This window comes from Amblyraja radiata, chromosome 21 (assembly GCF_010909765.2).
Source record: "Amblyraja radiata isolate CabotCenter1 chromosome 21, sAmbRad1.1.pri, whole genome shotgun sequence".
Taxonomy (NCBI): Eukaryota; Metazoa; Chordata; class Chondrichthyes; order Rajiformes; family Rajidae; genus Amblyraja; species Amblyraja radiata.
The window spans coordinates 42003122-42058819 of record NC_045976.1 but is presented as its reverse complement, the minus strand read 5'-3'; the positions used below and the strand labels follow the sequence as shown (position 1 = coordinate 42058819).

General features: G+C 48.5%; 2 protein-coding genes across 6 annotated transcripts; one reads left to right on the top strand and one right to left on the bottom strand.

The window, feature by feature from the left end:
• Positions 1 to 12898: 12898 nt before the first annotated feature.
• On the bottom strand, positions 12899 to 36436 carry cdc123 (cell division cycle 123). Its single transcript, XM_033040186.1, has 13 exons — positions 36273 to 36436; positions 32901 to 32972; positions 32236 to 32296; positions 30650 to 30682; positions 28043 to 28138; positions 25923 to 26029; positions 23549 to 23597; positions 22024 to 22099; positions 21805 to 21927; positions 20776 to 20804; positions 18927 to 19043; positions 13899 to 14036; positions 12899 to 13293 (listed from the first exon to the last, which is right to left on the bottom strand). Exons 1-13 carry the CDS (start codon positions 36344 to 36346, stop codon positions 13252 to 13254), a joined length of 1017 nt encoding a protein of 338 aa, XP_032896077.1. The 5' UTR covers positions 36347 to 36436; the 3' UTR covers positions 12899 to 13251.
• Positions 36437 to 36886: 450 nt separating this feature from the next.
• On the top strand, positions 36887 to 54885 carry nudt5 (nudix hydrolase 5). Of its 5 annotated transcripts, none has more exons than XM_033040183.1 (10): positions 36887 to 36948; positions 41582 to 41762; positions 42779 to 42846; positions 44202 to 44254; positions 45837 to 45944; positions 47195 to 47290; positions 47801 to 47902; positions 49533 to 49541; positions 49704 to 49757; positions 52985 to 54885. In XM_033040183.1, exons 2-10 carry the CDS (start codon positions 41718 to 41720, stop codon positions 53092 to 53094), a joined length of 645 nt encoding a protein of 214 aa, XP_032896074.1. In that variant the 5' UTR covers positions 36887 to 36948; positions 41582 to 41717; the 3' UTR covers positions 53095 to 54885. The 5 variants fall into 5 exon arrangements, with proteins under 5 accessions (XP_032896074.1, XP_032896073.1, XP_032896075.1 ...); XM_033040182.1 differs by having other exon boundaries at positions 36893 to 36983; XM_033040184.1 differs by lacking the exon at positions 36887 to 36948 and adding an exon at positions 37361 to 37380.
• The last annotated feature ends 813 nt before the right edge of the window (positions 54886 to 55698 follow it).

Sequence of the window (55698 nt, the reverse complement as noted above, 5' to 3'; positions counted from 1 at the left end):
ACGTTCAGTTTATGCTTCAGCTACACAGACCACCGCAGCACAGGAACAGGCCCTTCGGCCCACGACGTCTGTGCTGGACACGATGCCAGGATCATCTAATCTCCTCTGCCTGTACGCGATCCATTCCCTGCATATCCACGCACCTGTCCAAACACCAGTATCGTATCTGCCTCCACCACCACCCCTGGCAGCGCGTTCCAGGCACCCACCACCCTCTGTGTATAAAAACCTGCCCCGCACATCGCCTCTAAACTTGGCCCCTCTCTCGTTGAAGATACACCCTCTGGTTTGGACATTTCCACCCTGGGCTCTCTATCTCTGCCTCATCATCTTATATTCTTCTCTAAGGTCTCCCCTCAACCTCTGGCGCTCCAGAGAAAACAATCCAAGTCTGTGAGTTATGTGGTGAATCTGTGGAGCTCATTGCCACAGACGGCTGTGGAGGCCACAAGTCAGTGGATATTTTTAAGGCGGAGATAGATAGATTGTTGATCAGTACGGGTGTCAGGGGTTATGGGGAGAAGGCAGGAGAATGGGGTTGAGAGGGAGAGATAGATCAGCCGTGATTCAATGGCGGAGTGGACTTGAATTAGAATTACGCCATTCGGCCCATCAAGTCTACTGCACCATTCAATCAAGGCTGATCTATCTCTCCCTCTCAACCCCATTCTCCTGCCTTCTCCCCATAACCCCTGACACCCGTACTGATCAAGAATCTGTCTATCTCCGCCTTAAAAATATAATTGACTTGGCCTCCACAGCCGTCTGTGGCAATGAATTCCACAGATTCACCACCCTCTGACTGAAGAAGTTCCTCCTCATCTCCTTCCTTAAGGATCATTCTTTTAATCCTGAGGCTGTGACCTCTGGTCCTAGACTCTCCCACTAGTGGAAACATCCTCTCCACATCCACTCTATCCAGGCCTTTCACTATTCGATAAGTTTCAATGAGGTCCCCCCTCATTCTTCTAAACTCCAGCGAGTACAGGCCCAGTGCCGACAAACGCTCATCATAGGTTAACCCACTCATTCCTGGGATCATTCTCGTAAACCTCCTCTGGACCCTCTCCAGAGAACAGCACATCCTTCCTCAGATATGGGGCTAGAAATTGCTCACAATTTTCCTGTCCTGACCTGTGGTCTGTGTGATGGACTGGGCTACATCTACAATGGTGGGGAGTGTGGTCTGTGTGTGATGGGCTGGGCTACATCTACAATGGTGGGGAGTGTGGTCTGTGTGATGGACTGGGCTACATCTACAATGGTGGGGAGTGTGGTCTGTGTGTGGGACTGGGCTACATCTACAACTCCAGAACAACTAATATTGAAACAAAAACACATGCAGTCATTATATCATTGTGGCAACTTAATGTTGATCACATCTGCTCTGCAGGGGGCTATTTTTGAAATTGACCTCAGTGGTAGTTTTGAAATGAGCTCTCTTTAGAAAGAGATTTGAAATTCCAACTAATAAAGGCATTTAGAAGAAGGCAGTGGAGTCAGTGGAGGGTCCTCTGGTAAACGGTGGCTGCCTGTCCAGAGGCAAAGAGTGGTGAATATTTCAATACTGGAGTCAGGAAAATGTGATCACTTTCCTGGTCAGAGTTACAGTCACTTTAGATCGGTTGAGTTTATTGTCCCGTGTACCGAGGTACAGTGAAAAGCTTTTGTTGCGTGCTAACCAGTCAGCGGAAAGACAATACATGATTACAATCGAGCCGTCCACAGTGTACTATAACATTTAAGAAAGAACTGCAGATGCGGGAAAATTGAAGGTGGACAGAAATGCTGGAGAAACTCAGCGGAACCTGGAGGTCACGGTTTTCAGGCTCCTGTCCCTTCTTCCCCACGAGATGAGAGCGTGGCCAGGGTGGTGTGGGTCTCTGATGATGCTGGCTGCCTTTTTGAGGCAGCGCCTCCTGTAGATCCCTTCGATGGTGGGGAGGTCAGTACCTGTGATGGACCTTCGATGGTGGGGAGGTCAAGAGTTCAAGATTCAAGAGAGTTTATTGTCATGAGTCCCAGATAGGACAATGAAATTCTTGCTTTGCTTCAGCACAACAGAATATAGTAGGCACGAATACAGAACAGATCAGTGTGTCCATATACCATTATATAAATATATACACACATGAATAAATAAACTGATAAAGTGCAAATAAACAGATAATGGGCTATTAATGTTCAGAGTTTTGTCCGAGCCAGGTTTAATAGCCTGATGGCTGTGGGGAAGTAGCTATTCCTGAACCTGGTTGTTGCAGTCTTCAGGCTCCTGTACCTTCTACCTGAAGGTAGCGGGGAGATGAGTGTGTGGCCAGGATGGCGTGGGTCCTTGATGATGCTGCCAGCCTTTTTGAGGCAGCGACTGCGATAGATCCCCTCGATGGAAGGGAGGTCAGAGCCGATGATGGACTGGGCAGTGTTTATTACTTTTTGCAGCCTTTTCCGCTCCAGGGCGCTCAAGTTGCCGAACCAAGCCACGATGCAACTCTCTACTGTGCACCTGTAGAAGTTCGAGAGAGTCCTCCTTGGCATACCGACTCTCCGTAATCTTCTCAGGAAGTAGAGGTCCTGATGTGCTTTCTTAATGATTGCATCAGTGTTCTGGGACCAGGAAAGATCTTCAGAGATGTGAACGCCCAGGAATTTGAAGCTCTTGACCCTTTCAACCATCGACCCGTTGATATAAACGGGACTGTGGGTCCCCATCCTACCCCTTCCAAAGCCCACAATCAGTTCCTTGGTTTTGCTGGTGTTGAGGGCCAGGTTATTGTGCTGGCACCATATGGACAGTTGCTCGATTTCTCTTCTATACTCTGGCTGTGACTATCATCAGTACCTGTGATGGACCGGGCAGTGTCCACCCCTCTCTGTAGTCTCCTTCATTCCTGGTCGTTTGGGTCGCTGAACCAGTCCGTGATGCAACCAGTCAGTCCGCTCTCTGCCGTATTCCTGTAGAACTTTAAGAGATCCGTAGAGGGCAAGAGGTACAGAAGTGTGAAAACCAACGCACACACCTCCAGATTCAGGGACAGTTTCTTCCCAGCTGTTATCAGGCAACTGAACCATCCTACCACAACCAGAGAGCGGTCCTGAACTACTATCTACCTCACTGAAGACCATCAGACGATCTTTAATCAGATTCGACTAAACCTTATTTTGCACTAAACACTGTTTAAGAAAGAGCTGCAGATGCTGGAAAAATTGAAGGTGGACAAAAATGCTGGAGAAACTCAGCAGGTGAGGCAGCATCTATGGAGCGAAGGAATAGGAGACGTTTCTGGTCGAGACTAGCCAAACTAGTCAGAAGTTGCAAATGGCAAAAGGCAGGATCATTATCTGACATTACCAGGATTGTAGATCTGATATATTGAGTATAGAAGCTGGGATGTAATGTTAAAATTGTACAAGGCATTGGTGAGACCAATTCTGGAGTATGGTGTACAATTTTGGTCGCCCAATTATAGGAAGGATGTCAACAAAATAGAGAGAGTACAGAGGAGATTTACTAGAATGTTGCCTGGGTTTCAACAACTAAGTTACAGAGATAGGTTGAATAAGTTAGGTCTTTATTCTCTGGAGCGCAGAAGGTTAAGGGGGGACTTGATAGAGGTCTTTAAAATGATGAGAGGGATAGACAGAGTTGATGTGGACAAGCTTTTCCCTTTGAGAATAGGGAAGATTCAAACAAGAGGACATGACTTCAGAATTAAGGGACAGAAGTTTAGGGGTAACATGAGGGGGAACTTCTTTACTCAGAGAGTGGTAGCGGTGTGGAATGAGCTTCCAGTGGAAGTGGTGGAGGCAGGTTCGTTGGTATCATTTTAAAATAAATTGGATAGGCATATGGATGAGAAGGGAATAGAGGGTTATGGTATGAGTGCAGGCAGGTGGGACTAAGGGAAAAAAGTTGTTCGGCGCGGACTTGTAGGGCCGAGATGGCCTGTTTCCGGCTGTAATTGTTATATGGTTATATGGTTATATTGAAATAATATGCCATTAAATAATAAGCTATTTCTATTTTTAAGGCTTTTTACTGTCAGACTCACTTGACAAAGCTTTTTAAATAATTTTATTTGTAATGTTAACTAACTTAACGTCAGCTCTTAACACTTTGATATTTAAAAAGAGGTTCTATAAGTGGCACAGAATGAAACAAATCCTTCGTTAAAAGGGTAAAACAAATGAATATATAATAGAATATGTAAAAACCCATTCCTTTTTGCCAGAGATGATGCCTGTCCCGCCGAGTTACTCCAGCATTTTGTCGGTGTATACCAGCATCTGCAGTTCCTTTTAGTTGAGTTTAGTTTAGTTTAGAGATACAGCGCGGAAACAGGCCCTTCGGCCCACCGAGTCCGTGCCGGCCAGCGATCCCCGCACACTAACACTATCCTACACCCACCCGGGACAATTTTACATTTACACTAAGCCAATTAACCTACAAACCTGCACGTCTTTGGAGTGTGGGAGGAAACCGGAGCACCCGGAGAAAACCCACGCAGGTCACGGGGAGAACGTGCAAACTCCGTACAGACAGCATCCGTAGTCAGGATGGAACCCGGGTCTCTGGCGCTGTGAGGCAGCGACTCTACCCGCTGCGCCACTGTTCCTTCCTACATATAAAAGGCCGATCTCCTTTTCATAAATTTGGGGCTATTTTCCCCAACGCTGTTGAAAATTCCAGGGCTGAAAGCATGCAGGAGGATGCAGTAAAATGTAATGCAAATGCTCTGCGCAATTCTGTACCATGAATAAATACATGACGCCTGCAATGACCCATCTGCACTAATGCTGCTTTAAAAAAAAAAAAATATTTCAATCAGCCTAATTGTACACAAGACAAATGGTCGGTTCGACAGGTTATTGAACAAGGAAAGCATTTTGTTAATGTTAGAAAAATGATCCAAAAAGCTCAGGGAAAATGGGCAAATACTGAAAGGAGCGGGGATTTGGCAGAATATGGACCAGGGGCCTCAATTATTCACTGCCTTCCTTAATGGCTCGGATAATATACCAGAGAGCATAAATCGAAGATTGCCACTGATAGATACATTGGTGCTCCAGTATATTCTGCAGACGGACCAGAAAATCTCAACAACGTATTTAATAGAATCTCATTTATTGCTCTTGTGTGGGCGTTATTTTATGTCCATCATTGAGACATTGGATCAGAGGCAAGCAAGAACAAAAGGACACAGAGTGCTGGAGTAACTCAGCGGGTCAGGCAGCATCTGTGGAGAACATGGATAGGTGACGTTTCACAGAGTGCTGGAGTAACTCAGCGGGTCAGGCAGCATCTGTGGAGAACATGGATAGGTGACGTTTCACAGAGTGCTGGAGTAACTCAGCGGGTCAGGCAGCATCTGTGGAGAACATGGATAGGTGACGTTTCACAGAGTGCTGGAGTAACTCAGCGGGTCAGGCAGCATCTGTGGAGAACATGGATAGGTGACGTTTCACAGAGTGCTGGAGTAACTCAGCGGGTCAGGCAGCATCTGTGGAGAACATGGATAGGTGACGTTTCACAGAGTGCTGGAGTAACTCAGCGGGTCAGGCAGCATCTGTGGAGAACATGGGTAGGTGACGTTTCACAGAGTGCTGGAGTAACTCAGCGGGTCAGGCAGCATCTGTGGAGAACATGGGTAGGTGACGTTTCACAGAGTGCTGGAGTAACTCAGCGGGTCAGGCAGCATCTGTGGAGAACATGGATAGGTGATGTTTCACAGAGTGCTGGAGTAACTCAGCGGGTGCAGCAGCATCTATGGAGCTAAGGAAATAGGCAACGTTTCGGGTCGAAACCCTTCCGGGTTTCGGCCTGAAACGTTGCCTATTTCCAGAAGGGTTTCGGCCCGAAACGTTGCCTATTTCCTTCGCTCCATAGATGCTGCTGCACCATAACTCAGCGGGTCAGGCAGCATCTGTGGAGAACATGGATAGGTGACGTTTCGGGTCGAGACCTTTCATCAGACTTCTGAGAGTGGAGGACACTGACAAGCCCATCACAGTACTGACCTCCCCACCATCAAAGGGATTTACAGGAGTCGCTGCCTCAAAAAGGCAGCCAGCATCACCAGAGACCCACACCACCCTGGCCACGCTCTCATCTCGCTGCCACCATCGGGAAGAAGGTACAGGAGCCTGAAAACCGTGACCTCTAGGTTCAAGAACAGCTTCTTCCCAACAACATCAGGCCCTTGAACTCTGCACAACACTGACCTTAGCGACTGTGATCGTCTACGGACTGCGTCTGTGGTTGTACTCCCAAGATCCGCGTTGAGAATCTGGATTCCCAGCTGTTATCAGACTAATGTTATCGGACTTCCGTAAGATAGCTGGGGGGGGTGTGGTTACGGTGTTCCAACCTACCTCATTGCGAACCATGCACTTTTTCCACTCTGCACTTTCTCCATAACTGTGATGGTTCTAACGCAGTAACAACATATTCTGCACTCTGTTCTATTTTCTCACTGCACTACTGGTTGTTCTTGTGCAGGGCTTGCTTGTACTGAGGTACAGAATGATTTCACTGGATAGCACACGAACAAAGCTTTTCAGTGTACCTCAGTGCACGTGACAAGGTCAATAACGGGCCGATAATCAACATGACGTTTAGGTTATTATGCACGGCGGCGCTGCGGGTAGAGCCGCTGCCTCCCAGCGCCAGACACCCAGGTTTGATCCTGACCTCGGGTGCTGTCTGTGTGGAGTTTGCTCGTTCCCCCTGTGACCCTGGTTCCTCCAGGTGCTCCGGTTTCCTCCCAAATCCTCCGGCAGCTTGTTGCAGATACAGACAACCCTCTGAGTGAAGAGGTTTCCCCTGAGATGCAACTTCTATCTCCCCCCCCCCCCCCACCCCTCTAAAAGGCGATAGGTGACGTTTCACAGAGTGCTGGAGTAACTCAGCGGGTCAGGCAGCATCTGTGGAGAACGTGGATAGGTGACGTTTCACAGAGTGCTGGAGTAACTCAGCGGGTGCAGCAGCATCTATGGAGCTAAGGAAATAGGCAACGTTTCGGGTCGAAACCCTTCCGGGTTTCGGCCCGAAACGTTGCCTATTTCCAGAAGGGTTTTGGCCCGAAACGTTGCCTATTTCCTTCGTTCCATAGATGCTGCTGCACCATAACTCAGCGGGCCAGGCAGCATCTGTGGAGAACATGGATAGGTGACGTTTCACAGAGTGCTGGAGTAACTCAGCGGGTCAGGAAGCATCTGTGGAGAACATGGATAGGTGACGTTTCACAGAGTGCTGGAGTAACTCAGCGGGTCAGGCAGCATCTGTGGAGAACATGGATAGGTGACGTTTCACAGAGTGCTGGAGTAACTCAGCGGGTCAGGCAGCATCTGTGGAGAACATGGATAGGTGACGTTTCGCAGAGTGCTGTAAACTAGCATCTACAGTTCCTTTCTTCACATTTCATAATCTCAAATGATTTTTGATCTTGCCTCACAAGTGTTTTTGAATGAAATTTGGAGTTGTAATAGTCCAATTTTATTGGGCAAAGGAGACATAATCTTGCTTACTTTCAGGGAAATCTTTTAGGACCGAGATGAGGAAAACATTTTTCACACAGAGAGTGGTGAATCTCTGGAATTCTCTGCCGCAGAAGGTAGTTGAGGCCACAGTTCATTGGCTATATTTAAGAGGGAGTTAGATGTGGCCCTTGTGGCTAAAGGGATCAGGGGGTATGGAGAGAAGGCAGGTACAGGATACTGAGTTGGATGATCAGCCATGATCATATTGAATGGCGGTGCAGGCTCGAAGGGCCGAATGGCCTACTCCTGCACCTATTTTCTATGTTTCTATGTTACTCTGCACCATGCCACACGTGTCAGGTGTCAGGTGTTCCACGTGTCAGGTGTTGCATAGCACAGAGTCAGCATTGCTAAGGGTTTTTAATGACATCCTCCTAGCTAATGATTCTGGTGATTATGTGGTTCTTGTCCTGCTGGACCTATCTGCCGCCTTTGATAAAGTGGACCATGGTATCTTAGTATCTCGGTTACAGCACCTAGTGGGCATCTGTGGCAGTGCCCTGGGATGGTTCAGGTCTTATCTGGCAGACAGAACCATGTGTGTAAGCCTTGCTGGTTTTGAATCCTCCTCCGCTCCTCTGTCATATGGGGTTCCACAGGGCTCAATTTTAGGGCCCTTGCTTTTCTCACTGTACTTACTTCCTCTGAGTTCCATTCTTAGAAAGCATGGCATCTCTTTTCATTGTTATGCTGATGACAGCCAGCTATATATGCCGCTGAGGAAGGAAGATGCCTTTTCTGTCAAATCACTTCTGTCGTGTCTTGAGGACATTAAATCCTGGATGGCCCTAAACTTTCTAGGATTTAATTAAAAGAAGACAGAGGTGATAGTGTTTGGTCCCAATGGCTGCCGTGAACCTCCCCTTGTTGACTTGGGTCCACTGGCACGGTACGTGAAGCCAACAGTTTTAAACCTTTAAACCTGGGTTTTAGGATGGACAGTGACTTTAAGTTAGATCATCAAATAGGCGCGGTGGTTAAGTCCAGCTTCTTTCACTTAAGGAAGCTGGCAAGGGTGAAGCCCATTCTTGAGCGGCAGCATTTTGAAACAGTAATCCATGCCTTTATTACATCTAGGCTGGATTACTGTAACGCACTCTATTTTGGAGTTGCTTGATCTTCCCTGTCTCCAGTTGGTTCAAAATGCTGCTGCTCGCCTTTTAACTGGAACTCGAAAGAGGGAGCACATAACGCCAATTCTGGCCTCCCTCCACTGGCTCCCGGTGCACTCTCGAGTTCATTTTAAAATTCTTTTATTTGTTTTTAAATCTTTAAATGGGCTCGCCCCGCCTTACCTCTCTGAGCTGCTCCACCTATACGCTCCTGCCCGGTCCCTCAGGTCAGCTGATCAGCTGCTCCTGGAGGTACTGAGGTCTAAGCGGAAGCTCAGAGGGGAGAGAGCCTTCTCTGTTGCTGCTCCGGCACTCTGGAACACTCTGCCGTTGCACATCAGACAGGCCCCCTCACTGTCCATCTTCAAAACCAGTATTAAAACACATTTATATTCCTTGGCTTTTGACCATGCATGAGACTTTGCTCCTGTTTTAATGTTTTTAATTTTATTGTATTTACTCTCTCTTTTAATGTTTTTATTGTCGTGTAATAATTTCTTGTCCATGACTAGTCATGTACAGCACTTTGTGGCAACAGTGGTTGTTTTTAAAGTGCTCTATAAATAAAGTTATTATAAATAAAGTTATTATTATCTGACACAAACAATGAGAGAAGGGTCTCGTCCCGAAACGTCACCCATTCCTTCTCTCCGGAGACGCTGCCTGTCCCGCTGAGTTACTCCAGCATTTTGAGTCTGTCTTCAATGAGAAGTGACATTGTGCTTGGGGCTCCCCCTGCAGGAGGCTTCATCCTGTACACAGCAAAAAGCCTTTTGGGAATCAGTCGCTGTGTGGAAACAAGCCCTTCGGCCCAACTTGTCCACCCGACCAACCTACCCCATCAACACTAGTCCCACCTGCCGCGTTTGGCCCATATCAGACCGATTCCTGGGATGTCAGGACTTTAATATGAAGAAAGACTGGATAGACTTGGTTTATACTCGCTAGAATTTAGAAGATTGAGGAGGGGATCTTACAGAAACTTACAAAATTCTTAAGGCTAGATGCAGGAAGATTGTTCCCGATGTTGGGGAAGTCCAGAACAAGGGGTCACAGTTTAAGGATAAGGGGGAAATCCTTTAGGACCGAGATGAGAAAAACATTTTTCGCACAGAGAGTGGTGAATCTCTGGAATTCTCTGCCACAGAAGGTAGTTGAGGCCACAGTTCATTGGCTATATTTAAGAGGGAGTTAGATGTGGCCCTTGTGGCTAAGGGGATCAGGAAGTATGGAGAGAAGGCAGGTACAGGATACTGAGTTGGATGATCGGCCATGATCATATTGAATGGCGGTGCAGGCTCGAAGGGCCGAATGGCCTACTCCTGCACCTATTTTCTATGTTTCTATCCCTCTCAACCTGTCAAATTCATGTCGAGACCCGGAAGGGTTTCGGCCCGAAACGTCACCTATAGCTTCACTCCACAGATGCTGCCTCACCCGCTGAGTTACTCCAGCATTTTGTGTCTATGAACTGATAACACTAATCCTTTTTAATATAGGCATGCAGCCAATTTTGAAAGTGCAGAACAGATGTATGTGTTAGATTATTAATATGAAAACATTGCATAGAACACCGGCAGGTAAGTTGCATCTTATGATAAACCTCAGTAATAAAATAATTTAAATTCCTCACCTCCCAATATAGCTTCAACAAAAGATTTGTTATCCTACTGCAAAATACACAAATATTAATGAAAGGTTGAGACACAGGGAACTGCAGATGCTGGTTTACAAGCACAGAGTGCTGGAGTAACTCAGCGGGTCAGGCAGCATCTGCGGAGAACATGGATAGGTGACGTTTCACAGAGTGCTGGAGTAACTCAGCGGGCCAGGCAGCATCTGTGGAGAACATGGATAGGTGACGTTTCACAGAGTGCTGGAGTAACTCAGCGGGTGCAGCAGCATCTATGGAGCTAAGGAAATAGGCAACGTTTCGGGTCGAAACCCTTCCGGGTTTCGGCCCGAAACGTTGCCTATTTCCAGAAGGGTTTCGGCCCGAAACGTTGCCTATTTCCTTCGCTCCATAGATGCTGCTGCACCATAACTCAGCGGGTCAGGCAGCATCTGTGGAGAACATGGATAGGTGACGTTTCACAGAGTGCTGGAGTAACTCAGCGGGTCAGGCAGCATCTGTGGAGAACATGGATAGGTGACGTTTCACAGAGTGCTGGAGTAACTCAGCGGGTCAGGCAGCATCTGTGGAGAACATGGATAGGTGACGTTTCACAGAGTGCTGGAGTAACTCAGCGGGTGCAGCAGCATCTATGGAGCTAAGGAAATAGGCAACGTTTCGGGTCGAAACCCTTCCGGGTTTCAGCCCGAAACGTTGCCTATTTCCAGAAGGGTTTTGGCCCGAAACGTTGCCTATTTCCTTCGCTCCATAGATGCCGCTGCACCATAACTTAGCGGGTCAGGCAGCATCTGTGGAGAACATGGATAGGTGACGTTTCCAACTGGGACTCTTCTTCAGACTGATTCTTATAGGGTGGGGGGGCGAGAGAAAGGTGGGAGAATAGATGGGGTGGGAAAAACCCTGGCAAGTGATAGGTGGATATAGTTGGGGGGGGCGATTGGCAGATGGGTGGAGTAAGTGACAAAGGCTGGAGGTGAAGAGGAGATAAAATGTTGTCAGATTAGGTGAAGAGAAATGTCAAGCCAGAGGGAGGCATTTATGTGGAAAGGGACGGGGAGAAATGGTGAGCAACTGGGTGGGGCACAGGGAAGAGAAGAGGGGAAAGGTGGGGGGAGGGGGGCGGGTGGTGGTTGTAAGCCATAAGCCTCAGTTTAGTTTAGAGGTACAGTGCAGAAACAGGCCCCGTGGCCTACCGAGTCGGTGCCGACCAGCCATCCCTGCTCTCCCCACTAGCACTGACCTACACACATGCACTAGTGACACTTTACAATTTTTACCGAAGCCAATTAACCTACAAACCTGCACGTCTCTGGAGTGTGGGAGGAAACCGGAACACCCGGAGAAAACCCACGCAGGTCACGGGGACAACGTACAAGCTCCGTAGATGCTGCCTCACCCGTAGTCAGGATTGAACCCGGGTCTCTGGCGCTGTGAGGCAGCAATTCTACACTGCGCCACTGTGTATAGGTCCATTTTCCCCCCCCCAACATATTCACACCCATGTCAGGTAAAAATAGTCAGTTCAGTTTATTGTCACGTGTACCGAGGTACAGTGAAAAGCTTTTGTTGCGTGCTAACCAGTCAGTGGAAAGACAATACATGATTACAATCGAGCCGTCCACAGTGTACAGAAAACTGCTAAATTATATCACACTCAGTTCGCATTAACCAACCTGATCTCCCGGTGGCTCAGCACTTCAACTCCCCCTCCCATTCCGAATCCGACCTTTCTGTCCTGGGCCTCCTCCATTGCCAGAGTGAGGCCCACCGCAAATTGGAGGAGCAGCACCTCATATTTCGCTTGGGTAGTCTGCACCCCAGCAGCATAAACATTGACTTCTCCAATTTCAGGTAGTCCCTGCTTTCTCCCTCTTTCCCCTCCCCTTCCCAGCTCTCCCACAGCCTCTTCCTTTCTTCTTCCCGCCACTCCCCCCGCCCCCCCCACATCAGTCTGAAGAAGGGTCTCGACCCGAAACGTCGCCTATTCCTTCGCTCCATAGATGCTGTCTCACTCGCTGAGTTTCTCCAGCATTTTTGTCTACCTTCAATCACATTACACAGTGAGACGCATTTTGAAATGTAGTAAACAGGAAAAGTAAGTCTCAAGAAGTTTCCTGACAAAAGTGCTGTTATAACCATATAACAATTACAGCACGGAAACAGGCCATCTTGGCCCTTCTAGTCCGTGCCGAACACTTACTCTCACCTAGTCCCATCTACCTGCACACAGACCATAACCCTCCATTCCTTTCCCGTCCAAATACCTATCCAATTTATTTTTAAATGATAAAATCGAACCTGCCTCCACCACTTCCACTGGAAGCTCATTCCACACAGCTACCACTCTCTGAGTAAAGAGGTTTCCCCTCATGTTGCCCCTAAACTTCTGTCCCTTAATTCTCAAATCATGCCCTCATGTTTGATTCTTCCCTACTCTCAATGGGAAAAGCTTATCCACGTCAACTCTGTCTATCCCTCTCGTCATTTTAAAGACCTCTATCAAGTCCCCCCTTAACCTTCTGCACTCCAAAGAATAAAGACCTATCTTGTTCAACCTTTCTCTGGAACTTAGGTGTTGAAACCCAGGCAAGGGTCACAGGTGGTCTGCTTGGGTTTGTGGAAGTTCGCCATTTTATTACAATGAATGAAAGTACAGCTGAATGCACTTCCGATTTATACAATTTTAATTGTGCAGGAATTTACCATATTCATAGATATACAGACGTCTTCAATAACATATAGTTATCTTCGAAAAATATCACACTTGCGATTCAATTTGTTTTATAATCTTTACAATTGTGCTGCATCAGCCTCTTAATCCGTTTAAAACGAGTCAACTTCTTTTAAACTTAATCGGTATAAAGGTTTGCCACGGTCAGCATCGAGCGACACTCACGCCTCAGGACTTACAGACTAATGTTAATTCACACCTTTCCATTTGTTTGACAATTTTCCCAGGAAGTTTTTCCGCTAGTCCTCCTCATCAGAGCTCTCCGGTTCTTGATTTCTCGTCTGGTGACAGAGGGGAGGAGGGAAAGGAAAGGAAAGAAAGCAAAACTGAGTGTTAAGAGAATCACCGGTTTTCTTCCGGTTCTTACCCTTTCCCCTGAATTACGGAGAGGCGAGGAACTCCAGATGCTGGGATTGGGAAATGCTGAAGATTTATAAGGCACATTTGGAGCATTGTGAGCAGTTTGGGGCTGAGAGGGAAAGAGAGATCAGACTTGATTGAATGGCGGAGTAGACTTGATGGGCCGAATGGCCTAATTCTTCTCTTTTAACTTATGACCTTATATGTTGCAAAACATACTTGGCTAATAAAGTATGATAGCCGATCTAAAACATCACCCATCCTTTTTCTCCGGAGATGCTGCCTGACCCGCTGTGTTATAAGGTCATATGGAATAGGAGTAGAATCAGGCCATTCGGCCCATCAAGTCTACTCCACCATTCAATCATGGCTAATCTATCTCTCCCTCCAAACCCCATTCGCCTGCCTTCTCCCCACAACCCCTAGACACCCGTGCCAATCAGGAATGAATTACTCCAGCACTTTGCGGTTGTCTTTGGTGTAAACCAGCATCTGCAATTCCTTTTTCCTTGAAGATTTGCCTTACCAGCTTGAGAAAATCGATGAGTTTGTGAGCATCTTCGCCTCTCGACAAGTCGACAAAGTCCTTTGGCAAACGGTAACTTAAATAAGGGCTGGGCTGCACTGTCATCTCACTGGTGATGTAGCGGAACACCGGCCCATCCTACAGTGGCAACACAAACACAGGGTGAATGAAGTCTGGAAGAACACCACACTGACCTTTCTGTCCTGGGCCTCCTCCACTGTCAGAGTGAGGCCCAGCACAAACTGGAGGAGCAGCACCTCATATTTCACTTGGGCAGCTTACACCCCAGCGGTGTGAACATTGACTGCACTAACTTCAAGTAACGCCTGCTACCCTCTCTCCGTCCCCCTCCCCCACCCATCTCGTACCAGCTTCAAAGTCATCTTGTTGAGTCTCGTTGTCTGTAACTCGTTTTCACCTAGCTCACAGCTAACAATGGCCTGTCTCCTTCATCATTGTTATATTTTACACATCTTTCATTCATTAGTTCCATATCTCTCTACATCACCGTCTATATCTCTCGTTTCCCTCTCCCCCCGACTCCCCGTCTGAAGAAGGGTCTCCACCCGAAACGTCACCCATTCCTTCACTCCAGAGATGCTTGCTGCCTGTCCCGCTGAGTTGCTCCAGCATTTTGTGTGACCCTTCGGTTTAAACTAACGTCTGCAGTTCCTTCCTGCACAGATCATCAAACGCTGAATGCCAACAGCATAAATATCGTCACAGAACATTCCCTAAAGTTGAAAGAATAAAAGCCCACAAAACTGAAGTTCACAAGTTCCGGGAGCAGAATTAGGCCATTCGGCCCATCAAGTCTACTCCGCCATTCAATCATGGCTGATCTATCTTTCCCTCTCAACCCCATTCTCCTGCCTTCTCCTCGACACCCTCACTAATCAAGAATCTGTAAACCAACGCCTTAAAAATATCCATTCACTTGGATGATCAGCCATGATCACATTGAATGGCGGTGCTGGCTCGAAGGGCTGAATGGCCTACTCCTGCACCTATTGTCTCCACAGTCTGTGACAATGAATTCCACAGATTCACCACCCTCTGACTAAAGAAATTCCTCCTCGTCTCCTTTCTAAAGGTACCTCCTTTATGAAGGTTACCACAATCATAGGAAGAGGCCCTTCGGCCCACAATGTCCGTGCTGAGCACGATACCAATTTATGAAGTGCTGGAGGAACTCTGCAGGTCGGGCAGCATCTGTGGAGGGATGGGACGGATGACGTTTTGAACTGTGACCCTTCTACAGACAGATGATGGAGAAGGTGAGGGGAAAGCTGGAAGTCACCCTTTCCCCTCCCCCATACCTCACATGCCATCCCCGAGTCCAACATTTCCCGTTTATTCCAACTCTTATCTGCCTGCACGCGATCCATATCCATGTATATCCATGTGCCTGTCTACAAGTCACTTCAACGCCACTATCGTTTCTTCAGCCACCGGGCAGTGATGTTATCAGGCAACTGAATCATCCAACCACAACTAGAGAGCAGACAACAGACAATAGGTGCAGGAGTAGGCCATTCAGCCCTTCGAGCCAGCACCGCCATTCAATGTGATCATGGCTGATCATCCACAATCAGTACCCCGTTCCTGACTTCTCCCGATATCCCCCGACTCCGCTATCTTTAAGAGCCCTATCTAGCTCTCTCTTAAAAGTATCCAGAGAACATAAGGCAGAGAATTCCACAGACTCACAACTCTCTGTGTGAAAAAGTGTTTCCTCATCTCCGTTCTAAATGGCTTACCCCTTATTCTTAAACTGTGGCCTCTGGTTCTGGACTCCCCCAACATCGGGAACATGTTTCCTGCCTCTAGCGTGTCCAAACCCTTAATAATCTTATATGTTTCAATAAGATCCCCTCTCATTCTTCTAAACTCCAGAGTGTACAAGCCCAGCTGCTCCATTCTCTCAGCATATGAGTCCCGCCATCCCGGGAATTAACCTTGCAGTCCTGAACTACTATCTACCTCTTTGGTGACCCTCGGACTATCCTTGATCGGGCTTTACTGGCTTTACCTTGCACTGAACGTTATTCCCTTATCATGTTTAAGAAGGAACTGCAGACGCTGGAAAATCTGCAGTTCAAAAGGTGCTGAACCATTCTTCAGTCTGAAGAAGGGTCTCGACCCGAAACGTCACCTACTCCTTCACTACATAGATGCTGCCTCACCCGCTGAATTTCTCCAACATTTTTGTCTACCTTTTAAAAACAACATGACATAATGCCAAGGCAACAATCCAGAGTTGAGAAGCTGAAGAAGGGTCTCGAAATGAGAAACGTCACCCATTCCTTCTCTCCAGAGATGCTGCCTGTCCCGCTGAGTTACTCCAGCATTTTGTTCTTATCTTCGGTTTAAACCAGCATCTGCAGTTCCTTCTTACACAATTCATAGAGTTTGCATGGAGCTGTGGTTTAGTTTAGTTTGGTTTAGAGATACAGCGCAGAAACAGGCCCTTTTGGCCCACCGGGTCCGCGCCGACCAGCGATCCCCGCACATTAACACCATCCCATTACCCACTAGGGACAATTTTTACATTTACCAAGCCAATTAACCTACAGACCTGCACGTCTTTGGAGTGTGGGAGGAATCCGAAGATCTCGGAGAAAACCCACGTAGGTCACGGGGAGAACGTGCAAACTCCGTACAGACAGCACCCGTAGTTGGGATGGAACCCGGGTCTCTGGCGCTGCATTCGATGTAAGGCAGCAACTCTACCTAATAGCATCCACCTCTGTTCCATTTCCTACATTATAATTTAATTTAATTTGAGTTTTTAAATCAATTCTGTGCTCTTCAAAATGACAAGCACAACTTTCAGTCAAATAGATTAAAAAACCGTATCAGTGTGGAGAAATTGGAACTGACATCAGCCGGTGGATTAAATTTAGTCATTTGGTGTCTGAAATAGATTTCTGGAGGGGAAACCAGAGGATAGATAATTGGTTAGGTATAACAACGTCCAAGTGGAAGTCAGGTCTTCTGAAGGGGTGGGAAGGTTGCAACCTTCACGTGGTCCGCCCTGTTTCGACGAATGCAATCAACCTGGCGTGCACAATCAAACAAGATCAAATAGAACAAGTTGTCCTACAGCTTTAGGCTGTCACGCCGTACGCAAGAAGAAATGTTCAAGAAAGAACTGCAGATGCAGGAAAATCGAAGGTAGACAAAAATGCTGGAAAAACTCAGCGGGTGAGGCAGCATCTATGGAGCGAAGGAGGCAACGTTTCGGGCCGAAACCCTCCTTCAGAATTCCTTCTCTCCAGAGATGCTGCCGGCCCAGCTGAGTTACTCCAGCATTTTGCGTCTACCTTCCATTTAAACCAGCATCTGCATACGAAGAAAGACTGGATAGACTCGGCTTGTACTCGCTAGAATTTAGAAGATTGAGGAGGGATCTTACAGAAACTTACAAAATTCTTAAGGGGTTGGACAGGCTAGATGCAGGAAGATTATTCCCGATGTTGGGGAAGTCCAGAACAAGGGGTCACAGTTTAAGGATAAGGGGGAAGTCTTTTAGGACCGAGATGAGAAAATCATTTTTTACACAGAGAGTGATGAATCTGTGGAATTCTCTGCCGCAGAAGGTAGTTGAGGCCACAGTTCATTGGCTATATTTAAGAGGGAGTTAGATGTGGCCCTTGTGGATAAAGGGATCAGGGGGTATGGAGAGAAGGCAGGTACAGGGTACCGAGTTGGATGATCAGCCATGATCATATTGAATGGCGGTGCAGGCTCGAAGGGCCGAATGGCCTACTCGTGCACCTATTGTCTATGTTTCTACGTTCTTTCCTGCACACTTTGTGGGTAGACAAAAATGCTGGAGAAACTCAGCGGGTGCAGCAGCATCTATGGAGCGAAGGAAATAGGCGACGTTTCGGGCCGAAACCCTCCTATGCACTTTGTGTCTATCTTGAGTATAAACCAGCACCTGCACAGTTCATTCCTACACACTGTACACATGACAATATATAAATAAACTTAAACTAAATCTTTGTTCACGATTCCAACATCTGCAGTTCCTTACGTCTAATGGACAATCTCACCCACATGTACAGGTCCGACAGCGATTTTCCGGAAATTCCTTTAATCCGGAGAGTGTGCCAGGAAATTCCCCTCTGGGGAAAATGTGACCCCTAGGCCGATCTCGACCTCATCGGGACTTCCGCGGCCGATCGGCGGGTGGAATCTGCCCCCTGCTGCCGGGGCTCTGGAACTGCGGCCAGGCCAGAGCCGTCAGATCCGTTTGCCACAGCCGGCTTGGCGGAACCTTTCCGGCACCGTTGGACTCCTCTCGGAGGCCGTGACCCAGAGGACATAGGTTCAAGGTGAAGGGGAAAAGATTTAATGGGAATCTGACGGGTAACTGTTTTGTAGGGGATGGAACAAGCTGTCAGAAGATGTCGTTGAGGCTGGGACTATCCCAACGTTTAAGAAACAGCTAGACTGGTACATGGATAGGACAAAAATGCTTGAGAAACTCAGCGGGTGAGGCAGCATTTTTGGTGAGTTTCTCCAGCAGAAACGCTGGAGAAACTCAGCGGGTGAGGCAGCATCTATGGAGCGAAGGAATAGGCGACGTTTCGGGTCGAGACCCTTCCGGGTCTCGACCCGAAACGTCGCCTATTCCTTCGCTCCATAGATGCTTTCCGTGTCTCGATCCGAAACGTCACCTATTCCTCCGCTTCTCTGCCTCCCCCGCTGAGTTTCTCCAGCATTTTTGGTCTGCCTTCGATTTTTCCAGCATCTGCAGTTCTTTCTTAAACATGGATAGGACAAGTTTGGAGGGATATGGACCAAGCGCAGGGAGGTGGGACTAGCGTAGCTGGGACTATGTTGGCCGGTGCGGGCAAGTTGGGCCGAAGGGCCTATTTCCGCACCATGACCTCTGTCAGTCCAGCAAAAACGGGTAGTCCGGAAAGGCTCCGGGGACCAAGGGTGCCGGAAAATCGGTGGTGGACCTGTACCGTAGACCAAGGGTTCATAACGGGAGTAAACAGGAGTTGCATTGACCAGGTCGGCTTCAGCTCCCTCACTGAGGTTCTGTCCAGACATCAGCTCCTCCCAGGTGAACAGCAACGAGTTGGTGACTTTCCCAAACGGGTTAAAGTCGATGATCCACACCCGGCCCTGTCAAACAAATCAAGAGGGACGCATTAATGATTGCAATGAAATTAAACCATTATAACAAAAGTTTAAAGCGACACTTCTGCAGTGGTGGAGTTGCTGCCTCACAGTGCCAGAGACCCCGGGTTCGATCCTGACTACCGTACTGTGCTGTCTGTACAGAGTTTGCACGTTCTCCCCCCACCGTGACTGCGTGGGTTTTCTCCAGGTGCTCCAGTTTCAATAGGCAATAGGTGCAGGATTAGGCCATTTTTCTCACAGAGAGTGGCGAGTCTGTGGAATTCTCTGCCTCGCTAGAGGGCGGTGGAGGCAGGTTCTCTGGATGCTTTCAAGAGAGAGTTAAATAGGGCTCTTAAAAATAGCAGAGTCAGGGGATATGGGGAGAAGGCAGGAACGGGGTACTGATTGGGGATGATCAGCCATGATCACATTGAATGGCGGTGCTGGCTCGAAGGGCCAAATGGCCTACTCCTGCACCTATTGTCTATTGGGCCCTTCGAGCCAGCACCGCCATTCAATGCGATCGTGGCTAATCATCCCCAATCAATACCAATCAATTTCCTCCCGCACTCCAAAGACGTGCAGGCTTGCAGGTTAATTTGGCTTCGGTAAATATTGTAAATTGTTCCCAGTGTGCAGGATAGTGTTAGTGTACGGGGTGATCTCTGGCTGGTGTGGACTCAGTGGGCTGAAGGGCCTGTTATCGCACCGTCTCTTTCAAAACAAAACTAACTGAGAAAAAGATTGCTCAGTACGTCAAACGCAAAGGCTGCCGTTTAATTTTAGTCCAAAATGGCGGATAAATCATCGGGTGGCGCAGCAGGTAGAGCTGCTGCCTCAATGGCACCAGAGACCCAGATTCAATCCTGACCTCGGATGCTATCTGTGTGGAGTTTGCACGTTCTCCCTGTGACCGCGTGCGTTTCCTCCGGGTGCTCCGGTTTCCTCCCACATCCCAAAGACGTGCGGGTTTGTAGGTTAATCGGCCCCTCTGTAAATTGCCCCCTAGTGTGTAGGGAGTGGATGGGAAAGTGGGATAACATGGAACTAGTGTGTGAACGGGTAATCGATGGTCGGCGTGGACTCGATGGGCCGAAGGGCCTGTTTCCGTGCTGTGTCCCCAAACTGAATTAAATCTTGATCGTCAATCCTCAGTTAGACACAAATTGCTGGAGTGAGCAGAACAGGCTCCAGCATTTTGTTTAAGAAAGAACTGCAGATGCTGAAAAAATCGAAGGTAGACAAAAAATGCTGGAGAAACTCAGCGGGTGAGGCAGCATCTGTGGAGAGAAGAAATGGCGACGTTTTGGGTTGAGATCCTTCTTCAGACTGATGTCGGGCGGTTGGGGGGGAAGGAAGGAAGAGGCGGAGACAGTTGGACTACTGGGACAGCTGGGAAGGGGAGGGGAAGGAGGGAGAAAGCAAGGACTGTGTTCATACCACTGGGGTGTAAACTGCCCAAGCAAAATATGAGGTGCTGTTCCTCCAATTTGTGCTGGGACTCACTCTGGCCATGGAGGAGGCCCAGGACAGAAAGGTTCGGATTCGGAATGGGAGGTGGAATTGAGGTGCTGAGCCACCGGGAGATCAGGTTGGTTAATACACACTGAACGGAGGGCTCCAGAATTTTGTGTCTCTCTTTGGTTTAAACCAGCATCTGCAGTTCCTTCATACACACATCAGCCTCAGTAATGGACGTGCACTGCAATGTTTCAGGCAGATAAGGATCACGTACCTGACTGTCTCTGTATATATCAAACACAACTGCAAGCAAACAGAAAGGGGGATAAGTTTTCTGAAATACACTGACCCTAAATACATCAAGAACACAATTGTCGCATATCTAAATCTAAGGATGAGTGGGGATCTCATTGAAACATATAAGGTTGTTAAGGGCTTGGACACACTAGAGGCAGGAAACACGTTCCCGATGTTGGGGGGAGTCCAGAACCAGGGGCCACAGTTTAAGAATAACGAGTAAGCCATTTAGAACGGAGACGAGGAAACACTTTTTCACACAGAGAGTTGTGAGTCTGTGGAATTCTCTGCCTCAGAGGGCGGTGGAGGCCGGTTCTCTGGATGCTTTACAAGAGAGAGCTAGATAGGGCTCTTAAAAATGGCGGAGTCAGGGGATATGGGGAGAAGGGAGGAACGGGGTACTGATTGGGGATGATCAGCCATGATCACATTGAATGGCCTACTCCTGCACCTATTGTCTATTGTCATAATGGAAGTATTGAATAACAAACTACCATTTACATCTGCAACCGACAAAGTCACAAAGCTGGGAAGTTGCAAAACCTTTTCAACTTTAGACTTTAGTAACATGGTATTGTAACCGCATGCAGGTACAGCAGGCAGTGAAGGAAGCAAATGGCATGTTGGCCTTTATAACAAGAGGAGTATAGGAGCAAAGAGGTCCTTCTGCAGTTGCACAGGGCCCTAGTGAGACCACATCTAGAGTATTGTGTGCAGTTTTGGTCCCCTAATTTGAGGAAGGACATTCTTGCTATTGAGGGAGTGCAGCGTAGGTTCACCAGGTTAATTCCCGGGATGGCGGGGCTATCATATGCTGAGAGAATGGAGCGGCTGGGCTTGTACACTCTGGAGTTTAGAAGGATGAGAGGATATTTTATTGAAACATATAAGATTATTAAGGGTTTGGACACGCTAGAGGCAGGAAACAAGTTCCTGATGTTGGGGGAGTCCAGAACCAGGGGCCACAGTTTACGAATAAGTGGTAAGCCAGATAAAAGGTACTTGCAATCCTCATCGGGAAACTTGTATTGTACTTTATCTTTAAAGAAGTCTACTATGGAACCAAGGATGGTGGCTTCTTGACGGCAGACGTGGTCATAATATTGCGTGTGATCTCTCTGTGTGACTCCTGCAAGAAACAAAGACCAGAAGATTCAAAGTCAGTTCCTGACCAAACACATATTTTCGCTTTAAACATGCAAAACATTTTTTTTCAGAGTCGTACCTATTAATTTATTCTCTTTGACAAAGCATCTGAACTCTCCTCCAGGGATCAGTTCACACCATTTCCGGAGAACCAGCTAAACAGAAACGTTGATTTTAGTGTCAGTGTGATAAAGGTTATTGCAAGCCATGTCAGCGCCAGTCTACTTAAACAAGCACAGAAACGTAGACAATAGGTGCAGGAGTAGGCCATTTGGCCCTTCGAGCCAGCACCGCCATTCAATATGATCATGGCTGATCATCCACAATCAGTACCTCGTTCCTGCTTTCTCCCCATTTCCCTTGATTTCCTTAACCCTAAGAGCTAAATCTAACTCTCTCTTGAAAACATCCTGTGAATCAATCTCCACTGCCTTCTGTGACAGGGAATTCCACAGATTCACAACTCTCTGGGTGAAAAAGTTTTTCCTCATCTCAGTCCTAAATGGCTTACCCCTTATTCTTAAACTGTGACCCCTGGTTCTGGACTCGCCCAATATTGGGAACATTTTTCCTGCATCAAGCCTGTCCAATCCCTTAAGAATTGTATATGTTTCTATAAGATTCCCTCTCATCCTTCTAAATTCCAGGAATTAACCTGGTGAATCTACGCTGCACTCCCTCAATAGCAAGAATGTCCTTCCTCAAACTAGGAGAACAAAACTGCACACAATACTCCAGGTGTGGTCTCACCAGAGCCCTGAACAACTGCAGTAGGTCCTCCTTGCTCCTAAACTCAAATCCTCTCGCTAATGAAGGCCAACGTGCAATTTGCTTTCTTCACTGCCTGCTGTACCTGCATGCTTACTTTCAGTGACTGATGTACAAGGACACCCAGGTCTCTGGCACCTCCCCTTTTCCTAATCTGCGACCATCCAGATAATAATCTGCCTTCTTGTTCTTGTCACCAGAGTGGATAACCTCACAGAGACTCGGTGGGTCGAAGAGCCCTGTTTCCACGCTGTATCTCTAAAGACTAAATAAACAAAAAAAGTACGATAACTTTAAAAAAAAGCAACATTGTGCAAAAACATAAGAAGGCCAAAGTCCAGGCAGTTCAGTTTGGAGGTTAGTTGGAGTTTGTAGTGTTTAATAGCCTGATGGCTGTCAGGAAGAAGCTGCTCCTGAACCTGGACGCTAGTTTCTGTACCTTCTTCCTGATGGCAGGGGTGAAATCACAACCGTGTTACGTTTCAACACAAGATGCACTTGAAATCTGTAATTTGAGATCCATAAATCCATCAGATCCTTTGAATTGAATTGAATAAGTGTTTTGGCCAAGTATTCACATACAAGGAATTTGCCTTGGTGCTGCGCCCGCAAGTGACAACATGACATACAGTGACAGTTAGGAATGACACATAAAACATTAATAATAAAACATTATTGATTAAACATGGGAGATACAGCGTGGAAACGTGCCCTTTGGCTCCCCGAGTTGGCACCGACCAGCGACCACCCCCCGTACACTAGCACTACTCTCGGGACAATTTAGGGATCCATAAAGCTGGCACCTTGAAGAGATCAGAAGCGACAATTGGACTCACCTGAGTGTCTATTTTGGGATCTGGCGAATCGTCAGTGCAGTGGAGAAATCTGAGGGAGAATTCAGACATTGAGCCGGTGTGGTGACCATTTAATTGATGAGAACAATCACAGTGACAGGATATAAAAACTAAACAACATCCTGTGAAGAAGGGTCAAAGAGGAGGGGCAACTTGCTTCCTAAGATGGCGCCCAGTCCAGGCGACTACGTGCGTGCTGGCCACAGAAGCAGATCTACAAACTCATATCACCATCGCTCCACACTCTTACATCTTTATTCCAACAGCAACATTTCTTACTTTAACTATGATTACCTTGTACTAAAAATGCTGGAGAAACTCAGCGGGTGCGGCAGCATCTAGGGAGCGAAGGAAATAGGCGACGTTTCGGGTCGATACCCTTAATCAGACCGATGTGGGGGTGATGGGGGCGGGAAGAAGAAAGGAAGAGGCGGAGACAGTGGGCTGTGGGAGAGCTGGGAAGGGGAGGGGAAGGAGGGAGAAAGCAGGGACTACCTGAAATTGGAGAAGTCAATGTTCATACCGCTGGGGTGTAAACTACCCAGCGAAATATGAGGTGCTGCTCCTCCAATTTGCAGTGGGCCTCACTTTGGCCATGGAGGAGGCCCAGGACAGAAAGGTCGGATTCAGAGTGGGAGGGGGAGTTGAAGTGCTGAGCCACCGGGAGATCAGGTTGGTTAATGTGACCTCAGCTGAGGTGTTGGGCGAAGCGATCGCCGAGCCTGCGCTTGGTCTCACCGACGTAGAGCAGTTGACACCTAGAGTTACAGAGCTGTTCGGGATGAACCCGGGAAAAGGGATTATAGGAATAATGTCATTAAGCTGGAACGGGTACGCAGAAGATTCTGGAGGACGTTGCCAGGACTCGAAGGCCTGCGCTACAGGGAGAGGTCGGACTGGCTAAGATTTTGAGCGCTGTTGGATGAGCGGAAATCTTCTGGAGGCGTATACGATCAGGAGGGCAATAGCGAGGGCAAATTCAGTCTTTCACCCAGGATAGGGGAATCAAAAACTAGAGGACAAAGGTTGAAGGTGAAAGGGGCAAGAACCTGAGGAACAACTTTTTTTTAAACTACACAGAGGGTTCTCTGGATACTTTCAAGAGAGAGCTAGATAGGGCTCTTAATGATAGCGGAGTCAGGGGATATGGGGAGAAGGCAGGAACGGGGTACTGATTGGGGATGATCAGCCATGATCACATTGAATGGCGGTGTTGGCTCGAAGGGCCGAATGGCCTACTCCTGCACCTATTGTCTATTGTCTTTCACCCATGAGTCTTTATCACAAAATTCCATTCACCCTCGACTAGATTTTCTGATGGTTTTTTTTGGTAATTTTCGTCCTATTCTCCCTTGTGTATCATTTTATATATAATAATTTATGTTGTCAGATGAGCATAAAACATAACTTAACTCATTCACCACAAAATAATTTCATTCACCCTTGGGTGAACCATTCACCAGTTTAAGAAGCACTGCCATAATGAATGGGGTGGCGTAGCGGTAGAGCTGCTGCCTCACGGCGCCAGAGACCCGGGTTCCATCCCGACTACGGGTGCTGTTTGTGCAGAGTTTGCACGTTCTTCCCGTGACCTGCGTGGGTTTTATCCTGGGGCTCCGGTTTCCTCCCACACTCCACAGACGTACAGGTATGAAGGTTAATTGGCTTTGGTAAAATTGTAAATTGTCCGGTGTGTGTGTGTGTGTGCGTGCGTGCGTGCGTGCGTGTGTGTGTGTGTGTGTGTGCGTGTGTGCGTGCGCGTGCGCGTGATAGTGTTGCTGTGCGGGGATCGCTGGTAGGTGCGGACTCGGTGGCACGAAGGGACTTCCGCACTGTTTCTCTATACTAAAAGTAGTAGCTGGAGATACACCAATGACCTTTAAAAAATATTTGGACAGGTACATGGATAGGAAAGGTTTCGAAGGACGGTCACGGTGGCGCAGTGGTAGTGTTCCTGCCTCACGGCGCCGGAGACCCGGGTTTGAACCCGACTACGGGCGCTGTCTGTACGGAGTTTGTACGTTCTCCCCGTGACCTGCGTGGGTTTTCTCCGAGATCTTCGGTTACCTCCCACACTCCAAAGGCGTACAGGTTTGTAGGTTAATTGGCTTGGTATAAATGTAAAAATTGTCCCCAGTGTGTGTAGGATAGTGTTAATGTGCGGGGATCGCTGGTCAGCACTGACCCGGTGGGCCGAAGGGCCTGTTTCCGCGCTGTATCTCTAAACTAAACATGGGTCAAGTGTGAGCAGGTGGGATGGGGCAGGCACCCTGGTCGGCGTGGGCAAGTTGGGCCGGAGGCTCTGCGACCTTGACTACCACTCGATAACGAAGCAACCAACGATTCCAGGACTTACGGCTGAGTCAAGTCGTGCGTGATGAAGTCAGAGCTCTTCAGGAGCAGGAAGATGTCACTCAGGTTATTGCACTTGAGAGAGCCGTTCATGGCGATCCACGCCGCGTCCTACAATGGGAGGGAAAGGCAAGGATTACGTGGGCACTGCCACTTGGTCAATCACCGCGTTACTGGCATTAGTCACCACCTCACCCACACCACCTGCCCTTTTAGACAATAGACAATAGGTGCAGGAGTAGGCTATTCGGCCCTTCCAGCCAGCACTGCCATTCAATGTGATCATGGCTGATCGTCCCCAATCAGTACCCCGTTCCTGCCTTCTCCCCATATCCCCTGACTCCACTATCTTTAAGAGCCCTATCTAGCTCTCTCTTGAAAGTATCCAGAGAACCGGCCTCCACCGGCCTCTGAGGCAGAGAATTCCACAGACTCACTACTCTCTGTGTGAAAAAGTGTTTCCTCGTCTCTGTTCTAAATGGCTTACCCCTTATTCTTAGACTGTGGCTGAATTTTAAATTAAACAACTCTGGAGAAAGATGATGCCTAAGCTGGGCGACTCTGCGCGCTGGTCCCAGATGTGGATCTGCAATCAGTCATTACAATCAGAGTCATAGCATCATACGGCACGGAAACAGGTCCTTCGGCCCAACCCCCCCACACTGACCAACATTCCCCGACCGACGTCCGACCTACACTCGTCCCAACTGCCTGCTTTAGGCCCATATCCCTCTAAACCTGCCCGATCCATGTACCTGTCTAAATATTTCTTAAACATTGTCATAGTCCCTGCCTCAACTACCCCCTCTGGCAGACACAAATGCTGGAGCAACTCAGCGGGTGAGGCAGCATCTATGGTGAGAAGGAATGGGCGATGTTTCGGGTCTCAGTGTAATGTCAAATTCAAATTGTTTTACAATTGAAAAGACTAGGCTTGTATTCACAGGAGTTTAGAAGGATGAGGGGATATCTTATAGAAACATATAAAATTATAAAAGGACTGGACAAGCTATATAGATGCAGGAAAAATGTTCCCAATGTTGGGCGAGTCCAGAACCAGAGGCCACAGCCTTAGAATAAAGGGGAGGCCATTTAAGACTGAGGTGAGGAAAAAAAACCTTTTCACCCAGAGAGTTATGAATTTGTGGAATTCCCTGCCACAGAGGGCAGTGGAGGCCAAGTCACTGGAGTGATATAAGAGAGAGTTAGATAGAGCTCTAACGGCTGGTGGAAGTCAAGGGATATGGGGAGAAGGCAGGCACGGGTTATTGATTGGGGACGATCAGCCATGATCACAATGAATGGCGGTGCTGGCTCGAAGGGCCGAATGGCCTCCTCCTGCACCTATATGCTATGTTTCTATGATTAAACAAGATTTACGAGGACGTTGACTATTTCAATGAATCCTGGCTAATACAAAGACAAGTTACTTTTAACATCCAAACCATAGATGCAAGACAGGTATATAATGGTATCTCAGTCATATAACCATATAACAATTACAGCACGGAAACAGGCCATCTCGGCCCTTCTAGTCCGTGCCGAACACGTATTCTCCCCTAGTCCCATCTACCTGCACTCGGACCATAACCCTCCATTCCTTTCTCGTCCATATAACTATCCAATTTATTTTTAAATTATAAAATCGAACCTGCCTCCACCACTTCCACTGGAAGCTCATTCCACACAGCTACCACTCTCTGAGTAAAGAAGTTCCCCCTCATGTTACCCCTAAACTTCTGTCCCTTAATTCTCAAATCATGTCCTCTTGTTTGAATCTTCCCTACTCTCAATGGGAAAAGCTTATCCACGTCAACTCTGTCTATCCCTCTCATCATTTTAAAGACCTCTATCAAGTCCCCCCTTAACCTTCTGCGCTCCAAAGAATAAAGCCCTAACTTGTTCAACCTTTCTCTGTAACTTAGTTGCTGAAACCCAGGCGTCATTCTAGTAAATCTCCTCTGTACTCACTCTGTTTTGTTGACATCCTTCCTATAATTAGGCGACCAAAATTGTACACCATACTCCAGAATTGGCCTCACCAATGCCATTAAAGATCTTGGGAGAGATTAGACTACAGAAGACAGGCCTGTAAAAGTGAGGCAGGTTTGCCACGTCTCTTACCCTCGGTGCACTCCAGTTAAGCTTTGGAAAAACGATGCCTCCAAGAGAGTTTATAGCTTCCTGCACCTGTGCTGCAAAATCTGGGAACTCTGGAGCCTGAAGGAAAATATAACGGTTAAATGCAAGTGTTAGCGAAACACCACAACAAAATGATGCTCACTCAAAACCCAAACCAGGCCAGCACGCTGGTGCAACGGCAGAGTTGCTGCCGTACAGCGCTTCCAGCACCAGAGACCAGGGTTCCATCCTGACTGCAGATTTTTCACGTTCTCCACGTGACCAGCGTGGGTTTTACTCCGGGTGCTCCAGTTTCCTCCCCACACTCCAAAGACGTGCAGGTTTGTAGGTTCATTGGCTTGGTATACAATGTAGATTGTCCCTAGAGTGCGTGTAGGGTAGTGTTAATGTGCGGGGATCGCTGGTCGGCGTGGAATCGGAGGAACGGAGGGCCTGTTTCCGTGCTGTCTCTAAACTAAAAACTAAGCTAAACCCACCATCTCCTCTGTAAAAGTCAAAAATGCTGGAGAAACTCCGACACGAAACGTCACCTATTCCTTCGCTCCAAAGATGCTGCCTCACCCGCTGAGTTTCTCCAGCATTTTTATCTACCTTCAATTGTTCCAGCATCTGCACTTCCTTCTTAAACATCTCCTCTATAATAAAACCTTCAGTTCTAAAATTAATAATATTCAATGCGCTCGAAGTTCCTTTAATGCTACATCTTGATAAATTAAATTAAAACTCCGTATTAAAGATAGCGGAGTCAGGGGATATGGGGAGAAGGCAGGAACGGGTTACTGATTATGGATGATAGACCAAAATGCTGGAGAAACTCAGCGGGTGAGGCAGCATCGATGGAGCGAAGGAAATAGGCAACGTTTCTGGCCAAAACCCTTATGGGGAGAAGGCAGGAGAATGGGGTTGAGAGAAAGTTAGATCAGCCATGATTGAATGGCGGAGTAGACGATGGGCCGAATGGCCCACTTCTGCTCCTATCACTTACAAAATCAGATGATACTATATGTAAATACGATCAGTTTAAAGTGATTATGGAAGATCAGCCGTGATCACACTGAATGGCGGTGCTGGCTCGAGGGGCCGAATGGCCTACTCCTGCAACTATGGTCTATTAATAAGATATTCATATTTAATGCAAAGGTGCGTTATCGTCACAGGAGCAAAGTGCAAATGCGCATTGAAATTATTTTCTTACACAGTCCAGTAGAGTATCACCATACCACCCCCCGATCAGCAGCTTTGTACTGAGAGAGGGTCTGCTGAGCCCACATGCATGAGCCATCATTAGAGCAACACAAAAAAACTATTACGATTAAGACACAAGGAACTGCAGATGCTGGTTTATTAAAAAAACAAAGTGCTGGAGGTACTCAGCGGGTCAGGCAGTCACGTGTACTGAGGTACAGTGGAAAGGTTCGTTTTGGCCTGCTATCCCATCCAATGCCACAGGTGGCGGTAGAGGACAAGTCAATGGATATTTTTAAGGTAGAGGTAGATGGATGTTTGATTAGGTAGACAAAGGTGCTGGAGAAACTCAGCGGGTGCAGCAGCATCTAGGGAGCGAAGGAAATAGGCAACGTTTCGGGGCGAAACCCGGAAGGGTTTCGGCCCAAAACGTTGCCTATTTCCAGAAGGATTTCGGCCCAAAACGTTGCCTATTTCCAGAAGGGTTTCGGCCCGAAACGTTGCCTATTTCCAGAAGAGGTTCGGCCCAAAACGTTGCCTATTTCCAGAAGGATTTCGGCCCGAAACGTTGCCTATTTCCAGAAGGATTTCGGCCCGAAACGTTGCCTATTTCCAGAAGGATTTCGGCCCGAAACGTTGCCTATTTCCAGAAGGATTTCGGCCCGAAACGTTGCCTATTTCCAGAAGGGTTTCGGCCCGAAACGTTGCCTATTTCCAGAAGGGGTTCGGCCCGAAACGTTGCCTATTTCCTTCGCTCCATAGATGCTGCCGCACCCTCTGAGTTTCTCCAGCATTTTTTGTCTATCTTCGATTTTCCAGCATCTGCAGTTCCTTCTTGAACTGATGCTTGATTAGTACGGGTGTCAGGGGTTATGGGGGGGGGGGGGGGGGGGGAAGACGGGAGAATGGGGTTAAGAGAGAAAGTTAGATTGAATGGCGGAGTAGACGATGGGCCGAATGGCCCACTTCTGCTCCTATCACTTACAAAATCAGATGATACTATATGTAAATACGATCAGCTTAAAGTACAATAGGTGGAGCAAAGGGGAAGATACAGAGTGCAGAATATAGTTCTCAGCATTGTAGCGCATCAGTTCCACAGACAAAGTCCAATGTCCGCAATGGGGTAGAGGTGAATCGGACAGTTGATAGAGCCACAAATCTGGTGTAACTCAGCGGGACAGGAAGCATCTCTGGAGAGACGGAATGGGTGCCATTTCGGGTCAAGACCCTTCTTCAGTCTGAAACGTCACCTATCCATGTTCTCCAGAGCTTCTGCCTGACACGCTGAGTTACTCCAGCACTCAAGTGTTTATCTTTGGTGTAAACCAGCATCTGCAGTTCCTGTCTACAAACATTAAATGATATTCATCCAAAATACTAATACTGTCAACAGCTACTTACCGTAAGTGTCGTCACATTCTCATCATCTGACCACTACGTGAAAGAAACACAAAGTTAGTAAAGACGCATAAAATAAAACTGTGTTGCAGAATATTTAAGATCAGTTTATTGGCACGTGTACCGAGGTACAGTGAAAAGCTTTTGTTGCGTGCTTACCAGTCAGCGGAAAGACAATACATGATTACAATCGAGCCGTCCACAGTGTACAGATACAGGATAAAGGGAATAACGTTTAGGGCAGATAGTTTGAAGGTCTTCAATAAGCTGGATGGGAGGTCAGGACCGCTCTCTGGTTATGGTAGGATGGTTCAGTTCTTCTTGGTTTCCTGGTCCTCCAAAAATATTCCAAATGGAGTTTAAACTGGAGATGGTGGAGGGTGGACTAAAGCAAGAAAGGGTTCTTGGGAAGATAGAGCTACCTTAAATTTAGTTGTGTCTGGTTGGGTAACTATGTTAGGGTGAAGACTATTCCATGCTTTAATTGTGCGTGGGAAGAACGAATTGCTGTACACATCTGTGTCTTGGTAGCTGGAATCACAAATTGGATCGAATGCCCTCGTCTGCTCCTAATAGGTTTGGGTTTTGGCTAGGTATGTTGAGCTGCCCATTTAACATTTTGTAAACAAAGGTCAAACGGTGAGCTTTACATCTGTCTTGGAGAGGGTTCCAGCCCAATGAAATGGGTCAATAGACAATAGGTGCAGGAGGAGGCCATTCGGCCCTTCGAGCCAGCACCGCCATTCAATGTGAGCATGGCTGATCATCCACAATCAGTACCCCGTTCCTGCCTTCTTTCCATATCCCTTGATTCTGCTATCTTTAAGAGCCCTATTTAGCTCTCTCTTGAAAGCATCCAGAGAACCAGCCTCACCGCCCTGTGGGGCAGAGAATTCCACAGACTCACAACTCTCTGTGAAATTTACAGTGTATAGATACATGATAAGAGAATACCATTTAGTGCAAGGTAAAGCCAGTAAAGTCCGATCAAGGATAGTCCGAGGATCGCCTGATAACAGCAGGAAAGAAACTGTCCCTGAATCTGGAGGTGTGCGTTTACACACTTCTGTGCCTCTTGCCCGATGGGAGAGGGGGGGGAGAAGAGGGAGTGACCGGGCGCTGAGACCAGTCCTTGATTATGCTGCCGACCCTAACCCTGAACATGCAGCATCCACATATAAAATTATAAAAGGACTGGACAAGCCAGATGCAGGAAAAATGGTCCCAATGTTGGGCGAGTCCAGAACTAGGGGCCATAGTCTTGGAATAAAGGGGAGGTCATTTAAGACTGAGGTGAGAAAAAACTTTTTCACCCAGAGAGTTGTGAATTTATGGAATTCCCTGCCACAGAGGGCAGTGGAGGCCAAGTCACTGGATGGATTTAAGAGAGAGTTAGATAGAGCTCTAGGGGCTAGTGGAGTCGAGGGATATGGGGAGAAGGCAGGCACGGGTTATTGATTGGGGACGATCAGCCATGATCACAATGAATGGCGGTGCTGGCTCGAAGGGCCAAATGGTCTCCTCCTGAACCTATTTTCTATGTTTCTATCAATAACAGGATGAAGTTCGATGAAGGCAACAATACAGACCTGCACATCCTGCTCCTCGTCACTGTCTTCATTTGTTTGAGAACAACTTGGGGCTTCATTTCTGTAACGATTAAAAACAGATCTCTGCATCGATAACATTTCCAGGCCATTTTCGCAGCTTCCGTCGTTCCGTTTATTGTTGCGTGTACCGAGGTACAGTGAAAAGCTTTAGCCGTGCGATAACCAGTCAGCGGAAAGACTGAGTAAGAATTTAATTTTTCTATCTGGGACATATGACAATAGAACATTCCTGACTCTCTATTATACGTGTTTAGGAAGGAACTGCAGAGGCTGGAAAATCGAAGGTAGACAAAAATGCTGGAGAAACTCAGCGGGTGCAGCAGCATCTATGGAGCGAAGGAAATAGGCAACGTTTCGGGCCAAAACGTTGCCTATTTCCAGAAGGATTTCGGCCCGAAACTTCCCTTTCCAGGGTTCCCCAAAATTGCCTATTTCCAGAAGGATTTCGGCCCAAACGTTGCCAGATTTAAAGTAGATCCAAAAGAGAGGGTTCGGCCCGAAACGTGCCATTTCATTTCGGCCCGAAACGTTGCCTATTTCCTTCGCTCCATAGATGCTGCCTCGCCTGCTGAGTTTCTCCAGCATTTTTGTCCACCTTCCATTTTCCAGCATCTGCAGTTCCTTCTTAAATATTTGATTCTTACCTCCCAGAAACTACCAGAGTCCCATCATCCAGTAAATAATCGGTGACATCTTGCGGGAGTGGCAGGACAATGCTGTGAAGACAAGACACAAGATGTAAACGATGCATCTGGAAGAATCTTGGAGTGAAACATAGAACAGTACAGCACAGGAACAGGCCCTTCGGCCCACAATGTCCGTGCCGAACATGAGGCCAAGACCAACTCTTATCTGCCTGCATGTGATCCATATCCATCTATTCCCAGCATATCCATGTTCCCGATGTTGGGGGAGTCCAGAACCAGGGGCCACAGTTTAAGAATAAGGAGTAAAAAAGCCATTTAGAACGGAGACGAGGAAACACTGTTTCTCACAGAGAGTGGTGAGTCTGTGGAGTTCTCTGCCACAGAGGGTGGTTTAGGCAGGTTCTCTGGATGCTTTCAAGAGGGAGCTAGATAGGGCTCTTAAAAATAGCGGAGTCAGGGGATATTGGGAGAAGGCAGGAACGGGGTACTGATTGGGGATGATCAGCCATGATCACATTGAGTGGCGGTGCTGGTTCGAAGGGCCAAATGGCCTACTCCTGCACCTATTGTCTATTGCTTAAGATGGACACAAATAGCTGGAATAACTCAGCGGGACAGGCAGCACCTCTGGAGAGAAGGAATAGGTGATGTTTTGGGTCGAGACTTCTGAAGAAGGGTCTCGACCCGAAGCATCACCCATTCCTTCTCTCCAGAGGTGCTGCCTGTCCCGCTGAGTTACTCCAGCTTTTTGTGTCTATCTTCGGTTTAAACCAGCATCTGCAGTTCCTTCCTACACATATCCATGAGCCTATCTACAAACCTAAACTCCACTATCGTATCTGCCTCCACCACCACCCCTGGCAGCGCGTTCCAGGCACCCACCACCCTCCGTAGAAGACTTGCCCCTCTCACTGTATAACTGTCTTTGACATTTCCACTCACTGACAAAAGATTCTGATGGCCTGCTCTATCAACGTCTCTCATATACTTCCATTGTGTGTAAAATTTTATTGTGTGTTCTTTCTCATAGTACCGCTGCTGGCAAATTCATTTCACTTGCACTTTATGTGACGAATAAAACTGATTGTATTGTATTGATTGTATTGGGCTCCCAGAACCCGACACCCTCTATCCATCCCTCCCTCTCCCTTCCCTCTACTCTCCCTCTATCCCTGCCCCATCTCCCACCCTCTACCTTTCCCACATCACTCACCCCTTCTCTCTCCTTCCCCTCCCTCTCTATTCCACCACCCCCATTCCTTCCATCTATAACTCTAGAGGTCACCCCCTCCATGACACACTGGTCAACCTGAGGAGCACCTTCAGCAACAGACTGGTCCCACCAAGATGCAGCACAGAATGCCACAGGAGATCCTTCTTCCCTGTGGCTATCAAACTGTACAACTCCTCCCCCTTCTGTTGTGGGGTAGACTGAGACCGACTCCCCCCCCCCCCCCCCACCCCACCCCACAATCTTTGCACATCCCCAAAGCCTCACCATGTATTTTGAGTTTAATGGCTGTTGGCAAATTAATTCAACTCCTGGGATAAATTAAGATCTATGGTATTGTTACTTCTAAACCTCCCCTTACTTCTAATTGTAATAAATTTATTAACCAAGTATGTAAAAACATACAAAGAATTTGATTTACCATAGTTGTACCAAAACAAGCAACAAGACACACAACTACATAAAAATCAACGCAAACACCCTCCACAGCGCACTGTGATGAGAGGCAATAATGTACTATCTTCTTCTCTCCTCTCTATGAGACCTGGGTGTCCTTTTACACCAGTCACTGAAAGTAAATATGCAGGTACGGCAGGCAGTGAAGAAAGCTAATGGCATGTTGGCCTTCATAGAGAGAGGATTTGAGTACAGGAGTAAAGAGGCAGTTGTACACGGCCCTGGTGAGACTACACCTGGAGCATAGTGTGCAGTTGTGGTCTCCAAATTTGAGGAAGGACATTCTTGTTATTGAGGGAGTGCAGCGTAGGTTCACCAGGTTAATCCCCGGGATGGCGGGACTGTCATATGAGGAAAAATTGTAAAGACTGGGATTGTATTCACTGGAATTTAGAAGGATGAGAGGAGATCGTATAGAAAAGTATAAAATTATAAAAGGACTGGACAAGCTAGATGCAGGAAAAATGTTCCCAATGTTGTTGGGCGAGTCCAGAACAAGAGGCCACAAACTAAGAATAAAGGGGAGGCCATTTAAAACTGAGATGAGTAAAACCTTTTTCACCCAGAGAGTTGTGAATCTGTGGAATTCTCTGCCACAGAGGGCAGTGGAGGCCGATTCACTGGATGAATTTAAAAGAGAGCTAGATTGAGCTCTAGGGGCTAGTGGAATCAGGGGACATGGAGAGAAGGCAGGAACGGGGTACTGATTGGGGACTATCAGCCAAGATCACATCGAAGGGCCGAATGGCCTACTCCTGCACCAATTGTCTATTGTCTATGCCTCCTCTCTTACTGCTCCACCTTCTATGCCTCCTTTATCCCCGGTATCCTCCTCTCTCCCTAATTCCTCACTCCTCTCTATCCCTCCTCTCCCTCTCCTCCTCCTCCTCCTCCTCTACCTACCTGGAGCGGGAACCACGCGGGCAACTAGTTCATCATCACACCCCCCCCCCTCCCTCCATCTCTATCTCTCTCTCTCCCCCTCCATCCTGTCGCCCTCAATCCCTCCTTCTCCCCACCCCTATCCCTCCCTCTCCCCACCCCTATCCCTCCCTCTCCCCACCCCTATCCCTCCCTCTCCCCACCCCTATCCCTCCTTCTCCCCACCCCTATCCCTCCCTCTCCCTACCCCTATCCCTCCTCTCCCCACCCCTATCCCTCCTCTCCCCACCCCTATCCCTCCCTCTCCCCACCCCTATCCCTCCCTCTCCCCACCCCTATCCCTCCCTCCTCTCCCCAGCCCTATCCCTCCTCTCTCCACCCCTATCCCTCCTCTCCCCACCCCTATCCCTCCTTCTCCCCACCCCTATCCCTCCCTCCTCTCCCCAGCCCTATCCCTCCTTCTCTCCACCCCTATCCCTCCTTCTCTCCACCCCTATCCCTCCTTCTCTCCACCCCTATCCCTCCTTCTCTCCACCCCTATCCCTCCTTCTCTCCACCCCTATCCCTCCTTCTCTCCACCCCTATCCCTCCCTCTCCCCACCCCTATCCCTCCTCTCTCCACTCTCCCCCGCCTTATACCTCCTCCTCCTCCTTAATCGCTCAACCCCGCCCCCCCAGTCCACCCCTCACTATTCTCCCCTCTCTCTCACCCACCCTTCCTTCCTTTTCCTTCCTTCCCTCTCTCTCTCTCTCTCCTTTCTTCCCCTTCCAGCCTCCCCTCCCTCCTCCCTCCCCTCTACCTGCGGATGGTGCATTGCCGGAAGAGCGGGAACCAGACGGACAACTGGCAGCGCAGCACCTGCTCCTTCTTCATCGCCGCCCCTCAACCCCTTCCCCCGGTCCGTCCCCTCAACCCCTTCCCCCGGTCCGTCCCTCAACCCCTTCCCCCGGTCCGTCCCTCAACCCCTTCCCCCGGTCCGTCCCTCAACCCCTTCCCCCGGTCCGTCCCTCAACCCCTTCCCCCGGTCCGTCCCTCAACCCCTTCCCCCGGTCCGTCCCTCAACCCCTTCCCCCGGTCCGTCCCTCAACCCCTTCCTCCGGTCCGTCCCTCAACCCCTTCCTCCGGTCCGTCCCTCAACCCCTTCCCCCGGTCCGTCCCTCAACCCCTTCCCCCGGTCCGTCCCTCAACCCCTTCCCCCGGTCCGTCCCTCAACCCCTTCCCCCGGTCCGTCCCTCCACCCCGTCCCCCGGGGCCGGCCCTCAACCCCTTCCCCCGGTCCGTCCCTCAACCCCTTCCCCCGGTCCGTCCCTCAACCCCTTCCCCCGGTCCGTCCCTCAACCCCTTCCCCCGGTCCGTCCCCCAACCCCTTCCCCCTGTCCGTCCCTCCACCCCTTCCCCCGGGTCCGTCCCTCAACCCCTTCCCCCGGCCCGCGGGTTAAACAGTCCGGAGCGGAGGTTCCGGCGCCGCCACCTCAGTGAGTTGGGCTTCATTCACTGTCTCCACTCGCAGGTAACAATGGGCTCTGTCTGTGTAATGTCGCGGCTCCTCTCTGTGATCGTCAGCCGAGAGTTAACCCTCCTCTGCAGGAATGATTCACCAACTAACGTGGGAGCCACATGTTGCTGCAACTTCTGGAGATCTGTGTGGAAAGTGGGAAACTCCCAGTTACTTCCTGATTGTGAAATTTTAAACCTCCCCAACTCTCACAGACCTTGTTTCTAAGGTGTAAATATCTCCAATTCTCAGTTAAACCTTATTTCTAAAGTGTTAATATTTATACTTTAGAAACAAGATTTAAATTCTCATTTAAATCTTGTTTCTAAAGTATAAATATTTCCAATTCTCATTTAAATCTTGTTTCTAAAGTATAAATCTCTCCAACTCTCACTTAAACCTTGTTTCTAAGGTGTAAATATCTCTCTAACTCTCAGTTAAATCTTATTAATAAATTATACGTTTCCCTAACACTCAATTAAACCCTGTTTCTAAAGAAGAAATCTCAATAACGCTGCCACTCCCTGTGTCTGAAGTATAAATCTCTCCAGCTCTGTTAAATCCTGTTTGTAAAGTATAATTCTCTAACTCTCAGTTACTCTCTGCTTCTAAAGTATAACTCTCTCTCAGTCACACCCTGTTCAGAAAAATGGTGCAGGAGTAGGCCATTCGGCCCTTCGAGCCAGCACCGCCATTCAATGTGATCATGGCTGATCATCCAAAATCAGTAACCCGTCCCTGCTTTCTCCCCATATCCCCTGATTCCGTTAGCCCCAATAGCTAAATCCAACTCTCTCTTGAAAACAGCCACTGAATCGGCCTCCACCGCCTTCTGTGGCAGAGAATTCCATGGATTCACAACTCTCTGGGGTAAAAGTTTTTCCTCATCTGAGTCCTAAATGGCCGACCCCTTATTCTTAAATTTGACCCCTGTTTCTGGACTTCCCCAACATGGGGAATATTTTTCCTGCATCTAGCCTGTCCAATCCCTTAAGAATTTCATATATTTCTAAAGTATAACTCTCTCTAAATCAATTAAATCCCGCTTATGAAGTTCTTAATTCTAGTTTTATCTCACACAAGTGGTGTGTGTGAAATATATCTCTCTCTCTCAGTCCTTGTTTATGAAGTTGACAATTATAATTCTTTATTTTAGTTCTCTCTTCTGTTTCTTTGTTTGTAAATGTGTAGGAAGGAACTGCAGATGCTGGTTTACACCGAATATAGACAGAAAGTGCTGGGGTAACTCAGCGGGACAGGCAGCATCTCTGGAGAGCAGGAACGGGTGACGTTTCGGGTCGAGACCCTTCTTCAGACTGAGAGTCAGGGAAGAGAGGGACATCGAGATATGGAAGGGTAAGGTGTGAAAACACTGATCAAAGGGGACGATGGTCAAGGAATCACAGAAGGGGAGTGTCGGTGTTGCAGAATTCTGATTCCTTGATCACCTTCCCCTTTGATCTGTGTTTTCACACCTTAACCTTCCAGATCTCTATGTCTCTCTCTCCCCAACTCTCAGGATGATTGGTCACAGTCTTTTACCCAGAGTGCAGGAGTCTAACATTACAGGGCACAGGCTTTCAGTGAGAGGGGAAAGATTTAAAGGGGACACTTCTATAAGATCACCCCTCATCCTCCTGTGCTCCAAGGACTAGAGTCCCAGCCTGCTCAACTTCTCCCTGTATCTCAGGCCCCTCGAGTCCTGGCAACATCCTCGTAAATCTTTGATATAGTATATAAATACAATTGTCAAACTCAAATACAATAGGCAGAGCATAGTGGATAGGAAAGGTTTAGTTCAGAGCTACACCGCGGAAACAGGCCCTTCGGCCCATCGAGTCCGCACCGACCAGCGATCCCCACACATTTATACTATCCTACATGCACCTGGGACAATTTACATTTACACTAAGCCAATAAACCAACAAACCTGCACGTCTTTGGAGTGTGGGAGGGAACTGAAGATCGCGGAGAAAACCCACGCAGGTCACTTATAGAATCTGTACTCACCTTTAACATCACATCCTGGTTCACCCTCACCTCTGTCAAAGACAAATCAAAGCTTTCCCGGATCATTAATCAAGCAAGCAAAATAACTGGCAAAACTCAAAATCAATTATCAGTACTCCACACCCAGGCAGTTAAAAGGGAAGCCAACCTCATTACACAGGATCCCACCCACCCCCTGCACAAGTCCTTCCAACTTCTGCCATCAGGCCGCCGATATAAAGTCCCCCTATCCAAGAAAAACATCCACAAAAACTCATTCATACCCATTGCCATAAACAGTTTAAATAAAAAATGAACAAGGGACAAATTAACCCTGACGTACTGTCACTTTACACGTATCCACAACTTTTATCTTGTCTATATTTACAGTTTTTAATCTTTATACTTGCTTTTAAGATCTATACACACTGTGTGTGCTCGCAGAAATCTGTGTTGTATGACTGCTTATCAGTACATTGTCCTGGTTGTATGTTGAGCCATGTCAAAGAAGATTTTCTGTTACGACAGACAATAAAGTTTTCTGAATCTGAATCTGTACAAACTCCGTACAGACAGCGCCTGTAGTCGGGATCGAACCCAGGTCTCCGGCGCTGTGGGCAGCAACTCTACGGCTATGCCACCCAGAGGGCCATTTAGAGAGCCAAATGTGGGCAATTGGGACTAGCCTAGTTGGGCAACTTGCCTGGTGTGGACAAGTTTGGCCAGAGAGCATGTTTCTGTGTGTGTGAACTGTCACAAAGCCACGATCCACACATTCTTTCACAGAAGACTGTGAGCTGTTGCGAGGGTGGATTGAAATAAATTATTTCTACAGGTTGTAGAGGCTGGAACAAGAGTTTCTGTTGAGTTTATTGTCCCGTGTACCGAGGTACAGTGAAAGCTTTTGTTGCGTGCTAACCAGTCAGCGGAAAGACAATACATGATTACAATCGATCCGTCCACAGTGTACAGATACAGGATAAAGGGAATAATGTGAATAACGTTTAGTGCAAGATTAAGTCCGATTAAAGATAGTCCAAGGGTCTCCAGTGAGGTAGATTATGTGCAAGAGTAGGCCATTCGGCCCTTCAAGCCAAGACTGCTCTCTGGTTGTGGTAGGACGGTTCAGTTGCCTGATAACAGCTGGGAAGAAACTCCCTGAATCTGGAGGTGTGCGTTCATTTTCACACTTCTGTACCTCTTGCCCGATGGGAGAGGGGAGAAGAGGGAGTGACCGGGGGTGAGACTGGTCCTTGATGATGCTGCTGGCCTTGCCGAGGCAGCGTGAGGTGTAGATGGAGTCCATGGAAGGGAGGTTGGTTTGTGTGATGGTCTGGGCTGCGTCCACAATTCTCTGCAATTTCTCGTGGTCTTGGACGGAGCCGTTCCCAAACCGTGCTGTGATGCGTCCCGATAAAACGCTCTCTACGGCGCATCTGTAGAAGTCGGTGAAAGTTGTTGGGGACATGCAGAACTTCCTAAACCTTCTAAGGAAGTAGAGTCGTTGCTGTGGTTTCTGGACCATGTTCCCAAACCTAACCATGTTCATCAGAGATGCTGCCTGACCTGTTGAGTTACTCTAGCTGTTCGTGTTCTAAGGAGAATTAGATTTAGCTCTTGGGGCTAACGGAATCAAGGGATATGGGGAGAAGGCAGGAACAGGGTACTGATTCTGGATGATCGGCAATGATCATATCGAATGGCGGTGCTGGCTCGAAGGGCCGAATGACCTGCTCCTGTACCTATTGTCGATGTTTCTATGAGTGAAGAGGTGTGAAACCAAGAGGTAGTGGGACCACACCTGGAGTATTGTGTGCAGTTTTGGTCCCCTAATTTGAGGAAGGACATTCTTGCTATTGAGGGAGTGCAGCGTAGGTTTACAAGGTTAATTCCCGGGATGGCGGGACTGTCATATGCTGAGAGAATGGAGCAGCTGGGCTTGTACACTCTGGAGTTTAGAAGGATGAGAGGGAATCTTATTGAAACATATAAGATTGTTAAGGGTTTGGATACGCTAGAGGCAGGAAACATGTTCCCGATGTTGGGGGAGACCAGAACCAGGGGCCACAGTTTAAGAATAAGGGGTAAGCCATTTAGAACGGAGACGAGGAAACACTTTTTCTCACAGAGAGTTGTGAGTCTGTGGAATTCTCTGCCTCAGACGGCGGTGGAGGCCGGTTCTCTGGATACTTTCAAGAGAGAGCTAGATAGGGCTCTTTAAAGATAGCGGAGTCAGGGGATATGGGGAGAAGGCAGGAACGGGGTACTGATTGGGGATGATCAGCCATGATCACATTGAATGGCGGTGCTGGCTCGAAGGGCCGAATGGCCTACTCCTGCCCCTAATGCCGATGTTTCTATGAGAGGAGAGGTGTGAAATGTAGAGCTGTAGAGGGGGGGAGTGTGCGGTGTGGGATCTGTAACTGTGTGTGGGCTACGGGGCTGAAGTCTGGATACGGTTCACCTCACAGGTTAGTAACTTGTGGGTCAGCGGCTGTTAATGTTAAACTCGAGTGGGATAGTTCGTGTAAACCAAACACAGTAACGGAAACTATTAGGAAACCTGCAATGCTTTTTGAAAGTGTTCCGTTGAAATCCGTCTTCAATTTCCTGTTGCGTTTCAGATTGAAGAAGACCTTTGGGAGAGAAGGGAGCGTGCTGGGATCGGGAACGTTCGCTCGGAATCTCAACTTCCTCTTCATTTGTCTTTGTTCCCCAAACTACAACGTTAAATATCGACCTCCAGTCACCAGCGTGAAGATGGAACCCGCCAATCAAACCTGTCAGACGATCGTCAAAGAGGAGGTAACTGCTCGCAACCTTCGTTTTTCTCGGCTTTAGTTATTTTAGTTTAGAGATACAGCGCGGAAACAGGCCCTTCGGCCCACCGGGTCCGTGCCGTCCAGCGATCCCTGCACACTAACACCCACTAGGGACAATCTTAACATTTACAAGCCAATTTACCGACAAATGTTTCATGTTTTATATGTCATTCTTAACTGTCACTGTCTGTCACGTTGCCACTTGCGGGCGGAGCACCAAGGCAAATTCCTTGTATGTGAATACTTGGCCAATAAACTTATTCATTCATTCCAACCTGCACGTGTTTGGAGTGACGTTTCGGGTCGAGACCCTTCTTCAGAAGTGACTTTTAGACTGAACATTAGACTTTAGAGGCACAGCATGAAAACAGGCCCTTCAGCCCACTTACACTATCCTACACACTATGGACTATATACAATTTTACTGAAGGCAAGTTAACCTCCCAACCTGGAGTGTGGAGCGGAAACCGGAGCACCCGGAGAAAACCCACGCAGGTCACGGGGAGAACGTGCAAACTCCGTACAGACAGCACCCGCAGTCAGGATGGAACCCGGGTCTCTGGCGCTGTGAGGCAGCAGCTCTACCCGCTGCACCACCAGGCATGGATTGGGTAGACGGTGAGAGCCTTTCCTCACCCCCCCCCCAGGTTGGAAATGAGAGCGCGCCAGAGACCCAGGTTTGATCATGACCTGGGGTGCTGTCTGTCTGTGTGGAGTTTGCAGGTTCTCCCTGTGACCGCGTGGGTTTCCTCCCACGTCCCAAAGACGTGCGCGTTTGTAGGTTAATCGGCCCCTCTGTAAATTGGATGAGAAAGTGGGATAACACAGAACTGGTGTGAACGGGTGATCGCTGGTCAGCACGGACTCGGTGGGCCGAAGGGCCTGTTACTGTGCTGTATCTCTGAACAGAAACCAAAGTCTTTCACGGTCCCTGTACCTCACGGTCCCTGTGCAGGTGAAGACAAACCCGCAGCGATCTGATCCCTCTTTCATTCACAGGTGCTGATGAAGGGGAAATGGGCCCAACTCCTCCAGACTACGTACGTCGATCCCACCGGCAAGACCAGGTGAGGACGCACACTGGGGAGGGGGGGGGGGGTGATGGTGGAGGGGATTGGGGAGCGGAGGGAGGGGGAGGGGAGAGGAGGGGGGATGAAAGGGTGCAGGGAGGGGGAAGTTTGAGGGGGAGGGGAGGAGGGAGGGTAGGGGGTCTCGGGCAGGCTCTGACGCTCCGTCCACTCCCCCCCCCCCCGTAGATCCCCCCTTGGGGGAGGGAGTGTCGCTGCTCCCCACCCTCACCCTGCGCCATTTGTACCCAATGCAGAACAATGAAATTGTCCCTAGCGGCAGCACAACAGGCCTGGAAACACATAGAGTTAATAGACACAGAGTGCTGGAGTAACTCAGTGGGTCAGGCAGCATCTGTGGAGAACATGGATAGGTGACGTTTCACAGAGTGCTGGAGTAACTCAGCGGGTGCAGCAGCATCTATGGAGCTAAGGAAATAGGCAACGTTTCGGGTCGAAACCCTTTCGGGTTTCGGCCCGAAACGTTGCCTATTTCCAGAAGGGTTTCGGCCCGAAACGTTGCCTATTTCCTTTGCTCCATAGATGCTGCTGCACCATAACTCAGCGGGCCAGGCAGCATCTGTGGAGAACATGGATAGGTGACGTTTCACAGAGTGCTGGAGTAACTCAGCGGGTCAGGCAGCATCTGTGGAGAACATGGATAGGTGACGTTTCACAGAGTGCTGGAGTAACTCATCGGGCCAGGCAGCATCTGTGGAGAACATGGATAGGTGACGTTTCACAGAGTGCTGGAGTAACTCAGCGGGCCAGGCAGCATCTGTGGAGAACATGGATAGGTGACGTTTCACAGAGTGCTGGAGTAACTCAGCGGGTCAGGCAGCATCTGTGGAGAACATGGATAGGTGACGTTTGACAGAGTGCTTCAGCCCACCGAGCCTGCGCCGCCCAGCGATCCCCGTACACTGACACCATCCTACACCCACTAGGGGACAATTCACATTTACACCGAGCCAATTCGCCTACAAACCTGCACGTCTTTGGGAGTGTGGGAGGAAACCGGAGCGCCCGGAGAAAACCCACGCAGGTCACGGGGAGAAACGTGCAAACTCCGTACAGACAGCGCCCGTAGTCGGGATCGAACCCGGGCCTCTGGCGCTGTGAGGCAGCAGCTCTACCCGCTGTGCCACCGTGATGTTTAATTTAGTCTAGTTTGTCGGGTGTGCAGTGAAAGGCTTTTTGTTGCGTGCTAACCTACCAGCGGAAAGACAATCGAGCCGCCCACGGTGTACAGATGCAGGAGAGTGGGAATAACGTCCTGCGATACAGATTGTTCTATTGTGTTTACCGTGACATCGATCTGTTTCTCACTGGTTTCCTCGGTTCTGTTGAAACAGGGTGTGGGAAACGGTGAAGCGTACAACCAGGAAACCGAACAGTAAATGCGACGGTAAGTCGGCAAGCGGTGTCCAGCGGCTTTACATCATAGACTCTAGATATACAGCGCAGAAACAAGCCCTTCAGCCCACCGAGTCCACGCCCACCAGCGATCCCCGCACGCTAACACCATCCTACACACACGCTGGGGGACAATGGACAATAGGTGCAGGAAGCCAGCACCGCCATTCAATGTGATCATGGCTGATCATCCACAATCAGTACCCCGTTCCTGCCTTCTCCCCATATCCCCTGACCCCACTATCTTTAAGGGCCCTATCTAGCTCTCTCTTGAAAAGATGTGGCCCTTGTGGCTAAAGGGATCAGGGGGTATGGAGAGAAGGCAGGTACAGGATACTGAGTTGGATGATCAGCCATGATCATATTGAATGGCGGTGCAGGCTTGAAGGGCCGAATGGCCTACTCCTGCACCTATTGTCTATGTTTCTATGAAAGTATCCAGAGAACTGGCCTCCACTGCCCTCTGAGGCAGAGAATTCCACAGACTCACAACTCTCTGTGTGAAAAAGTGTTTCCTCGTCTCCGTTCTAAATGGCTGACCCCTTATTCTTAAACTGTGTGGCCCCTGGTTCTGGACTCCCCCAACATCGGGAACATGTTTCCTGCCTCTAGCGTGTCCAAACCCTTAATAATTTTATATGTTTCGATAAGATGCCCTCTCATCCTTCTAAACTCCAGAGTGTACAAGCCCAGCCGCTCCATTCTCGCGGGACAATTTATGATTTTACCGAAGCCAATTAAACGACAAACCTGCGTGTTTTTGGAGTGTGGGGGGGAAACCGGATCAACCGGGGAAAACCCACGCGGGTCACGGGGAGAACGTGCATCAGCACCGTAGCTGGGATGGGACCCGGGTCTCTGGTGCGGTGAGGCAGGAGCTCTACCGCAGCCATACCCGTGCCACCATGTGCTGAGAGCTAGCATTGACCCGATGGGCCGAAGGGCCTGTGGGGCAGCAACTCTACCCGCTGCGCCACCGTGCGCCCTGAATCGTGCTGCATCCATTTTGTGCCCCGTCCTGTGGGAATGTAGCACGGTTCCAGGTGGTTTGAGAGTTGAAAGATCGTTCCATTGTCAGTAAAGTTTAGGTTTAATATTGTCACCTGTACCGAGGTACAGTGTTTTACAGATAATACTGTACATAAATGCAATCAAACCAAACTCCAGTCCACTAGGTAGAGCAAAGGGGAAGATACAGTTCCACAGACAAAGTCCAATGTCCGCAATGGGGTAGAGGTGAATCGGACAGTACCCTAGCTAATGGAAGGACCATTCAGAAGCCTGATAACAGAGGGGAAGAAGCTGTTCCTGAGTCTGGTGGTGCGCGCTTTCAAGCTTCTGTACCTTCTGCCGGACGGGAGCGGGGAGAAGAAGGAATGACCGGGGATGGGAATGACCGGCCGTGTCTCACTGTGCTGTGTGTGGTTTCACCCGTGTGTGCGTGCGTGTGTGCGTGTGTGCGTGTGTGTGTGTATGTGCGTGTGTGTGTGTGTGTGTATGTGCGTGCGTGTGTGGGTGCGCGGTGCGTGTGTGCAGGGACTGTAACCCCCCCCCCCCCATTTGCTGGTCTCTAGGTGTGGCTGTGTTAGCTGTGCTGAAGAAGACTCTACATTACGACTGCCTGATCATGGTGAAGCAGTTCCGGCCGCCCTTGGGATGCTACTGCCTGGAGCTGCCCGCTGGTGACGTATCAATGTCCCCTCAATCACGTTTGTTACAGTGGTAGTTCAGTTCAGTTTATTGTCCCGTGTACCGAGGTACAGTGAAAAGCTTCTGTTGCGTGCTAACCAGTCAGCGGAAAGACAACACATGATTACAATCGAGCCGTTGGTATGGTAACGGGGCTTTGAGAATAAATCACAACTACATATCGTTACAAAGAAGAGACAGAGTGCTGGAGTAACTCAGCGGGTCAGGCAGCATCTGTGGAGAACATGGATAAAATTCCGTCTGATGAAGGGTCTCGACTCAAAACGTCACCTTGTTCTCCACAAAATGTTCTCCACAGATGCTGCCTGACCCGCTGAGTTACTCCAGCACTCTGTGAAACGTCACCTATCCATGTTCTCCACAGATGCTGCCTGACCCGCTGAGTTACTCCAGCACTCTGTGAAACGTCACCTATCCATGTTCTCCACAGATGCTGCCTGGCCCGCTGAGTTATGGTGCAGCAGCATCTATGGAGCGAAGGAAATAGGCAACGTTTCGGACCGAAACCCTTCTGGAAATAGGCAACGTTTCGGGCCAAAACCCGGAAGGGTTTCGACCCGAAACGTTGCCTATTTCCTTAGCTCCATAGATGCTGCTGCACCCGCTGAGTTACTCCAGCACTCTGTGAAATGTCACCTATCCATCTGCAGTTTTCTGTTTCTACATTGTATGGATTGGTGACGTTTCAGGCCGGGACTCTTCTTCACACAGATTGTAGTGGAGGGGAGAGGAAGCTGGAGGAGAGGTGGCGGCAGGACAGAGCCTGGCGAGTGATAGGTGGATACTGGTGTCGGGGGGGGGGGGGGGGGGGGGGGGGTTGATAGACAGATTTTTGGACAAAGATCAAGACATGAAAAGGCAGATGCGAGATAAGATTAGAAGATTGGAGGAAGGGATATGGGGAGGGGGACGGAGAGAAAACTCTTGCAGTCACGGGGATAACGTGCAAACACCGCACAGACAGCAGCCAAGGTCAGGATTGAACCCTGGGCTCTGGCGCCGTGAGGCAGCAACTCTACCACTGAGTCCTGCGCTTCCTACAATCTTGGATGTTCTTAAAGATGTTTTTATTTCAAATTTATTTCCTGGATCTTGGCGGGAGACAGCGGCAAAGTATTTTTCCGGCTGCAGAGGGAATGTTCGGGGTGGGGGGGGAGGGGGGGGGTGACACCACTCACTGTGGCCGGGAGTTGTAATTGTGGCCCCCCCCCCCCCCCCCCAGGTCTGATCGATGACGGGGAGACTGCGGAAGGAGCGGCCTTGCGGGAACTGCTGGAAGAGACCGGATACGAGGGCGAGGTCAGCAGCATCACTCCAGGTCTGACCCCAGCGCCAGTGGACCCCGTACAGCCCCAGCCCCCTCCTCTCACCCCCTCCCCAACCACCACTGCCCATTCCCCCCTTCCCATTCCCTCCTCCCCCTCTCCCTCCCACACTCCCCTCCCCCTCTCACTCCCCTCACTCTCCCATCTCCCCTCTCCCGCCCATTCCCCCCTTCCCATTCCCTCCTCCCCCACTCCCTCCCCCCCCCCCCACACTGGGACCCAGTGTATTCTCTCCCCCACTGTTCCCCCTTTGTTCTCCCCCCACCCCCCCCTGTATTCTCTACTCCCACCCCACCAGCACCATCTTTGTACTCTGCCCCCCCGAACCGAACAACCCCCCCCCCCAACTGAACAACCCCCCCCCCCCCTCATTCTCGGCAGCACTTCCTCCAGCGGCGCCCTGGTCCCGGTCCCCGACAGCGGGCTCTGTGGGACGTGCGTGGTGGGGCTGGCCTTGTGTACGGTGTGTGGGCTGGTGAACGCTCTGTGTGTGTGTGTTACAGTGGTGTGCCTGGACCCCGGACTGACCAACTGCACCATGCAGTACGTCTCGGTCAACATCAACGGCGACGACTCGCAGAACATCAGACCCAAGCAGCAGCTCGGTGAGTGGCTGAGTCCAGCTTATCTTCACCTGAACCGGGGGTGCAGTGAGGAGCTGCTGCTGCCTCACGCTGACCGGTCAGAGGAAGGAGTGACTCATCAACCCTTATGTAGATTGACACAGGGAAACTCAGCGGGTCAGGCAGCATCTGTGGAGAACATGGATGGGTGATGTTTCACAGAGTGCTGGAGTAACTCAGCGGGTGCAGCAGCATCTATGGAGCTAAGGAAATAGGCAACGTTTCGGGTCGAAACCCTTCCGGGTTTCGGCCCGAAAGGTTGCCTATTTCCAGAAGGGTTTCGGCCCGAAACGTTGCCTATTTTCCTTCGCTCCATAGATGCTGCTGCACCATAACTCAGCGGGCCAGGCAGCATCTGTGGAGAACATGGATAGGTGACGTTTCACAGAGTGCTGGAGTAACTCAGCGGGTCAGGCAGCATCTGTGGAGAACACAAAACGTCACCCACTCCATTTTCTCCAGAGATGCTGCCTGACCCACAGAGTTACTCCAGCACTCTGTGTCTTGTCTTTGGTGTAAACCAGTACCTGCAGTTCCTCCCTACACGACTTATCAACCTTTTTGGTCACATCTTCAAAAAAAAAACTCAATCAGATTTGTGAGACACGACCTCCCACGTATAAAACTATGCTGACTATCCCTAATCAGCCCTTGTCCATCTAAATGCATAAATATCCTATCCCACTCTAGTAACTTTCCAACTACAGATGTTAAATTAGAAATGTATAGGACAGATTTAGAGGGATATGCAGAGCTGCCAAGTAGTACAGATTCTCCGTATTTTGTACGGAAGTGCGATCAGAATAAGGATGTATGGATTTGCTTTGTAAAATACGGATTTTTTTTAAATCAGCCCGACTTCCTGTTTCATCCTGCTTCTTAATCAATGCAAGGATATAAAAAGTTATACTGTACTGTGCCTCTAAAAATTATAGCAGATTAAATCTATTAGTATTTTAAATGTCAAGATCTGCATGATTATTTTTGATCTGCCCGTCCCGCTCCAGGTTTAAACAGCGCTGTCAGTTTAGCGCGTGGGAATTTAAACGAACAGCGCTATGGGTTCTAAAAATACCGCTCTCAGCTGGAGCGCTATGTGCCCTTCGGCCCACCGGGTCCGCGCCGACCAGCGATCCCCGCACACTAACACTATCCCACACACACTGGGGACAGTGTTTACATTTACACCAGGCCAATTATCCTACAAACCTGCACGTCTTTGGAGTGCGGGAGGAAACCGAAAATCTCGGAGAAAACCCACGCAGGTCACGGGGAGAACGTGGAAACTCCGTACAGACAGCACCCGTCGTGGGGATCGAACCCGGGTCTCCGGCGCTGTGAGGCAGCCACTCTACCGCTGCGTTGCCGGGCGGGTTTGTAGGTTAATCGGCCCCTCTGTAAATTGCCCCCCAGTGTGTAGGGAGTGGATGAGAAAGTGGGATAACAGAACTAGTGTGTGATCGCTGGTCGGCACGGACTCGATGGGCCGATGGGCCTGTTTCCGTGCTGTATCTCTAAACTAATTTGTTCTATTTTATTGTATAACTGTGTGATTCTTGTAATTAGCCACCTGATTTCACGCGGATTAAGTCGTCTTTTCTTCACCTTTCAGATGACGGAGGTATGTACGTTTGCCAAATATTTTGACTTTGCGGCGATCTGGCTTGGCTAAGTATGATAAATGAACGGCCCGTTCTTACACAGCACCGAACCGTCTGATTATGTTGCTCGTTGCAATCCCGACCGATCGCTATCTTCTCACCCAAACACTTTGTCTTCTCAGAATTTGTTGAAGTTATTTTAATTCCTTTGAACGAACTTCGAAAGAAAATTGACGGTAAGATTAGCATTTTTATTTAAGTCTAGAACTTTTGACACAGACATTGTGGTTCCTGCGGCGTACTTATTCCTTGTTCGAAGAGATTTAATTTATTTTTAAAATGTCTTTGATTATGTCGGCTGTTTCCCGAGGCAGCGTGAAGTGTAGATGGAGTCAATGGTGGGGAGTGTGGTCGGTGTGATGGACTGGGCTACATCTACAATGGTGGGGAGTGTGGTCTGTGTGATGGACTGGGCTACATCTACAATGGTGGGGAGTGTGGTCTGTGTGATGGACTGGGCTACATCTACAATGGTGGGGAGTGTGGTCTGTGTGATGGACTGGGCTACATCTACAATGGTGGGGAGTGTGGTCTGTGTGATGGACTGGGCTACATCTACAACTCTCTGCGATTTCTTGCGATATTAGTTTAGTTTAGAGATACAGCACGGAAACAGGCCCTTCAGCCCAGAGAGTCTGTGCCGACCAGCGATCCCCGCCCACTTAATACTATCCTACACACACATTAGGGACAATTTACACTTATACCAAGCCAATTAACCTACAAACCTGCACGTCTTTGGAGTGTGGGAGGAAACCGGAGCACCCGGTGAAAACCCACGCAGGTCACGGGGAGAACGTGCAAACTCCGTACAGACAGCGCCTGTAGTCAGGATTGAACCCGGGTCTCTGGCGCTGTGAGGCAGCAGCTCTACCCGCTGCTCCACTGTGACGGGCTGTTTAGTGCCGCACTGTTTAAGGTTAATTCCCGGGATGGTGGGACTGTCATATGCTGAGAGAATGGAGAACCTGGGCTTGTACACTCTGGTGTTTAGAAGGATGAGAGGGAATCTCATTGAAACATATAAGATTGTTAAGGGCTTGGACACGCTAGAGGTAGGAAACATGTTCCCGATGTTGGGGGGGTCCAGAACGGGGGGCCACAGTTTAAGAATAAGGAGTAAGCCATTTAGAACGGAGACGAGGAAACACTTTTTCACACAGAGAGTTGTGAGTCTGTGGAATTCTCTGCCTCAGAGGGCGGTGGAGGCAGGTTCTCTGGATACTTTCAAGAGAGAACTAGATAGGGCTCTTAAAAATAGCGGAGTCAGGAGATATGGGGAGAAGGCAGGAACGGGGTACTGATTGTGGATGATCAGCCATGATCACATTGAATGGCAGTGCTGGCTGGAAGGGCCGAATGGCCTACTCCTGCACCTATTGTCTATTGGCATGTGCTTTAATGGCTGTCTGGTTCATGGTGTCTTGCCAAATGATATTATGTCTGTATAATGCTAGTGCCTGTGATTAAAGATAAGGCTGGTAGGCTCAACAGTATTGATAATTACCAACCTATTGCACTAGCCAGTATCTTATCTAAAGTACTGGAGAGAATACTGCTGACAAAGCTAGAAATGTATGTCCTTACTACTGACAATCAGTTTGGGTTAAAAAGAAAACATGGAACTGACCTGTGTATCTATGCTCTTAAAGAGATTGTGTTCAGGTACACAAGCCTGAATTCATCTGTATTCCTATGTTTATTGATGCGTCCAAGGCATTTGATAGAATTAACCATGAACACTTGTTTGTAAAATTGCTAGATAGAGGTGCCCCTAAATTCTTAGTGAGAATCTTAGTGTTCTGGTATGCCCATCAAACGTTTCACGTTAAATGGGACAATGTTGTATCTGCTCCATTCTGTGTTAGTAACGGAGTGCGGCAAGGAGGAATGTTGTCTCCTATTTTATTTAATGTTTATATGGACGAATTGTCAAATCAGTTAAATAGGCTAAAAACTGGCTGTCTTGTGGGCAACACTATTGTTAATCATCTGATGTATGCAGATGACCTGGTCCTGCTCTGTCCATATAGTGCTGGGCTGCAGCAGATGCTGAAGGTGTGCTCTCAGTATGGCCTTGATTATGACATTAAGTATAACGCTAAGAAAAGCCGCATAATGGTAATTAGAAGCGCTGAGGACAGGGAATCAACTTTTCCGACCTTTTGTTTGTCAGACAGTCCTCTTGCTGTGTGTGAGGAAATTAAATACTTAGGTCATGTCATATCTGATGACTGGACGGATGACAAAGACCTCTACCGACAGCGCTGTAAAATGTATCTTCAAGCCAACATGCTTATAAGGAAGTTTTCTATGTGCTCTGATTCTGTGAAGTGTTCCCTGTTCAGAACCTACATCACACCGTTATATACTGCTCAATTGTGGTCTAATTATAAGAACAAGAGTATGCAGAGGCTTAAGGTAGCATACAATGATCATAGAATCATAGAATCATAGAAAGTAGGTGCGAGAGTAGACCACCAGGTCCGTCGAGCCCGCACCGCCATTCACTCATGGCTGAACACTAAACAGACACACTTACCCACAAACAGTAGACACAAGACACAGAACACAAGACACTACCCTCCCCTTTATACCGCTATCACCCCTCTCCACCCCAAGAACCGCGTGATCTCCTGGGGGAGGCAAAAAACCGGATAAAAACCCAGGTCCAATTCGGGAAAAAAATCCGGGAAATTCCTCTCCGACCCCAATCCAGGCGATCGACACTTGTCCAGGAGATCACTCAGGTCTACTATACTAACCATACCTAGGTCCATATCCCTGCCCTCTCCCCGTAGCCCCTTATCCCCTTGGCAGCTAAAAAACCATCTATTTTTGACTTAAATATATTTAACGTTTCTGCTTCCACTGCTCCCTGGGGCAGTGAATTCCACAAACTAACCACCCTCTGGGTGAAGAAGTTCTTCCTCATCTCAGTTTTAAAAGAGCCCCCCCTTATTCTGCAACTATGTCCCCTAGTTCTAGTTTCCCCGATCATTGGGAACATCCTCGGATGCAATGAGGTTGCTACTTCGTGTCCCTAGGTGGCATAGTGCCAGTCAATTGTTTGTGCCCACTAGAGTGCCAACCTGTGAGGCACTCTTAAGACAGCTGATGTTTAGTTTTATGTGTCGCCTGGACAAGTCAGAGAACCACATAATTGAAGCCCTAGTCAGCCCTCTGAAAAGCTGCTATAGATTCACTTCTAGGCTAAGACGGCATTGGTGCAATAGCTTATATATATTTTAGGCTAATATGCAATTTTTTAATGTATCTTTGTAATTCTTTGTACTGTTTGATGTGTTATATGGACCTGTGTCTGAAATAAAGCTTTAATAATAATAATAATAATATTGTTCTCTGTTCTACATGCTGAATGCTTGCTTTCTTTTTCTTTAAGAAATGCTTCAAGCGGAGAACATCATGGTGGATGCTCGTGTTTACATTTACGCCCTGGGATTGACGCATGCAACATCTAAACCAGACGTCTTGCCCGTCTTAAAAGCTTGAAGGGAAGACGATTTCTGCGTCTGCGGCCAAACCCGCTCTCGGGAGCAGACGTTCCAGGAGGAAGTCGGTCCCAGTCGAGCTGTGTGAACCACATTTTTTATAATCTGTCGCTGTGCAAAGAAGCTATAATATTAGTCATGTTAAAATTAAGGTAGTTGTAGGATTAGGCATAGGAATGCAAGTTTACACATCGGCCTTACGTTCAAAGCAGACAACGCTAAAATGCTGCTGGCAATTGGCATCACTGAGCAAGGAATGAGCGAGTTAGTGATAGAAATTATGTTGTGTCCAAATATAATCTTCCCCGTGCAATTCTAAAACCTTGTCACTGATCGCGTAGGTTGCACCAGGGTTTGATAAAAGTGGCACGGTGGCGCAGCGCCAGAGACCCGGGTTCCACCCTGACTACAGGTGATGTGTGTGTGTGTGTGTGTGTGTGTCTCTGTATGTCTCTGTATGTGTGTGCGTGTATCTGTGTGTGCATGTGTGTGTGTGTTTGCGTCTGTCAGTGTGTGTGTCTGCATGTGTGTGTGTGTGTGCGCGCATGTGTGTGTGTATCTGTGTGTGCGTGTATCTGTGTGTGTGTGTCTATGTGTGTGTGTCTATGTGTGTGTGTTTGCGTCTGTCCGTGTGTGTGTCTGCATGTGTGTGTGTGTGCGCGCATGTGTGTGTATCTGTATGTGCGTGTATCTGTGTGTGTATCTGTGTGTGTGTCTGTGTGTGTGTCTATGTGTGTGTGTTTGCGTCTGTCCGTGTGTGTGTCTGCATGTGTGTGTGTGTGCGCGCATGTGTGTGCGTCTCTGTGTGTGTGTGTGCGTGCGTGTGTGGAGTTTGCATGTTCTCCCCATGGCCACGTGGGATCCTCCGGCTGCTCCGCGCACTATGGGACAATTTACAGAATCCAATTAACAGTAGGTTTTTGGAGTGTGGGAGGAAACTGGGGGAAACCCACACAGTCGCAGGGAGAACGTACAAACTCCACACAGACAGCACCCGTAGTCAGGATCAAACCCAGGTCTCTGGCGCTGTGAGGCAGCAACTCTACCGCTGCGCCACAGTTCCTCCAGCACTTTGTGTTTTGTTCAGAATTCCAGCAGCTGCAGTTCCTCATCTAACTCTAGCGTCCATTTACTGTTTTATTGTCTTTGAGAACATTCCTTTTGCACCTTAATGAAGGATCCACAGAATTTTAGCCGCCTGCAGTAAACTGTAAAGTGGTTTTAAAAGTGCATTCCCACTACGATCGTGGATCCTTCGGCAATGTTTACAAGTATACATTTAAGAATGACATTGGCTCTGACAAGCTGCTTATATCACAGTGTGACATAGCTGGTAGTATAGTCGCAGTAAGGGGCTTTTATTGAAGGTACATATTTAACGTGGGTATAGAATAGATTAAAACGTCGTTTAGAAAGGACAGAAGGATATTGCTTGAATTAGATAATACTTGAATTCGGTAATAAATGCTCTCTTATATTCAGCAGTCAAAATAACCCAATACCTCATATATTATAGGACATGGGTTATCGCAATGCAGCCTTCATATTTAAGATCTTCTTCAAGGCTAAATTAATTCATTAATTAAGTCTTTCATATTCACCCCCCCCCCCTATTAAATATATGATTGCACTAAATGCTTACTTGGTTTTTCAGTTTGGGAAACTCATTAAAAGTTTGGAGAATCGCCCGTGGCTGAAGTCACTAGAACGGCCATCATTGACCAGTCGACTTCTGAGTCACATTGCTGTCCTGCTCATTGAAATGCTCGTGCAAGTGTATACATTTCCGGTATCTCTCGACTAAGTGGACAACTTCTTTACCAAGTGTTTAGCCAGGTTATTTGTTTTCATGTGACAATAGACAATAGGTGCAGGAGGAGGCCATTTGGCCCTGCGAGCCAGCACCGCCATCCAATGTGATCATGGCTGATCATCCCCAATCAGTACCCCGTTCCTGCCTTCTCCCCCATATCCCCTGACTCCGCTATCTTTAAGAGCCCTATCTAGCTCTCTCTTGAAAGTATCCAGAGAACCGGCCTCCACCGCCCTCTGAGGCAGAGAATTCCACAGACTCACCATTCTCTGTGAGAAAAAGTGTTTCCTTGTCTCCGTTCTAAATGGCTTACCCCTTATTCACAAACTGTGGCCCCTGGTTCTGGACTCCCCAATTAGACAGTGACAGGAGCAGAATTTGGCCATTCGGCCCATCGAGTCTACTCCACCATTCAATCATGGCCGATCTATCTCTCCCTCCGAACCCCATTCTCCTGCCTTCTTCCCGTAACCTAAGAGTTAGATAGAGCTCTTAGGGCTAACATTTAGGCTATATTTAAGAGGGAGTTAGATGTGGCCCTTGTGGCTAAGGGGATCAGAGGGTATGGAGAGAAGGCAGGTACAGGATACTGAGTTGGATGATCAGCCATGATCATATTGAATGGTGGTGCAGGCTCGAAGGGCCGAATGGCCTACTCCTGCACCTAATTTCTATGTTTCTAACAGAATCAAAGGATATGGGGAGAAAGCAGGAACAGGGAGGGGTTTAGGGGGAGGGGGGGACAAAGCCTGCCCAGTGGTACCACTCAACACACAAGGACTTTATACAGTG

Bases quoted from the DNA above. Each gene is read 5' to 3' on its own strand.
- cdc123 (XM_033040186.1), bottom strand. From the start codon at position 36,346: ATGAAGAAGGAGCAGGTGCTGCGCTGCCAGTTGTCCGTCTGGTTCCCG. The intron at 32,973-36,272 runs GTAGAGGGGAGG...TTGTCTTCACAG, and splicing joins CGGCAATGCACCATCCGCAG to CATTGTCCTGCCACTCCCGC. The intron at 26,030-28,042 runs GTAAGAGACGTG...CTCCCATTGTAG, and splicing joins TTAACTGGAGTGCACCGAGG to GACGCGGCGTGGATCGCCAT.
- nudt5 (XM_033040181.1), top strand. From the start codon at position 41,458: ATGTTAAACTCGAGTGGGATAGTTCGTGTAAACCAAACACA. The intron at 41,499-41,581 runs GTAACGGAAACT...GTTGCGTTTCAG, and splicing joins GTTCGTGTAAACCAAACACA to ATTGAAGAAGACCTTTGGGA. The intron at 41,763-42,778 runs GTAACTGCTCGC...TTTCATTCACAG, and splicing joins AGACGATCGTCAAAGAGGAG to GTGCTGATGAAGGGGAAATG.